Below are 72,089 nucleotides of genomic sequence, written 5' to 3'. Positions count from 1 at the left end.
GCAGCCATACATGAGACAAAGTGGAAGCTTTGAGATCTGTATAAGAGATTGTGAAACCCCAGTGCAGCCCATGATCAAAGAGGACCATTTTGAGTAGGCAGATCCATGCCCAGGTGGCAGACTCACTAACCTGGTTCCTAAGTATAGATTCAGAAACAGCCCCATCTCTCTGTGGACTTGGCTAAACTATATTTGGCCTTAGTCTCACCACCAACACCATCCATCCACCAAAGGACATGGCAGGGGTCACACTTGCCTGTGCCTGCCAACCTCAGTCTGGCTATGGCCCCTGAAGTGCCCTGTGACCCAGCTCTAGCCCTAGTAATGCCAAGGGACTGGGTCGTAGACACATGTTCATGTCCCTGAAGCAGGCCCTATGAGCTTGGTCCAACTGTAGATCCTGAAATGGCTGTTTAACTCAGCCATGGACCAGGAACACTCCTGCTTCCAAGCATCAAAAAGTAAAAATACCTAGGGATAAATTTAATTAAGGAGGTGAAAGATCTATACACTGAAAACTTTAGGACATTGATGAAAGAAGTTGAAGAAAGACACAAACAGATGGAAAGATATCCTGTTCATGGATTAGAAGAATTAATATTATTAAAATGCCCATCCTATATCTATATAGGTCGTCTATAGACTCAATGCAATTAAGTATGAAAAGTGAGAAATGTGTTAAGTAACTTGAGGTGGTAATCATTTCACAATGTATACATATATTAAATCATCATGTTGTATATCTTAAAAAACTTGCTGTGTGACTTAAAATATACAAATTTTATTTGTCAATCATACTTCAATAAAGCAGGAAAAAATGAAGGAGAAATATATACTTTCTTATAAAAACAAAACTTAGAAAATTTACTGCCAAGTAAACTTGCACTATGAATAATGTTTAATTTTTCAGTCAGAAGGAATGTGATACCAGATGGACACGTGCATCCACCAAAGAAATGAAAAGCATTGGGAATGGAATAAAAGAAACATTTATGGTAGCAATATTTTGTGTTTATGGCATAAGTAAAAGTAAAATTTATAACATAAAAATACCCCAAAGGATGAGAGTGAGGAATTGGGGATATACTGGTGTAAGTCTCTTTCACAACACATGAAGTAGTATGATATTATTTGAATTTAGACTCCGACTAAATATTTTAAACCCTAGAAAAACAATTTTAAATATTTTAACAGATAAAAATAATAGGGAAGTGATGGAGTTACAGTAGATTCATAAAAAATAACACAAAGAAGGCAGGAAAAAAAAAAGGGAAAAAAGAACTGAATAGATAGAATAAAGATGTGATTAGCAAAATGGTCATTGTAATCCAATCACATTGGAAATTAGATTAAATATAAATGATCTAAAGAAACTAATTAAGAGACTGAGAGTATAAATTAGAAAAAAAGGGATGATGCAACAAAATACTGTCTATAAAAAGTCCTCTTTAAATAAAAATAATAGATTAAAAGTAAAATACTAGAAAAACATGCACGATTCAAACATTGAACAAAAAGAAGTTGGAATAGCCACTTTAATATTAGACAAAGTAGACTTCAGAATGAATAACATTACCAGAAAGAAGGACACTATATGATTCAAAAGGGGTCATTTCTCTAGGAAAAAAAGGTAGGAGGTACCTAACAACACAGCTTCAGGATACATAAGCAAAATCTGATCAAAGTGAGGTTAACTCACGCAGTGAATTTTACTTATTGGTGTCTTATTAGCAGAACAGAGCTGACCTAGGAGAGAAAGCCTGCTCCCAAAGAAAGGGAATAACCCTTTTCAAGCCACTCACTGAGTCAACAGGAAGGATGAGAGATCTGATTTCATAACTCTGAAACTGATAGATAAGAGAGTTCAAATCTCAAAAAAAAATGAATAAAATTGAATATAAAGGAACACAAAGATAACCAAAAAACTTGTATTACAGCTAAACAGGTGTTGCTGTAGTGATTGCACCATCATAAGAGTAATTTGTCTATTGAACAAAATAGACATTGGCTCTAAGAATAGCATGAGAGTTTCTGATCACCAGTGGGAAACTGAGTTCCAAAGGCCAATCAGTGGGCTCCTGAGGGAAGAGAACATTGGGGATATAACTGATAATCTTCTGTCATGAATTCTCACTTTTGGTCCCAGGAGACTATATCCCTTAGGAGGAATCAGATACAGATTTCAGAGAAACATAAATAAGTCTCTGTTGTGTAGCATATATGCCAATTTTTCTCCAAATGAATGTCCTGTGCCCAGCAATGTAAACACCTTCTCTGGGCTGCTGACTGCCAAGGATGCCACATCCTCCATCGTGCCTGCCTCTTGCTGCAGTGCAAACAGAAGATTTCAGGTCAGACCTGCCAGTTCTATGAGGAGGTGGGTTTGGAAGAGATACAAGTTTAGGAGAGTTCTTAGGTGTGTCTTCTAGCTCTGCCTTCTTTTATGTGTTTGTGGAAACAATAGCACCTCAAGTTACATGAAGAATGTAAGGACATTCATCTTTGCAACTAAGAGGGCTGGGAATCAAGGAAGTGAGAGAGATGAGGATGAGGAAGTATGGAAAGTCCATCCATAGTAACCAGGAGGTATATCCAGTCAGAACCAGCTCTTTGGGGGAAACAGCATGTTAGGGAAGGGACATCTGGAAATGACTGGCAAAGTGGCGATGAGGAGCAGGGCAGAAAAAACTTCAGCTCTCTCTTATTTTAGCCATGTTCGGCTCTGCCACAGCGCAGATGATCAGCCATTTCGAGGAGGGAAAACATGACTGAACACGCCCACTTGGTGGGTTCATTCCCACATGGCTTACAAAGTCATTGCAATCCTCATAGACATTAATCACCAAATATTGCCTCCTTTTACACCTCTTTCCTCATGGATTCTTTGACTTCTGGGTTACAATGAATTCCTGCTACAGAGGAATTACTCAATGCTTGATATTGCCAAACATGATCCAGTCACAGACCAAAGAGGAGCCTTACAGTGAAGTGTGATGTGGAAAATTCTGAACTTCCCTGATCCCTTGTGTCACCAATTGAAATCATTAAGATCACCCTTAAAGCTATGACATTATGCAATCTGGAAAGTCATGCATTTTATAACTAATACATTAATAAATATTCTTAGCTAGAATAATTAAAATAATCTGTATTCTGCACTTATATTTTTCTTGAATAAATGTCATCACTCAATCGTGTCACTTGGGTCATTTAGGTCCAAATGATGACTGTCCTTCACTAGTGAAGGGGATCCTAAAATAAATTAATAAATTAAGACAAAACTACTAACAATGGAATTGTAGACAATTTCATAGGCTTTGTTTTGCTTTCACACATGGAAATCACACATCTACGACTAAAGCAGAGAAGGAAATTTTCACAAAAATTCTCCTTCAACTTCCCAAAACAATGCAACCTTCCACATCTAAAGTAGGATGTGGGCAACAGAGGGAGTGAGGAAGTAGGAGGGGAATCCTTGTCTAGAGGGACAGTTTATGGCTCCCACCACTGTTCCTGGTTCCCAGAGGTCTCTGCTTGGGATTATCTGACATTTGTGAGCCTCTGCCTCTATCCATAACCCAAAATAGAGGCTTTACTAAGTATCATGACACTTTAGGCAAAACCCTCAAAAATCCTCAAATAATATACCAGATACATGCTCAGTTTTTCTACCTGTAAGTAGGGATTTAACCTAGACCAAAATTTTATAGAAGTATTTTAATTCATCAGGTAAAAGAACCAATATGAAAGCCATTATGTAGATGTCTGGGAGTTCAAATTTTTATTTACTTAACCATGATGAACACTGAATAATAGATGGTACGTTTGATGTTTTTGTCTCCATTATTGGATGATCTTAGGATGCCAAAACTTATAATTCCAACACTGATCCAGAATAACACTGAAATATATAAATATTTCTGCACCTTGTTACCTTTCTCCCTCTTCTGATGCCTAACTTTTTTATCTCTGATTCCAAAGATTTAAGTAATTGAAATTCTGTGTCAAATTTTAAGGGTCTATATATCTTAATCTATAGATAAAAGTACATGATTTTCTTACTTACCTACTTTTGTTAGTACTGTCATTAACATTCTTCAAGCTGCTTATCACATAAGATCTTTTCTTTTACCATGAGAAAATTCTGAAAGAGAAATGGGAGAATACAGAGATTCAAAATCTGATCATACCAGCACTCTGAAAGGTTGATGGTCTTTAGTAGTATAGTTATATTATTTATTTAATGGAATTACAAAATATGAAGGAGTCTGGGATCTCTACAAAGGAAATATTCCTGAGGATTAAGGTCATCTTTGTCATTGACACTTCTTCCTCTCTACCCCTTTAGGAAGCCATGAATATGTCAGGAGTCAGCACAGTGACCGAATTCATACTACTGAGTTTTCCGTGCTCCAGAGAGATTCAGGTCCTCCTTTTCATGTTGTTCTTTGTGTCCTACATCCTGACACTGATGGGGAACGGGGCCATTGTCTGTGCAGTGAAGCTTGATCACAGGCTTCACACCCCCATGTACATTCTGCTGGCCAACTTCTCATTCCTGGAGATCTGTTACATCAACACCACTGTTCCCAATATGTTAAAGAACTTCCTATCTGAGACCAAAACCATCTCTTTCACTGCTTGCTTCTTCCAGTTCTATTTCTTCTTCTCCATGGGCATTACTGAGACTTTCTTACTGCCCCTCATGGCTTTTGATCGGTACTTGGCCATCTGTCGGCCTCTCCATTATCCTAACATCATGAGTAGCCACTTCTGCATGAACCTGGTGGCCCTCTGCTGGGTCACAGCCTTCCTCTGCTATCCAGTCCCTATCTATTTTATCACACAACTCCCCTTTTGTGGTCCCAATACCATTGACCACTTTGTCTGTGACCCTGGTCCTCTTCTGGCTCTGTCCTGCATCCCTGCCCCTGGAATTGAGCTTTCCTGTTCTATATTGAGCTCTCTTATTATCTTCATCAGCTTCTTCTTCATCCTTGCGTCCTACACCCTGGTTCTCAGAGCAGTGTTGCGTGTCCCTTCAGCAGCTGGCCGACGTAAGGCCTTCTCCACCTGTGGTTCCCACCTGGCTGTGGTGTCTCTCTTCTATGGATCCATCATGGTCATGTACATCAGCCCAACCTCTGGAAATGCAGCTGGGATACAGAAGATTGTAACCTTGTTCTACTCATCAGTGACTCCACTTATAAACCCACTGATCTATAGTCTCCGGAACAATGATGTGAAGGCTGCCTTGAGAAAAATTCATATGTGCACAAAAATTAGTCAAAGCAAATGAGTACTCATTCTAGTGTACCTAGACCAGCCCCAATCCACAGACTCATCTTATAGAGCCACTATTTTAGATAAATATGTGACATATATTTGGGAAAAGTGAAGGAGGCTACAGTGATTACTAAAGGTGACTCAAACACTAATGACAGTAGGAGAAGTTTCTTTTCCTGAGTCAATTTTGAAATCCTCCATTTATAAAGTAATGACCAGATTACATTCTTCTTATCTTTTATCTATGCAAGATAATTAAGATACCTGGAAACAGGATCACATTTTTAAAATGGTTAGCACTTAGGGGCATCACAATTTGGGTTAGTTTCATGTGAAGGGAGGTTGAGTTGAATGCACAGCCCAAAAGAGGAAAAGCCAGTGATTCTAAGAGATTGAGATGAAGACAGATGCAGATGAATTTGATGACTGCTCCCTGGTTATTTGACCTAACAGTTCAGTCAAAAAATAAATTAGTCAGTTGGCTTCTGGGGTTGGTACACTTAATTCACCCATTCATTTGCCTCTCTGATATCCCTCCCTTTGTGAAACTCACATTATCATGAGAGAGACAGTTAATAAGCAGATAACTCAAAGATCTATAATACCAGAGGTACTATAAGAGGAAAAACAGAGAATCAATACAAAAATTGTAGTGGTAGGATAGGGCATAATTTAGATCAGAGTATCAGAGAGTATTTTTGTGAGGAGGTGGTATTTTAATGTAAGGGAATAAGCCATGCATAAATCTAGGGGAATTAAATTCCACATAAGTGCAGGTGTAATTAAGGGTTTTTCAAAGATAATAAAGGTTAATTTTGGCCATCCTGAAGAAAATGGTATATGAAACTGGAGAGATAGGAATCTGATTACTAGAAACTTCAAGGTCACAATAGAATATTTTATCTGAACTTTGGGGAAGCCTGCTCAATACTATATACTAAGGGTAAGGCTTAATAAAAATTGTAATTTAATAAAAATCTCACCTTGGGTGGCTCAGTTGGTAAGCATCCGACTTTGGCGTGGGTCATGATCCTACCATGCATGAGTTCGAGCCCTGTGTTGGGCTCTGTGCTGACAACTTAGAGCCTGGAGCCTGCTTCAGATTCTGTGTCTCCCTCTCTCTCTGTTCCTGCCCCACTCACACTCTGTCTCTCTCTGTCTCTCAAAGATGAATAAATATTAAATAAAAAAAGAAAGAGAAATATTAATTTAAAAAGAAAAGGAGTGAAATGAAGATTTGTGACTCATAAAATCTTATATTGGTAAAAAGTCAAGTTCCCAGTTATAAATTTTCTTTAAAGCAAATTCCCCATTTAAATTGTATTAGATAATGTAGTTAAATGAGCAAGTTGGTACATAAAAATCTAAGTAATATGTAATATATCTGCACACATGAAACTATATTCCAGTTAACACCCATCCTGAGAAAAGTTCTTAGCAAACTGGGGATAGAAACTTCTTTGATCTGTAGTAGACATTTTCAAAACCCTGAGTCTGACATCATACTTGTGAAAATGAATGCTTTTCCTCTAAAATCAGGAACAAGACAAGAATGTTTGCTCTCACCACTTCTTTTTTTTTTAACGTTTACTTATTTTTGACAGAGAGAGAGAGAGAGAGAGAGAGAGAGAGAGAGAGAGCGCGAGCCAGAGCATGAGCAGGGGAGAGGCAGAGAGAGAGGGAGACACAGAATCCAAAGCAGGCTCCAGGCTCTGATCTGTCAGTACAGAACCCCACACGGGGCTCGAACTCACAGACCACAAGATCATGACCTGAGCTGAAGTTGGACGCTCGACCAACTGAGCCACCCAGGTGCCCCAGCTCTCATCACTTCTATTCAGCATTATACTGAAAGTGCAATCAGACAAAGGAAAAACAAAAGTCATCTAGATAGAAGATTGTCTTTCATTAGATATGAAATGATTATGTAGAAAATTCAATGAAATCTACAAAAAAGGCTACTAGAAGTATTAAATAAAAATAAGATTTTTTAGATGTCAAGATATAAGATCCATATACAAAAATCTCTTTATTTCTATATGCAATTGCTAGGAACAATTAGATGTTGGTATTAAAAAACACCGTTTATAAGTCACAAAAAGGGGCGCCTGGGTGGCGCAGTCGGTTAAGCGTCGACTTCAGCCAGGTCACGATCTCGCGGTCCGTGAGTTCGAGCCCCGCATCAGGCTCTGGGCTGATGGCTCGGAGCCTGGAGCCTGTTTCCGATTCTGTGTCTCCCTCTCTCTCTGCCCCTCCCCCGTTCATGCTCTGTCTCTCTCTGTCCCAAAAATAAATTAAAAACGTTGAAAAAAAAAATATAAGTCACAAAAATATTTAATAGAAGTAAATCTGATAGAAGATGTGAAAGACCTATGCAATGAAAACTAAAAAGCGTTGCTGAGAGAAATCAAAGATGTAAATAAATTTAAATATATAACCTGTTTATGGGCTAGAAAACTCAATATATATATATATGTATATATGTATATGTATATATATATATTTAAATTTGAGCATAGTTGACCCATAATGTTACATTAGTTTTAAGTGTACAACATAGTGATTCAGCAGCTCTATATGTTATGCTGTGCTCACAAGTGTATACCATACCACACTGTCACCATACAACACTATAACACTTATAACAACACTGACTATACTTCCTATAGTGTACCTTTTATTCATGTGACTTATTCATTCCACAACTGGAAGCCTGAATCTTCTACTCCTCTTCACTTCTCATTTTGCCCATCCCTCTCAATCCCCTCCCCCCTGGCAAAGCTGGGTTTGTTCTCTGTATTTATAGGTCTGATTTTGCTTTTGTTTGTTTATTGATTTGGTTTTTATTTTTTATTAATTAAAAAAAATATTTATTTTTGAGAGAGAGAGACAGAGGGAAAACAGGGGAGAGGCAGAGACAGAGGCAGACACAGAACCTAAAGCAGGCTCCAGGCTCTGAGATGTCAGCACAGAGCTTGATGCAGGGCTCAAACCCACGGACCATGAGACCATGACTTAAGTGGAGGTCAGACGCTTAACTAAGCCATGCAGGCACCCGTATTCATTTGTTTTTTAAATTCACATATAAGTGAAATCATATGGTATTTGTCTTTCTCTGTCTTACTTCACTTAGCATAATACCTTATAGGTCCATCCATGTTCTCCCAAATGACAAGATCTCATTCTTTCTTTTATGGCTGCATAATATTTTATTGTATGTATATACCAATTCTTCTTTGTTCATTCGTCTATCAGTGGACATTTGGGTTACTTCCATATCTTGGCTGTCTTAAATAATGATGCAAGAAAACAGAGATGTGCGCATGTATGTTTATGAAGTTGTGTTCATTTTCTTTGGGTTAGTGCCCAGCAGTGGAATTTTTTTTTTTTTTTTTTGGCCTGACTGTGGAATTATTGAATCATATGGTATTTCTGTTATTAATTTTTTGAGAAAACTCCATACTCTTCTCCACACTGGCTGCACCACTTTTCATTGCCACCCCTTTGGCTGTGCAAAAGTCTTATTTTTTTCATTATGATTTTATATTTTTTATATTTTTACTATATTTTATTTTTTATATTTTATCATGATTTCAAATGAGAATTTTTATTATGTAAGCAGTCTCTTTTTTGATGTTTATTTTTGAAAGACAGAGAGAGATAGACTGCCTGTGTGCGTGCTTGTGCATGAGTAGGGGAGGGGCAGAGAGGGAGACAGAGGATCCAAAGCAGGCTCCGCAGAGAGCCCAATGGGGAGCTCGAACTCATGAACCTCAAGATTATGACCCAAGCCAAAGTTGGACCCATAACTGACTGAGCCACCTGGTGACCAAAAGTTTTTTATTTTGACATAGTCCCAATAGTTTAATTTTGCTTTTGTTTCCCTTGCCAGAGGAAACATTTAGAAAAATGTTGCTAAGGCTGATGTCAAAGAAATTACTGGCTATGTTTTCTTCTAGGCATTTTATGGTTTCACCTGTCACATTTAGGTCTTTAATCCATTTTAAGTTTATTTTTATATGTAGTGTAAGAAAATGGTCCAGTTCATTCTTCTGCATGTAGCTGTTTAGATTTGCAAACACCCTTTGTTGAAGAAACTGTCTTTTTCCCATTGTGTATTCTTGCTTCGTTTGTTGTGGATTAATTGACCATAAAAGCATGGTTTTATCTCTGGACTGTCTATTCTGTTCTATTGATCTATGTGACTATTTTCTGCCAGTACCATTACTATTTTAATTACTATAGCTTTATAGAATACATTGAAGTCAGGAATTGTGATACCTCCAGCTTTGTTCTTTTCAAATTTCCTTTGGCTATTTGGGGTCTTTTGTGTTTCCTTACACATTCTAGGATTATTTGTTCTAGTTCTATGAAAAATGTTTTTTTTTCTTAATTTTTATTTTAGAGAGAAAGCATGCAAATGTGGGAGAGGGGCAGAGGGAGAGAAAGAGAGAATCCCAAGCAGACTCCACACTCAGTGTGAAGCCTGACACCTGGCTCAATGAGGGGCTCAGTCCCATTACCTGAAAGCCAAAAGCGGGAGTCAGTCAAGAAACAGCCAGGCAGGTGCCCATGTGTTTCTGGTATTTTGATAAGGATTGCATTGAATCTGTAGATTGTTTTGGGTAGTGTGGACATTTTAACAATATTGGTTCTTCTGATACATAAGCATGTATTGCCTTTCATTTGTGTGTGTGATCATTTATTTCTGTTATCATTGTTTTATAGTTTAGGAGTGCAGGTCTTTCACCTCTTTAGTTAAGTTTATTCCAGGTATTTTATTCTTTGTGGTACTTAAAAAATGTTTATTTATTTTGAGAGAGAGAGAGGGAGTGTGTGTGTGAGAGAGAGAGAGAGAGAAAGGGAGTATGAGCATGAGTGGGCAGAGAGAGAGAGGGAGAGAGAGAATCCCAAGCAGGCTCCATGCTGTCACGAACAATGAGATCATGACCTGAGTTGAAATCAAGAGTCAGATGCTTTGGGGCGCCTGGGTGGCTTAGTTCATTTAGCGTCTGACTTTGGCTGAGGTCGTGATCTCGTGGTTCGTGAGTTTGAGTCCTGCATCGGGCTCTGTCTCTCTTTCTCAAAAATACACACTGTCTCTCTTTCTCAAAAATAAAATGAACATTAAAAAAAAATAGAGATGCTTAACTGACTGAATCACCTAGATGCCCCTTTTGGTACATTAAAAAAATATTTTTAAATGTTTGTTTATTTTTGAGAGTGAGACAGAGCACAAGTGGGGAAGGGGCAGAGAGAGAGGGAGACACTGAATCCGAAGCAGGCTTCAGGCTCTGAGTTGTCCACACAGAGCCCGACCTCGGGCTCAAACTCACAAACTGTGAGATCATGACCTGAACCAAAGTCTGATGCTTAACTGACTGGGCCACCCAGGCATTTTGATACACTTTTATTTTATTTTTTATTTATTTTTATTTGTTTTTTTAATGTTTATTTATTTTTGAGAGAGACAGAGACAGAACATGAGTGGGGGGAGGGCAGAGAGAGAGGGAGACGCAGAATCTGAAGCAGGCTCCAGGCTCTGAGCTGTTAGCACAGAGGCCGATGTGGGGCTCAAAATTACTAACTGTGTGACCATGACCTGCGCCGAAGTTGGACGTCCAACCAACTGAGCCACCCAGGCACCCCTGGTACACTTTTAAATAGAATTGTTTTAATTGCTCTTTCTGCTACCTCATTATTAGTGTATAGAAATGCAACAGATATGTATGTTAATTTTGTGTCCTGTGACTTTACTGAGCCCATTCATCATGATCCAATGTTTTTTTCTTTCTGTTTTTTTTTAAGTTTATTTGTTTTGAAAGAGAGAAAGAAAGGGGGGGGGCAAGGAGGGAGGGAGAGAGAATTCCAAGTAGGCTCTGCCTGTCAGCTTGGAGCCCAATGTGAAGTTTGAACTCATTAACAACTCTGTTTTTATGATGTATCACGTTCTTTGATTTGTAAGTATTGAACCATCCTTACATTCTCAGAATAAAATCTACTTGATTGTGGTGATTTTTTAAAACATGTTATTGGATTCAGTTTGCTAATATTTTATTGAGAATAATTGCATCTATGTTTATCAGAGATATTTGCCTGTAGTTTTCTTTTTTTGTGTGTCTATCTGGTTTTGGTATCAGAGTTATGGTGGCTTTGTAGAATATATTTGGAAGTTTTTCTTTCTCTTCTAGTTTTTGCAATAGTCTGAGAATAATAGGTATTAACTATTTTTTTTAAGTTTATTTATTTTGAGATAGAGTGAGCATGAATGGGGGAGGGGCATAGAGAGGGAAAGAGAGAATCTCAGGCAAGCTCCACACTGTAGGCACAGAGCCCGATGTGGGCCTTGAACCCTCAAACTGTGAAATTATGACCTGAGCCAAAATCAAGAGTCAGATGATTAATCGCCTGAGCTACCCAGGTGCTCCTAGGTATTAACTCCTTAAATATTTGGTAGAGTTTACTTGTGAAGCCATCTGGTCCTGGACTTTTGCTTTTTGGGAGTTTTTTTTTTGTTTTAAGTTTATTTATTTATTTTGAGAGAGAGAGTATGAGTGGGGTAGGGACAGAGAGAGAGGGAGAGAGAGAATCCCAAACAGGCTCCCACTGTCAGTGCAGAGCCTGACCTGGGGCTTGATCTCATGAACTGTGAGATCATGACCTGAGCTGAGATCAAGTTGGATTTAATTGACTGAGCCATCCAGGCACCCTGTTAGTTTTTTGATTACTGATTTAATTTCATTGGTAGTAATAGGTCTGTTCTAATTTTCTATTTCTTCATGACTCAGTTTGGGAAAGTTATATGTTTCTAGGAGTTTATCCATCTCTTCTAGGTTGTCCAATTTTTGGCATATAATTTTTCATAATAATATTTACATAATCTTTTGTATTTCTGTGGTATCAGTTGTTATTTCCCATCCTTCATTTCTGATTTTGTTTGAGTCCTCTCTCTTCTTTTTTTGATGGATCTGGATAAAGATTTATAAATATTATTGACCTTTTCCAAGAACCTACTTCTGGTTTTATCGATCTGTTCTATTGTTTTTTTTAGTCTCTGCATCACTAATTCTGTTCTAATCTTATTATTTCCTTCCTTCTATTGGCTTTGAGCTTTGTTCTTCTTTTTCTAACTCCTTTAGATGTAAGGTTAGGTTATTTATTTGACATCTTTCTTGCTATATAGCCTGTACTGCTTACTCTCTCTTCTTAGAACAACCTTTGCTGCATCCAAAGATTTTGAACTGATGTTTTCATTTTCATTTGTCTCCATGTATTTTTTTTATTTCCTTTTTGATTTATTGGTTTACTCATTCACTGTTTAGAATCATGTTGTTTAGCCTCCATGTATTTGTGTTATTTCTATAATTGTTTTTGTGATTGACTTCTAGTTTCATACCATTGTGGTTGGAAAGATGCATGGTGTGATTTCAGTCTTTTTGAATTTATTGAGACTTGTTTGTGGCCTAACATATTATCTATTCTGGAGAATGTTCCATGTGCACTGGAGAAGAATGTGCTTTCCACTGCTTTAGGATGAAATGTTCTGAATATATCTGTTAAATCCATCCAGTCCAGTCTGTCATCAAAGCCCTTGTTGATTTTCTGTTTAGATGATCTGTCCATTGCTATAAGTGGGGTGTTGAAGTCCCTTACTATTATGGTATTATTATAAATGAGTTTCTTTATGTTTGTGATTAATTGATTTATATATTTGGGTGCTTTCACATTTGGAGCATAAATGTTTACAATTGTTAGATTTTTTTTTTTTGGTGGATAGACCCCTTAATTATGATATAATGCCCTTTTTCATCTCTTGTTACAGTCTTTATTTTAACATCTAGATTGTCTGATATAAGTATGGCTACTCTGGCTTTCTTCTTATGACCATTAGCATGATAGATGGTTCTCCATCCCCTTACTTTCAATCTGAAGGTGTTTTAGGTCTAAAATAGGTCTCTTGTAAACAGCATATAGATGGATCTTGTTTTCTTATCCATTCTGTTACCCTGTGTCTTTTGATTGGAGCATTGAGTCCACTGACGTTTAGAGTGAGTATTGAAAGATATGGATTATTGCCATTATGTTACCTGTAGAGCTGGAGTTTCTGTTGGTGTTCTCTGGCCCTTTCTAGTGTTTGTTGCTTTTGGGTTTTTTTGTTTTTGTTTTGTTTTTGTTTTGTTTTGTTTTGGCCTTTCTCCTCAGAGAGTCCTCCTTAAAATTTCTTGCAGGGCTGGTTTAGTGGTCATGAACTCGTTTTTGTTTGTCTGGGAAACTTTTTATCTCTCCTTCAATTTTGAATGACAGCCTTGCTGCATAAAGAATTCTTGGCTGCATATTTTTCTGATTCAGCATGTTGAATATATCCTGCCACTCATTTCTGGCCTGCCAAGTTTCTGTGGATAGGTCTGTTGTGAACCTGATATGTTTTCCCACGTAAGTTAAGGACTTTTTTTTCCCTTGCTGCTTTCATGATTCTTTCCTTGCCTGAATATTTTCTGAATTTGACTATGATATGCCTTGTTGATGGTCAGTTTTTGTTGACCTTCTATACCTTTTTCTCTCTCTCTTCATCTTGTGAGACCCCTATGATTCTGATGTTATTCCTTTTTAATGAGTCACTGAGTTCTCTAATTTATATCATGCTCTTTTGCCTTAGTCTCTCTTTTTTTTCTGCTTCATTGTTCTCCATAAGTTTGTCCTCTGTATCTCTGATTTGCTGCTCTGCCTCATCCATCCTTGCCAGCAAGGCACCCATTTGAGATTAGAGCTCAGTTACAACATTTTTAAATTTTATCCTGACTAGCTTTTACTCCTTTTATCTCCACAGAAAGGGATTCTAATCTGTTTTCAACCCCAGCTGGTATTCTTATTATTGTGATTCTAAATTCTTGTTCATACATCTTGCTTGTATCTGTGTTGATAAATTCCCTGGCTGTCATTTCTTTCTGTTCTTTCTTTTGGGCTGAATTCCTTCATTTCATCATTTTGATGGAAGAAAAGGAATTAATAAAGTAAAAACAAAACAATTAAAAACAACACAAAAAATAAAATAAAGGATGCTAGATACTAGGTGTGTTTTGGTCTGGTTGTTGAAAGAAACTTGATAGATTAAAGAAAAAAGGGAAAGATAAGAAAAGGAAAAAACAGCAAAAAAAATTTTGAAAATTTGAAAAAAATGAATACAGTAAAATAGAATAGAATGAAATGATGGAAGTAAAATGGAATATAAAATGTTACAAAGAAGTAAAAAAGTAGAAAGAATTAAAGAAAAATCTTTTTAATAAAAATGGAAAATAAAAATAAATTTATTCTTTCTGTATTCAACAATAAGAAAAGAAAAGAAAAAGAAAAAAAAATAGAATAGATGGACCAGCAAACAGAATCAAGTATGATTGAAATTACATCTGGTTTCCTCTAGAAGTCAAACTATGAAGCACTCTATAGTCCGTAAACTAAGCAGCTGGAGAGACTTGCGGTGTTCCTCAAGTACAAGGTTGGCCCAGTTGGGCAGGGTAACAACTCTGTTCTCCACTAGGTGGCACTGCTTACGTTACTGGGGTGTATTGTTGTGGCATGTGTAGGTGTGTATGCACATGCATAGGAGGGATGAAAACAGCATCATCCAACTACGCAGTTTCTAATATCAGAACTCTGTGTTCTCCCTGACCAGCAATCAAGCATCCCTCCTTTGTCTCCAGCTTCTGTCCACTGCTCACTTTTAAACTGTCCGTTACCAAGCTGTCAGGCTGCCAGGTGGCACCTCTCCCCTGAGTTTTATCTCACATGCGGCTGTGTCTCCCAACCTCTCGCTGCTGAGGGACTGAGGATTTGACCCATTCTGACTCTCTGTGGGCAGGTCTCCCGCAATGGCCAGGTGCTCGCCCACCCCCAGTAATGTTCGTGAGACTGTGCTGCTGCTGATGCCCAGAGACTGTGGCCAGGAGCCAGCCTGCCACAGAAAAAGTTCGTGGAATCATGTAGTAGCAGCATTTCAGGGATTATGGCAAATCACAACACACATCTGGTGCCAGGCTTTACCCTCAACGTCCTTGCTCCAACAGCAGTGAATGTAGCCATTCTCCGGGATCTGCTGGGGCCTTTGTCTTTGGAGAGGCTGCACTGCCTCTACCAAATGTTCTCCCAGCAGGGGAAACACCTTTTCCTGTGTGGCCCTCAGACCCCTTGGATCTTGCTCTCTGCTCCTGGGTAACCGCGCTTCCCACCTGAGCTCCGCCAGGTATTGAGCTGTGGAGTTTCAGACTCTGAGCTCCCCTCCCCATTTATACAGTCTTAATGGAATTTAAACCCTCTCCTTTCTCCTTCTCCCTTTTTTGTTCAGTCCCTGTGGCTGTTTCCAGTGTTCCTTTTTCTCTCCAGCTGCTTTTGGGGGGGCTGGTGCTTTTTCCATACTCTCCCCTGCTCCATCTCCAATCTGTCTCTGCCAGCAAAACCATCTTCCTGCCCTCCATGGCTTCTATCTCCCCCAGTTCACCTTGTGTTGTGTACCTGCTGAGTTCTATGGTTCAGGTTGTGCAGATTGTTGTGCTAATCTTCAACTCGGTTTTCTAGGCATGCAATGTAGTTTAGTGTTGATCTGGCTGCATTTCAGGGATGAGAGACACAAAAAAACTTCCATGCTGTTCCGCCATCTTGGCCCCTCCCTTTCTTTTTAAATTAGATATTTATTGGTATAAATTTCCCTTTGAGATTTGCTGTCACTGAATTGTTTTCTTATTAACATAGACTTAAAATTATTATTTTATACATTTGTTCTTTCAATCACACAGAAAAAAAAGAAGAGTTACAAACCAAAAATACAGGATTACTGGCTTTTATATTTATGTATGTAGTTGTCTTTGTCAGTGTTTTTTGTGTCTTTTTTTTTGTAAAGTTTTATTTAAATTCCACTTAAGTTTTTTTTTTTGGTTATTTAAATCCAAGTTAGTTAACATGTAGTGTAATAATGTTTCAGGAGTGAAATTTGATTCATCACTTACATATAACACCCAGTGCTCATTCCAACAAGTGCCTTCCTTAATGCCCATCGCCCATTTAGCCCATCCCCCCATTCAACACCCTCTCAGCAACCCTCAATTCTCTGTGTTTAAGAGTCTCTCGTAGTTTGCCTCCCTCTCAGTTTTTATCTTATTTTTGCTTCCCTTCCCCTATATTCATCTGTTTTATTTCTTAAATTCCACATATGAATGAAATCATATGATTTTAAATTCTACTTAGTTAACATATAGTGTAATATTAGTTTCAGGAGTAGAATTTAATGATTCATCACTTATGTATAACACCCAGTGCTCATCATAAGTGGTTTTTATATCCATACGGCTTTAAGTTACAGTCTATTGTCCTCTCATTTCAACCTGAAGGACTCCTTCAGCATTTTTTTGTGGGACAGTTTTGCCAGAAATCTTGGTTATGTTTTTTTATTTTAACACTCTAAATATGTCATCCTACTGCCTTCCAGCCTTCCTGGTTTCTGATGAGAAATTGGCTATAAATCTTATTTAGTATCATTTGTTCATAACAAGTCATGTCTCTTTTTTTTTTTTTAATTTTTATTATTTTATTATTTTTTTAAATTTATATCCAAGTTAGCATAGAGTGCAACAGTGATTTCAGGTGTAGATTCCTTAATGCCCCTACCCATTTAGCCCATCCCCCCTTCCACAACCCCTCCAGTAACCCTGTTCTCCATATTTAAGAGTCTCTTATGTTTTGTCCCCCTCCTTGTTTTTATATTATTTTTGCTTCCCTTCCCTTGTGTTCATCTATTCTGTGTCTTAAAGTCCTCATATGTGTGAAGTCATATGATATTTGTCTTTCTCTGGCTTATTTTGCTTAGCATAATACCCTCTAGTTCCATCCACGTAGTTGGAAATGACAAGATTTCATTCTTTTTGATTGCCGAGTAATACTCCATTATATATATCATATATATATATAATGTAATACTCCATTTTATATATATAAATACATATACACTCCATTGTGTGTGTGTGTGTGTGTGTGTATATATATATATATATATATACACACTCCATTGTGTATATGTGTGTATACACACATATGAAAATGTGGTGTATATATAGATATACATTTTCTTTACCCATTCATCCATCGATGGACATTTGGGCTCTTTCCATACTTTGGCTATTGTTGATAGTGCTGCTATAAACATTGGGGTGCATGTGCCCCTTCAAAACAACATACCTGTGTCCCTTGGATAAATACCTAATAGTGCAATTGCTGAATCATAGGGTAGTTCTCTTTTTAACTTTTTGAGGAACCTCTATACTGTTTTCCAGAGTGGCTGCACCAGCTTGCATTCCTACCAGCAGCGCAAAAGAGATCCTCTTTCTCCACATCCTCTCCAACATCTGTTGTTGCCTGAGCTGTTCATGTTAGCCATTCTGACTGATGTGAGATGGTATCTCAATGTGGTTTTGATTTGTACTTTCCTGATGAGTGATGTTGAGCATTTTTTCATGTGTTGGTTGGCCATCTGGATGTCTTCTTTGGAGAAGTGTCTATTCATGTCTTTTGACTATTTCTTCACTGGATTATTTGTGTTTTGGGTGTTGAGTTTGATAAGTTCTTGATAGATTTTGAATATTAACCCTTTATCTGATATGTCGTCTGCAAATATCTTCTCCCATTCTGTCGGTTGCCTTTTAGTTTTGCTGATTGTTTCCTTCACTGTGTGGAAGCTTTTTATTTTGATGAGGTCCCAGTAGTTCATTTTTGCTTTTGATTCCTTTGCCTCTGGAGACGTGTTGAGTAAGAAGTTGCTGCGGCCAAGATCAAAGAGGTTTTTGCCTGCTTTCTCCTTGAGGATTTTGATGGCTTTCTGTGTTACATTGAGGTCTTTCATCCATTTTGAGTTTATTTTTGTGTATGGTATAAGAAAATGGTCCAGGTTCATTTTTTTTTTTTTGCATTTTTCGCTGTCCAGTTTTCCCAGCACCACTTGCTGAAGAAACTGTCTTTATTCCATTGGATATTGTTTCCTGCTTTGTCAAACATTAGTTGGCCATACGTTTGTGGGTCCATTTCTGGGTTCTTTCTTCTGTTCCATTGATCTGAGTATTTGTTCTTGTGCCAGTACCATACTGTCTTGATGGTTATAGCTTTGTAATACAGCTTGAAGTCCAGGACTGTGATGCCTCCAGCTTCGGTTTTCTTTTTCAAGATTGCTTTGGCTATTCGGGGTCTTTTCTGGTTCCATACAAATTTTAGGATTGTTTGTTCTAGCACTGTGAAGAATGCTGGTATTATTTTGATAGGGATTGCAGTGAATATGTAGATTGCTTTGGGTAAAAGTCACTTCTCTTTTGCTTTCAAGATTCTTTTGCTTACTTTATATTTGACAGTTTGATTATTATGTGTTTCGGTGTGAATCTCTTTGAGTTCTTTGAACTTCTTGGATATGAAATTCTATCTCTAAGTATTGGGCAGTTTTGGACCATTATTTCTTAAAATATTCTTTATATTCCTTTCTTTCTCTCTTCTTCTGGTCTCTTTACTATGTGTATATTGGTATATTTGATTGTGTCCCATACGTCTCTTAGGCTCTGTTTGGTTTACCTATTTCTTTTTCTTTCTTTCCTCAGACTGAATAATCTCAATTGACCTATTTTCAAGTTTAGTGATTTTTATTTCTACTTTTAATCTATTGTTGAACTTCTCTAGGGAATTTTTAATGTTTGCTAATGTACTTTTTAGCTCTAGAATTTTTATTTAATTCTTTTGTATAATTCCTTTCCTGTTATTGATATTTTCTGTTTGGGGAGATTTCCAGGAATAAGTAACTAACACTCCAAAATTCTCCTCCTAGAATTTTCAGAGTGTTTATTGTCTTTCTCAATTGATATCCTTTGCCCTAGGCAGCAATGGCTTGTTCATTTGCCTTTTATTGTTTTTGAGGAATGCTTTCCACATAGATGTTTCTGTGTCTTGAGAGAGTTCCAAGGTAGGTGAAATAAAGACAAGCCCTCTCTTACAGTCTTTCAGGGAGCCCTTAGATATGTCAAAACAGACAAACAACTTCTGAGAACAAGTTCAATTCTGCTTCTCCTGGAACCAGGAACCAGTAACTTCCACCAGGAATATAGACTGCTAACTTTAAGACTGCTACTTCTCTGAGGAGAAGGAGATGTGGCAAAGATAAGTTAAAATTTCACAAAGCTCTCCTACCATGTGTTATTTGCCTTTTTCTTGAAGAAGCATTAACTTAGTTGCTATACATTTTTGACTTTTTTCCAGAATTCCAATTAAGTAGATTCTAACAGTGTTCATCAGTTTTTCAGCATTTCTGTGGAGAAATATTATTTGGGTTCCCTACTCCATAGTTTTTATTTAGAGATAAGTAAGTAGTAAAGCCAAAGAAAAGGGAAAGATTAATACAAAATCCCTCCCCCCTCTTGCTGTGTAGGGAGACTAATGTAGTTGAGGATAGGCTCACAGAAGGCTTCTAAAGTGCTGACACTGTGCCATGATTTTTACTTGGGTGAAGAAGAACACAGGCATTTCTAAATTTTATATTCTTTAAAGTTGCATATACATTATATAGACTTTGTGTGTGTTTGGCTTATTATTTAGTTAGATGGTATTTGTGATAGATTTGTTTTCTTTAACAAGATCCTCCCTAGAACGGTAGGTTTTTTTTTTTTCTTTTAATTTTTTATTTTCCATAGATTGAACCTATGTGAGAGTAGAATACTTTAACACAATGTTTGTCTAGCAGTTGGGGAAAAATGAAAAAGTTATGATTTATTTCCACAAGAGGACAATATGAAAGTGAAAAAGAATGAAGCATATCTATTTGTATTGTACCTGTATAGAAAATTACAAAATTTTAGGAGAATAAATAACTGCTATGAAATAGTCTGTGTAATACAATCAGTTTAAAAAAAGAAAAACCATTATTTATATATATATGCATTATATATATATGTGCATTATATATATGTGCATTATATATATATGTGCATTATATATGTGCATTATATATATATATATATATATATATATATATATATATATATATATATATGCATTTGCATGCTTCTATATATATATAGAAATTTTGACCAGTATTAAACTTGTTATTTGTGGGAAGTGGGATTGTAAGGAGGAAGGTGACAGCTTTTACTCTTAACTTTACCTCTTACGTATTGTTCAAAAATTTTATGACAAGATGATTTTTTTTATTATAAAACATACCAAAATATAGTTTTAAAAGTGATAATTTCCTTAAATTAAAAAAATGTAAACAGTTAGTGGTTTTGTGACAAAAGTATATTTAATTCAGTGAGGACTGATTCAGGAACTAGCCCACTCATCCAGTTCTAAAAACTTTTCCTTTCTTTACATGCTTACTATTTTGGACCCTCCACCAGATATGCTTTGATTTGTTCCTTGGAGTAGCGCTGTAAAGGAAAACAGGTAGACAAACAGGAGACAAAAAACACACAAACACACAAATAACACAAACCAACAAGTAAACAAAAAACCCTGAAGACTAAAAACAAAAAACCCCAAAACACCGACTACAAGTAAAGAAGAGGGTGGAGGTAGTGCTGATGGAAGAGCACATACAAAGAGAGAAATGACAGGAAGTGGGGGGTGGGGTGGGGGTGGGGGGGGTGGATAAACATTGATTAGGCAAAGAGACTAAAAGGCTTAATCTAGAGAGAGAAAGGAAAATAAAGAAGGAGGCGGGGGGGGGGGGGGGGGTGGGGGGGTGGGGAAGAAACAAAGATAAAGTTACCCAGACAGAAACTATATGGCTTGATTATTCGAGAGAGAGAGAGAAAGGAGTGTGAAGAAGGAGGTGTAGAACATGTGTCAAGACATTGGATTAAATATGTTTGTTTAGACAGACCAATAACCAGAGTAACCAGCCGAGGGGAGGGAAGGGATAAGGAGGCAAAATGGGGCGGGGGGTGGGGGGGGAGTGGAGAATATATCTATATATCCAGAATTGACCTAGAGTTAACCTGGGCAATGCTGCAGCGCTTGTAGGTAGTAGCTGTCCGCAGGGTCTGTGCCCTTCTGGCGGATACACAATTACCCAGGGCAAAAGGGTATGGTTTGGCATAATCTGAACCCACGTCCATTCTGGGTCCTGGGAGTGATCCCTGAGGCCCCATCTTGGTGGCGGTGGTGGTGGTGGTGGTGGTGGTGGTGGGGCGGGGGAATGGTGATTCCCCAGTCTCTTCTCCACGGAGCCAGACCCGGTGGACTCAGTTTGAGTCGTCTTCACTGTGCAGCGGCAACAGATGGGGCGGTCTTCCTACGCCAACTCCTCTCACCCTGCGCTGGGCTAGGATTCAAAGTCCGCTCAGTGCGCTCCAGCCCTGGGGAAGCGCCTCTTAGTGCAGCGCTTTGTCTGTGCAGCCACACTACAGGAGGATCACCTTCTCCTACTGTGGACTGAGCCGGGTGGTGGGCACAGGCAGCCTTTGTCTTTTCCCACAGCACTCCAGGGAAACGGTGGCCTTATCCTCCTGCACACTGAGCCCTCAGCCCAGCCACTGTGCCCAGGGATGGCAGACGCAGGCAGGTTCTGTGCTGTTTATTGCACAGCCCTCCAAGAGGGAACCACTTTCTCCAGCTGCCGACTGAGCCCCTGACCTGCAACCACACCCCAGCCTGGTTCCCCTCCTCCCCAGGTGTATGAACAGGGAGCCAGCTCCAGTCCGAAGTAAGCCCCGCAGTTAGAGATCGGATCCCTCTCAGTCTCAGTCCGAAGTCTTTCTCCTGTCCAGATATGGTCCTACACTTCCCTAGCCGCTCTTTCTCTTTCCTTTGTCTCTCTGCAGAAGGGGGTCCCTCCCCTACGTGCCCACGTGGCCTTTTTTTTTTTTTTTTAATCTCCTCCAGTCCGCAGTTACCCACCTATCTTTTTTCCAGCTTTCCCATTTTCTTCCTAGCAGATTCAGTCTCTTTACCTCCCAGGCTCTGGTGTCCAAAGTCCTTTGGCTTTTACACTTCTTTGAGAGACGGGGGAGTATGAATTCCCCCTACTTCGCCACCATGTTGGCCCCTCCTCCTCCTTTCTTTACATGCTTACTATAATTCAGTCAGTTATCATGCTACATGCTGGGGAAGAAACGATAAGATACTGTCCTTGTCCTAAAAGGGCTTATACTCTAGAGGAAGAGACAGATACATAATAGACTCACCTCAAAGAGTTTGTAAGTACAATGATGAAAAATTACCTGGTGTGTTTTATATGCATTATGAAGAGACATATAGTGCAACCTGGGAATGTTGGGAAGGCTTTCTGGTGGAAGTGATGTCTCAATTGAATCTTAACAGAAGAATAGGTGTTTGATAGGTATAGCTACATATTCAACATCTAATAAGTTGCAGTAGTAGGATACGTGTGAGCTATTTTATACAAAATACTTTCTCTTCCTTCAGCTAATGAATTCAGCTGAATCACTAAAATATTAGTGCTGAATTAAGGCCAAACTGTAGTGGATTGTTCAAATCTGTCATTAGTAGCTTCCCAAGTAGATTTTCTGATTCTGTTCCCACCTTTTTTAAGTTCCTGTACTCATCTTGAAGTATAGTGCTGCCCAGATGCCCAAGAATACTTTCAAAAACATACCTTTTGGTCTTCAGGTGAAGGTTTTCTTCCTTCTTTAGGCTACAGCGTTTTAAAAACATTTGCATTTTAATTATTTAATTGATTGTTTTGGACTTAGTGGGATATAAACACAAAGAAATTTTATTTTTTCTCGCCATTTCTACTTCACACACTTTCTGATGTTCTGTTTGTTTCCATCTGTGGATAATATCACTGTGATAGCTTTTCTGGTTACTTTTAGTATTAATACAGGGTTCTCTTGTCCAGATATTAGAAATTGTAGTATACTTTGAAAGCAAAATTTTAATCTTTTATCCAAATTAAAACTTATTTCTCAAGACTGTGTCTGACTCAGACTTGATGTACTACTTTTCCTCTGCCCTTTTATTCCTTTTCTCCCACATGACTACACTGCCTCTGGTTACTCTAGGTTTCAGGTGGGAGAAAAATAAAGATGAAAAGCTTTTTCTTGAGTGGTATTGTTGCCCTATTGTTTGGCAGAAGTTTGTATGTTGATTTTTCTCTCATGGAGTGTTTCCTTTTTTGGTGGGGGCAGAGCTCCCTAAACTGTAGTTATCTGATGTATGTAGTGCTTCATTGATTGGCTACTTATGACTTCTTTCATCCCTGGATTCTGGTGACCCACTCCATATAGACTCACATTTGGGGTGGTCTTATTCTCCAAGTTGTGCTTTGGGGTGAAAACCCTTTCAAGATTGGTCCAAGTTGAAATGGCAAAAGGCATTTTATGTGTTATATGCCTGGGTGGCTCAGTTGGTTGAGCATTTGACTCTTGATTTCAGCTCAGGTCATGATCTCATGATCATGGAATCAAGCCCCATGTTCAGCTTTGCACTGAGCATGGAGCCTGCTTGGGTTTCTCTTTCTCTCCTTCTCTCTCTGTCCCTCCTCTCCTTGCAAGTTCTCTCTCTCAAAATAAATAAATAAACACTAAAAGAAATTTTAAAATGAAGCATTATACAGCCTTGTAAGCAAATAACCAATTTGATTCATATCTCTTAACCAAGTTGTATGGACAGAGATTGTATACTGGAAAAATCAAAACCTTCCTGGAGGTAAATATTGAGATTTTTAAGAGTTATTTTTTCTCTGTGTTAGATGGCAATCTCTTTCCATGGAAACAGTTTCATGAAACTAAAAGCACATCCAAATATGACTAAATACATGAATTTTATTTTGTACCACAGAACCATTATGGTTATGAATAAAGTCAAATCAGTTTGGATTGGAAGAAAAGAGTTACTGTTCCACTTTCAGAAAAAGAATCATTGTTTCTCACAAAACCTTTTCATGAGGGTTGGATGATTCTTATTCCACAAATGACCTGACGGAGGGCAAATTTCATTTCCCTGTTGCGTAAGCTATAGATGAGGGGGTTTAAGACTGGTGTCACTACAGAGTATATCAGTGTGATAATCTTATACATAGCAACTGAGTTGCCAGATGTAGGACTCACATACATCACCATTATGGTTCCATAGAATAGAGACACCACAACTAAGTGGGATCCACAGGTAGAGAAGGCCTTTTGCCGCCCAGCTGAAGAAGGAACCTGAAGCACAGCTCTGAGCACTAAGGCATAGGACCCAATAATGTACAAAATGGTGAGAATGATGATAAGAGAGCTCACAAAGTGGAATACATACTCTATGATTGGTGTGGGGGCACAGGACAATGCCATCAGTGGGTCCACATCACACAAGAAGTGATCAATAATGTTGGGACCACAAAAGGGTAGTTGAGAAATGAAGAAAATAGTAATTGCATGTCCAAGGAAACCAATGAGCCAACAAAGACACACCAGAATGACACAGAGCTTCCCGGTCATAATGGAGGGATAGTGCAGTGGACGGCAGATGGCCAGGTACCGATCATAGGCCATGACACAGAGGAAGAAGCACTCAGTTGTGCCCAGGGAAAAGAAGAAGTAGAATTGAGTGAAGCAGCCAGAGAATGATATGGTCTTAGTTTTGGAAAGAAAATTGACCAGCATGTTGGGGACTGTGCAGGTCACATACCAGATCTCTAGAAAGGAGAAGTTGGCCAGGAGCACATACATAGGTGTATGGAGTCGATGGTCCCACCTCACTGCACAAATGATGGCCATATTCCCAGTCAGAGTCAAGATGTAGACCAACAAAACCATTGAGAAAATGATGATCTGTATTTTCCAGGGACCAGGAAAACCCAACAAGACAAACTGTGTCACAGTAGATATCCCTGACTTATTCATGGCCCCCAGACTGTGGAGAGAAGACAGATAATGACAAGTCACTTTTCTGCTGAGTCATTTGAAACTTTTCTTAGGATAGGCAGTTTGATGCAGGAAAATGTACTGAATATTCTAAAACAAGTTTTGAATAAGTCCTGCTCTATTCTGAGTGAGCTCTTTGGCCCTGATTTTTTGTAAATGTACAATTCTAAGCTACTTGAACTTTCTTTATCAGTGGGCAAAATCAGTTAAATTTAATCTTTTTTAGATATAAAGAAATCTTGTGGTAGAGGCAAAAATGGTTTGTCTTATGTTTAATTTTTTTTTTCAGTGAAAACTGTTCATATATAGCAGTTAGTGCTATTCATTTCAAAATGTTCAGATATTCAGATAACAAATTCTTACAGCTACTTCCTATTTAAAGATGTTTACATTGCATTAAAGCTCATTTACAATTTGGTATTTATTCCTTTGTTTTTGTCAATAAAAAGTCACTATAATTCACTCCATAATGATTAATTTCATGTGATAAGTTATGCTTCATATGCATTTAAATGAATATAACAGATACAATGTATTGGAGAAGAAAATTAAAATCACCAGGAGATTTTCTTGTAAAGCTCTACTTACTGCTGCTACAATTCTTCCTAAAGTTTATTATTTGGAAGATTTTTAAATAGAGTTAGTCTATTTAAAAAATACTCTCAATTTTCAAAATAATAGAAAAGAATCAAAGATGTATCAAAAATAATTATTTCCCATATTCCAAAATTTGACCTTATTCTCTTTACAACACCATCACCAAAGATACCTTTTTAAGAATCAAATAATTCAGAGAAAAGAACACAATGATAGCTTTAACATATTAAAATCTCCAGAATTTTTTAACAAGATACTTCTTTGATAAGAGGAAAATTCTGCTTAAAAATAATTTTGATAGAAGTGGTGTATATAAAATATTTATAGTACTCACTGAGCATAATCAAATGGGAAAAATCCTTCTATTCAGTGAGATTATGTTAAGTGATATAAATATATTTATAATGAAACAGCTGTTGCAAGTTCACTAAATGAATAATGCATAAAGTGAACTATGAACCTATTCATCTAGAAGCAAACACAACCTTCCTATTGGACTGGTTAAGTCAAAGCAGGTTGTAGTCTTGTGGACAAGAAACCAAGAAGAGAAGGAAATCGAAAGATGGAGATAAATTCTTTTTAATTTTTTAAATTAAGATGATTATGAGGAAATAAACTTACCTGCATTGATCATAATTTTTGTTAAGGGTTGACTCAAAATAAAAATGCATGTGTTTGAGCTAGAGGCTACTTTTTTTTACATTAAAAAAAGACTTCACAGAAAAACTATTAGCTCTAGGGAAAGCATGGTAAATGAATTTCACAAATGGTTTCCAACATAATTATAAGAAGCATTTCCTAATAAATTCACCATTAAACCCTATGTGAATCTTAGTTGTTATACACACTGATAAGATTTTACCCTTAAAAATTTTTTTTAATGCCACCTCTCCTGATGGTGGACATAAGTAATGAAATGAACAAAGAGGAGAGAACTGAGAGAGGAGACCAAAACAAAACAAAACAAAACAAATCCCTGTTTTCTCTTGGTTTCAGTCCCAGTGGATGGAGCTAGTTCCACACTGTTTTGTTCAAAATACCTGTGAAAGTCATACCATTCCTGGTGCTCCAGACACTTCCTGAGATGGGGAAGATCTGTGGATTACTTTGACACAATTTAGTGTAGTTATTTGGGGGAGTATAAGTTCCAGGGTGATCTACATACTCTGAGAGTTTTGTTTTTGTTTTTGAGCTGTGAGTAACCAATAATCCTTGATACTCAATCTCTTGAGCATATTGAATGAACAAATATATAGGTGAATAGGCCCACCTGTGGTGTATAATAGCAGCAATGCCCATCAGAGTTGATGATTCCTATATATTGTGAAGCTTTCCTAGGTCACCTTGGGGAGAGTTCATAGGGAGGTCACAAAGATTCTCTCCTTCACTGCTTTTAATGTGGAAGCCCTCTGTGAGAGCTTCATGCATGACTTATTTCACTTCCTTTGCACTGTGAGATTCTAGTGGTCTGTTTCCTACAGAGTGTGCTGAAACTATGTGCTGGTCTTAGTTTATGTGCCATTTTGGCCATTGTTGAGAATTCTCAGGTATCTCTTCATGTAATCTTGTAACTTTCTCTAGGGACCTTCTTCCTTCTTGCCTGGGGGTTTCATTAATATTTCTGGTAGGTTGGTCCATAGTTATTATTAGATAATGTGCTACATTGACTCTCTGGGGACCCCATTGTCTCCTTAAGTTTGTATTTCTCAAACAGGGTATGTGATTGTATGCCATGGGATACACAGAGCTCCTAATTAAATATCTTCCTGAAGGGAAGGTTTTACTCAGAGAAGATAATTCTTTATTACACAAAATACGTATGTACTGTGGAACAGAAAGTATAATTTGTGATCATTTTTTAGATAAAACTTTGAGTTTCAAAGAAATATTGTCCCCAAATGCCCCATGTTTTCTGACCACTGTTGCCAAACATTCTTTGTTTGGATTGAGGAGTGAAGGGTTTCAGAAACACTGTGTGAGAGTATTTAATCAACTAGTACCAGCAGGCCTATCTTCCTGGCACACCTAATTTTATTTCCCGAATGGCCATAACTAAAAGGGGGTACTTTCATTTTAAGTACATTGGCCTTTCAGCTAATGGCTTTCCTGTTTCAGCATGGGGTTTGGGCACAAAGATGGAATTTGTTCTTGGTATAATTTTCTCTTAATGCTTTCCTGACTCAGATGTTGCACTATAGCCTTCTGAGAGGCGTAAAAATATGCTTAGGACATTGTTATTCCATATTACAAGTGGAGTTGTCACAACTGATTTGGGGAGTAAGCACTAAGAGTAAAGATGCCCACTTGGGAGAACATGTAGAATGATCATTGTGAAGTGCAGGGCTTAGACAGTGGATCAATAGGAAAGAAGAATGGATTGAGGAGTCTCGTGAATGAGAGCTTTGGCAGGAAGGAGAGTTTGTACTTTATCTCTAAGTGAAAGAAGTATGAAACATATTCTGTTTTTGGTGTGAAAGACAGCTTTAAACAATGGAAAATGTCTGTTACTGGGTGGGCTTTTTGTTGTTGTTGTTGTTGTTGTTGTTGTTGTTGTTAGTGGTGGCCCCTTGGTCCATTGTCTTTAAGAGTATTTTCTGAATTTAGAAGATTGCACCCTCTATTGAAAGGCTCCAGGTACACATATATGTGATTCTTTCCACCAGCTAAGATTAAACCAATGAGGATACATCACAGGGAAAGAAGATATATAATAACAATATAATTATCAAGTGAGATAATTTAAAATGTTTTATTGAACATTTTTCATTGATGAGCTGAACTTGAACTGCTAAGTAACCGTGAAAAATAAGTATCTCCCTCTACTTAAGTGTGAGCTGGAACACGACTTACTGAAGCCATTCTCTATTGTTTTTATAAATAATTAAGGTTAGAAGTGATAAATTCTGCTTCTCTCTCAAACATGTCTCAGTTTGGGTTACTTCTTAGTCCTAGGAGTTTCTTTAGGGCATCTTTCATGTCTTTATTTCGAAGACTGTAGATAAGGGGGTTTAAGAGTGGAGTCACTGCTGAGTATACCAAAGTGACGATCTTCTGCATTCCTGCTGGATTTCCTGATGTTGGGCTCACATACATCACCATAAGGGTTCCATAGAATAGAGATACCACCATTAGGTGTGACCCACATGTGGAGAAAGCTTTAGTTTGACCAGCACCAGAAGGAATACAAAGCACAGCTCTGAGTACCAGAGTGTAAGATCCCAAGATGGAAAGGAAGGGCCCAAAGATAATCACTGAGTTGAAGGTATAGCAGATAAGCTCAGTGGAAGGAGCAGGGATGCAGGCCAGTGCGAACAATGGGCCTGGGTCACACACGAAGTGGTCAATGATGTTAGGTCCACAGAAGGGAAGTTGGGAGATGAGGACAATGGGGATTGGATAGCAGAGAAATCCACTCACCCAGCAAACGCAGACCAGGATCACACAGAGCTTCCCAGTCATGATGGAAGGGTAATGTAGTGGGCAACAGATGGCGAGGTACCGATCATAAGCCATAACTGATAAGAAGAAACACTCTGTTGTACCCAGTGAGAAAAAGAAGTAAAATTGGAGGAAGCATCCAGTGAAGGAGATGGTCTTGGTCTCAGAGAGGATGGTGACCAGCATGTTTGGGACAGTGGAGGAGATGTACCAGATCTCTAGGAAGGCAAAGTTTCCCAAGAGGATGTACATGGGTGTGTGAAGCCGCTTGTCCCATTTCACTACATAGACAATAACCCCATTCCCCAGCAGAGTGAGGAGATAGACCACAAGGATTAATGAGAAGAAAAAGTTCTGCATCTCCCTTTGACCAGGAAAACCCAGGAGGACAAACTCAGTCACAAAATGCATTGTTGCGTTCCCAGATTCCAAAGCTGTTAGAGAAACAGAAGTAACCAAGGAGTGAATAACAATGAACATTAGTGGGTTTTGCTAACAATTCACTTGTAAATGTACAAAGTATTTTTACATAAATTATCTCATTTGACCTTCCAAATGACCCTTTGAGCTGTAGGGAGGTGTGCTTCATCCTTCTCTTTTATAGATAAGGAAACTGAAGTTCAGAGAAATTTAAGGGGTTTACTTAAATGTGCAAAGCCAGTAACTCCTAGATACTCTGGCCATTTGAAGATTGGTTTGGAACGAACCTCACTTCTTTTCAAATATTCCTATAACTCTGAGTCTCAGTAATATTATATCTTTCACATTAAAATCATTACCTCTTAGATATTCTACATGTAAGTATAGATTTTGGATACATTCCTTTACTTTGAAACAAAATTGAATATAAATCTGAAGCAATAAATTTTCTTCTTAGAGTTTCATACACAGAAGTCCAATAAAAAGCATATAAGTGGAACTGTGTGGTGAGAGTGTTGAGACCCTTTGCTTTTGCTGCTCTGAGGGAGGTGATCTAGAAACCTCAGGATTCTGTAAAATGGTGTGAAAATCATCTGAGTAGCCCTCTCTAGGCCACATTCTGCTAGGGGGCATCTGGATTTGTAGAACAATTTAGCTCATTTCCTGTTGAGGATCTCTGGCTCTCTCAAAGTACTTTGTCTTGAACAAAATATGTCTCCTTTATTACTTCTGTGCATTGATCCTGGGACTCTGCCAAAGCTATACAAAGTAAGTCTCATTCCTCTTCCATTATGGTGATGGTTGGAGGCTCATATAACAAATGGAAGCTGTTATGTCCCCTATACATTACTTTCTTTTGGATGCCAACATTTATCCTGGCTTGTTTTCCCCTAAGCTGCACTATTCTACATCATGGCTAGGCTCTTGAGATAACTTACAGCTGGGTATGCCAAATTTTTCTAGTATATAACACCATGTTTCTTCATTTTTTGCTATGAATTAAACCCTAAGCACCATAACTTTCCATTCATCATCTTGCTTTTACCTAAATTAAATAATGAATAGAAATAGAAAGGTTACCTTAGGATATGTCAAGACCAGAAAAATCTTCCTCATATTAGATGAATTAGGAGTTGAGATATGACTATAAACTTGGATATTGGTAGCAACCTTTCTAGAACTATTTGTCCAGGCTTATGTCTATGTCCTAAAGTTTTCTTGTTAAAGTTCAATATATTTGGCTGGGTAAACCACCACCAGTATTTTAAATTTAGTAATATATTGACAACCAACATAGGATAATTGATCAATTTATTTATTTGTTTATTTAAGTTTATTTATTTTGAGGGAGAGAGAGAGAGAGAGGGAGGGGGGGGGGAGAGAGAGAGAGGGAGAGAATCCCAAGCACTATCAGTGCAGAGCCTGATGCAGGGTTCAGACTCAAAAACCATGAGATCATGACCTGAGCTGAAATCAAGAATTGGACGCTTACCTGACAGAGCCACCCAGGCACCCCAACCACATTATTTATTAATGTCACTATTAAGATACTCACAAAATTGCATCCTTATGCCATTTATATAATCTTCAGAGAGCATGAAGCTGGCTTCTCAGTATTTGATCAAACCTGGAGCAAACTCAGAAGGTAAATGTTTTACTGTCAAGGTAACTTTGGATATTTGTATTGATTAACAATGTTTTAGAATGATGGAAAGGACTGCATAATAAATATTATTTTTATGGAAATTAAAATTTTGCCAAGCAAGCTAGTTCAGTGGACTATAATTGTGACCATATGTATAAACATTTCCAGGAGATTTATAATTTCACATATATTTTCCATAACTATACCTATGTTTGCCAGACCGCATGCTGTCATTTTTGATCAGAAAATAGTTACTGGGCTTATAAAAAAAAAAGTTGAATGTCAAATTTAAATTGTAGCATATTACCCATTTACTTATTCATTTGGGCATTTAACAAACATTTATTCACTATTGATTATATTCCTAGCAGCGTACTAAGTTCTGGGGTACAATAGTAAACATGACGAATAAAATTCCTCCCCTTTTGGAACTTATGACTTATAAAAGCAATCAAGACTGCCACCTACCTCTGTAGTGTCTTGAACTGTGTGTTTCATAGCACATATCTAATTATATGCCGTGGGCCTGAAAAAAATATTTATTCCAGTTCATAATAACTTAGATAAATCTATGTAGTGAGGGTAGTAGCATGATTGCTGACTCTATTTGACATAAATGAGATACTTTTTGCTTCACGAGAAAATAGAGATATAAGACATGAATTGACTTACTCTATTCATAGGCCAGGTAGTTCTTGGCACCAAGAAAAGAAATATAATTCCAGTTCATGATTTTGAGTTGGAACCCAAACTCATAAGTCTTTTTTTTTTTTTTTTTTTTTAAATTTTTTTTTCAACTTTTTAAATTTTTTATTTTTGGGACAGAGAGAGACAGAGCATGAACGGGGGAGGGTCAGAGAGAGGGAGACACAGAATCGGAAACAGGCTCCAGGCTCCGAGCCATCAGCCCAGAGCCTGACGCGGGGCTCAAACTCACGGACCGCGAGATCGTGACCTGGCTGAAGTCAGACGCTTAACCGACTGCGCCACCCAGGCGCCCCCCAAACTCATAAGTCTTAACTCCTTCCTGGTCATCTGATTTCAGGATGTCCAGGACCTTTTAAAATTTGTGCTACATTGAAACTTTAGTTATCTGTGGAATACAGGATCAGAAAAAGAGGGATAAATGAATTTCACAAATAATTTGAAACTCACTGCATCCATCCATTTCTGCTTCCTTTACCTTCACAACGCATCTGTTAGTAGCTCATAGGGTGAATTTAAATCCACTTCCTTCAGCTTTCTGTTCACCTCAAGTGATGCAACAAATGAACAGAGAGAAGAGGAACAACAAAGAACATGGACAATCCATTCTATATGAAGTGATAAGGAAACCAGCTCCTCCTCCATAACACCAGCTACTTGCTTGAAATTTAAGTCGCTTGCCCAGAGAAGAGCATTTTAAAAATTATAAGTGCAGGGGTTCTTTTTCCTTTAAATATTTATATTTTTAAGATTAATCCATAAATTTGGTAATTTGATAAATTTGGTAAATCTAAAGGACAAGAGAGTCTGCCTATTACTTTCTCAGTTTCCACTTTCCACTTGTCCCTTGCCAACAACTCTGAAAAATAACATCCTATTTTAGTTGCCCTTGCCAAAGGATATTTGTCAACCAAGATTTACTGACCAATATTAGAAACAAAGTGGTAGAAGACTCAGGCTACATTGTAACTGAAGAAGATTTAATTCCTCCCCCCCCCCCCCCCCCAATATCCAAGACATCTGAGCCCCATTTTTCCTAAGTGAGTTGCATAGTGGAACTCTGTGATACCAGTGAATCCTTCACGTGAATCTATTACCCCATGTGTTGGGAGAAGAGAACTGCAGGGCCTAACACGTTCTTACAAAGAACAAAGGAACAAAGAATGAATGGATTTGTAGACGAATCAGCACGTTCTTAGTATCTGACAACCGTGGGTATCTAGGAGCAGTGAAGCATTGATGTAGGCAGACTTTCCTTACATACCTGATGGCGTTTCTGACTCCAAGAGGAAGACGCAAGGGGAAACTCCAGCCACAAGAGTGTCCTCATTTAACAATCTAAAACATTCATGGGTGGAGAGCAGCATTTGTGGCCCCAGAGACTTCCTTCCTTTAGTATTCTGAACCAAATGAACTGTATTTTTCATGCCAGTAATTACTAAGAATTTACATGTCCCTCCTGAACAGAAGTCATAGTTCCCCAGAACGTTCATTGGGAGGCATCTAGTTCTCTGTTTATGTATCTCTGGTCCTATATTTGTTTATATTTCCCCCAGTGGTTTGAAATAGACACAGAGGTCAGAATAAATATCCAAGAGAGGGAGGGAAAATTGTCCTCTTGGTGGAGATTCCTTCCTCTAAGGAACTGATCTACCTGGGGGATGAAGTGGAGGAGAGCAGCGAGTGGCACAGGTTAATAGGGGAGAAAAGAGTGTGTGTGTTGGTGGGGAGAGAGATTTTTCCCAAATATACTTGCTTTATTCTTGGTGCCAAACTTCTAAGCACTTAAATTAAAAAAAAATTATTTATTTATACTGATATTTGTATAGATATAAGATATTTGTAGATCTATATTTGTATAGATATAGATATAACAAATACAGATATAAGTATTTGTCTAGACTCAATTTGGGGGTGGATCAGTGTAGGCAGCAAGTGCAAGTATGCCATGCATTGGAGAGGTGAATATGGAATCACCCAGCTTCCTAATTTCTGGCACAGGAACTCTGCGCTCTCACCGACCTGCAATCAAGCACCCCTCCTTTGTCTTAGGCTTCTGCCCCCTTCCTGCTTCTACACTGTCCCTGTCCAAGACATCAGCCTGACAGGCAGCATCTCCCTCCTAAATTTTAACTCAGATGGGGCTGTGTTTCCAAACCCCTCACTTCTAAGAACCCTGTGGCTTGGACCTGCTCCAACCCTCTGGGGGAGGGTCTTGCTGAGCAAGGGCTGGGTACTGACTTGCCCCAGAGAACGTCCATTAGATTGCACTGTGGCAGAGGTTCAGAGATTGTGACCAGGTGCTGGCTTGCGCCAGAAGAGGTTCAGAGATTATGGCGAATCACAACACACAGCTGGCGCCAGGTTTCACCGCACTCTGGCATCTTTGTTCCAATACTAGCAAATGTGGCTGTTCTCTGGAGTCCCCTGGGGGGTGGAGCCACTGTTTGTTCTCCAAACAGGGAACCACTTCTCCCCATGTGGCCCACGGACCCCTTGGACCTATCTGCCTGCTTCTGGGAATTCTCCCTTCATCCCCACCAGAGCAATGCCAGGTATTGAGCTCTAGAATTTCTGACTCTGTGATCCCCTGTTTATAGAGTCCTAATGGTATTGAAACCCTCTCTTTTCTACCTGTCAGTGGTTTGGGGAACAGATTTTTTTGTTCAGTCCCTTGTGTTTCCACTCTTTCTCTTTCTCTCCAGCTACTTTCAGGGGGAGTGCTTTTCCTCTACTCACTTGATGTGTCACACCCCCCCCCCCCTTCCTCTATCCTGTCTCTGCAAAAACAGCTGCCTACCCTGTGGGGCTTCTCTCTCCCCCAGTTCACCTCTTCACACCGCCCACCTGCCAGCTCCCTTATTTTCCAAGGAGTCCCCCAACATGCTCCTAAATCAGTATGGACATATTTGTCTCCCATTTTCCCCCTCTCCCTGACCCTCATTGTGTAAACTGCCATTTTCTATGTTGTCTTTCTGTGCAGGCTGCTGTCTCATTAAGCGTGGCACATCACCTAGTGCTGAGTCAGCTGAGTTTTAAAGCTCCAGGCTTCAAGTTCCACTGGTTTTACAAACTCACAGAATTCAGCCCTTCTGGTTTTCAAAGCTAAACACTACTGGGATTAATCTTCTCTGTGTGAGCTCCCTGAGATGAGGGCCCATTTCTCTGCCCTCTCCATTTGTGCAGCTACCTCCCTCCTACAGGGATCCTTCCTCTGCCTTTCTAACATTCATAATCTTTCAGGTGCAGCTCCTCTATATTTAGTTGTGGAGTTTGTTCTGCCGGTCTTTGGATTGCTCTCTGGTTTATTGACTTGGATATTTATGATATTTACTTGTAAGTGTGGGATGAGATGAGGTCAGGGCCTTCTTATTCTGCCATCTCCCCAAGCTCTCCCCTACATTATCTCTTAAGATTGTCACAAAAACATCATTCCAGAGTTAGAATGTCCTTTTTTAGAATCTAGGAGAACTTTCCATTCATTTTGAGCAAATGAGCTCCCTGGCTTTTCCCCATCCCCAACTATGTATCCTTAAGGACAGATTACAGATACAAATTCCTTTGAAAAGAAACAAACTTTTTTTTTTAATGTAACTGGAAATAAGAGCTTTAAAATGGCCATGCCTCTCTCTAGTCTATTGTCAACAACATTTTCATAATATAAATGGGGTAATGTTGCTCCTCTGTTCAAAAATCTCCAAAGGCTTCCCATCTCACATGGAATTAAAAGTTCTTACTATGGTGTACAAGGTCCTGCACAATTTGGCCCTCTGATCATTCTCTTTGACTTTATCTCCAAAAATTTCCCCCTTAATTTCTCTACTTCAGCCAAACCAACCTCCTTGCTGTTACTTGAACATAATTCTGCCTTGGGATCTTATAGAGAACTTGTTTCCCTCTGCCTGGAATGCTCTGGCCTCAGCTGTCTGTGTGGCTCATTTCTTCATCTACTCAAGATTTTGCTTAAATACTGCCTTCTTCATGTGGCCTTCTCTGATGATCATCCTAGTTAAAATTTCAGCTCCTTCTTCCACACTTCCTGTCCTCATTCCACTTTCTCCAAAGTGCTTATCATGCTTTGACATCCTATATATTTTACTTATTTTTTAAATTGTCTGTCCCCACTAGAAAGTAAACTATGTGGATACGGGTTTTGAACATTTTGGTCATGGTGTATCTCTGGTACTTAAAAGAGTGCCAAGAACACAATAAGTACTAACAAACTCTTTCTTGAAAGAATTATTACAATTTTATCTGATGTTAGGACACGTATTTCTTATATAAGCATGAAACTTTCAGTCTATCCCTAACCTGGAAGATTCTCAACCATGCAGACCCAAGGGATAAGGAAGGCATTGTTATTAAATCCCTTAAGTATGTATCCATTAGTCATTTAAATTAGATTCTTTATTCACTTTAAAAAATATTGGTCTGTCTTAATGTTTTGAATACAGCAATGATGTGCACCTGGGATAATTGCCCTTGTTCTACCTTCCACCACCATCTCCAAATAACCAAAGCTACACAGTATACAATAGCACAGTATGATGCCCTCATACCACTACCTACTGGAGTTATCCATGTTGGAAATATTGTTACATTTGCAATGTAAATGAATCAGTTATGGTTTAACTCTACCAGGTTGGTTGAAGAATAAAGCATTCTCACTGAGAAACATGTTTTTTGAAGTGTGCATTGGAGAACTGGCAACAGTAAATCAAGTTCTTAATTAATTTTTTATGTCTGGACATTGGTTTGCTTGGTCTCATGTAGACTAGTTTACGTTCATTCTATCCTCAGGATTTTCTTCAGTGCAGCCTTCATGTCCTTGTTTCGTAAACTGTAAATCAGAGGGTTTAAGAAGGGAGTCACCACGGAGTAGAACAAAGTCAAAATCTTCTGAATTTCAACTGGGTTATCAGCTGTGGGACTCACATACATTGCCAAAAGGGCTCCAAAGAATAAGCATACCACTGTCAGATGTGATCCGCAGGTGGAAAAGGCCTTCCGCAGGCCAGCAGCTGAAGGCACTTTTAACACAGCTATCAGTAAAAGAGTATAGGAGCCAAGAATATACAGAAGTGTGAGGATGATGATGAGAGAGTTCAGGACATAGAAGATGATCTCCATGACTGGAGCTGTAGCACAGGACAGAGCCATCAGTGGGTCCATGTCACACATAAAGTGGTCAATGGTGTTGGGTCCACAGAAAGGCAATTGAGAGAGCTGTATAGTGGAGACAGAGTAACTAAGGAACCCCAATACCCAGCAAAGAGACATCAAGATATAGCAGAGTTGTTGGGTCATGGTGGTTGAGTAGTGCAGTGGGTGGCAGATAGCGAGGTACCGATCATATGCCATGATGCAGAGGAAATATGCCTCAGTTGTACCAAGGGAAGTAAAAAAATATAACTGGAGGAAACAGCCAACGAAAGAGATGGTTTTTGTTTCTGAGAGGAAATTGACTAGCATACTGGGCACAGTGGAGGTAATGTACAAGATTTCAAGGAAAGCAAAATTGCCTAGGAGAATATACATTGGGGTATGGAGCCGTTGGTCCAACCTCACAGCACAGACAATAATCCCATTTCCCATTATGGTAAATATATAGATCCCCAGGAACAGTGAGAAAAGGAAACTTTGCAACTCCTGACAACCAGGGAAGCCTAGGAGGACAAACTCAGTCACAGTGCTTGTCTCTGAACTGTTCATAAATTCCAGGGCTGCAGAGGAGACAGAAAACACGATTATACAAGATATTTTGTTTCCTGGAAAACCGGTAGGAAACCTATGCAAGGTGTGTGTGTTGGCTATTTGGCAATTAGTTTGGAATAACTCATCCACTAACTCGTCAGCTCTTATTTAAAAGTAACCAATCAATAATTCTGACTATCCCAAATTTCAATAAACTTAGGTTCATAACAATGGAATGATTTACATTATTTAAATTTTCATTATCAGTGGGGTTAGGTTTGAAAGGAAAATACTATCTTACCTTTGAGATTTTGGAAACTCGGAGTATTACCCACTGTTAAATGCAGTTAAGTGTTTGTATTTTTTCCCCACCCATAGTTAAAAAAACTGATAGAACAGCTTTTAGTCTGTGCTAATTTTTTAGCCAAGTCAGAACTCATATAACTTTTTTTTTCTTTTTTGACATCTCTCACTAAGTAGAAAGTACTTGGTATCTCAGATATCCTAGGGCTGTGAATGTCCATTATGCTTTCTGAGCTTTTCACATCAGAATAATTTTCTCTTATAACATATTAATGAATTATAAATTTTAGCATAAAAACCAGGAGGAGGGGTCATAGTAATATTTTTTTGAAGACTTCAGCTCAGGTCATGGTCTCCCTGTCCATGGGTTCGAGCCCTGCGACGAGCTATATGTTGCCATCTCAGAGCCTGGAGCCTGCTTCAGATTCTCTCTCGCTCTCTCTGCCCTGCCCCTCCCTCAACCCCACACTTTGTCTCTCTCTCTCTCTTGAAAAATAATTTTAAGAAAGCATAAAAAAAACCCTCCCCTAATTAGTCAATTGAATCTTCACTATTTTAAACAAGTGAAGTGTTTTGAATAATTTACCATAAATCTCTCATTAAAGTAACGTATTTGTTAAAGTAAAGTAAGTATTTATTTCAAAATATATGGTTCAGCTACTTGGAAGGATTCATTCTTATGCTGTCTACATATCACAGATGATGAGTTTCAACATTACTGATTGCAGTCTCCCCTGCTCACATGCAGGAAACTCAGAATCTTCACAAACTGGGAAAGGTTAATTATCAAAAGTCAAATAGACAAACAAACATAACGTAGCTCTAAATGTTGCAAAAGATTAATTCTTCTTGCTGAACACAAATGATATTTTTTGCCATTTTGGTTATACACAAACCTTATGTGAAAATATTAAATAAGATTTCTCCAAATGCAAGAATATTTTCAAACATTAAGTTATTCAATACATTTCAAACAATGTAAAATGCTTATGTATTGTCATTTCAGTTTACTAATGCTACAGATGCTATAAATACATTTATATACATTTACCTTACCCAAATAAAATTTACTTTCAAAATGAAAAACTCTTATTTTTTAATAACTAAGAGCATGAAAAATATAGAAACAAACCAAAAAACCCCCAAAACAATCCCACTTCTTAGAATAAGCAAATTTTAACTCTTTGAAGAATTGCATACTTCTTTTCTTTAAAAATTAAAATGGGATTTTTCAAAATAGGATGTTTATAGCATGTTTTTAAGACTTAATATACTTTAGTATTTTTTCCATTTTAAAAATAAAGCTCTACTCCATATGATCCAGTAATTCCACTTCTGGGTATTTACCTTAAGACAATGGAAACATTAATTTGAAAAGGTATATGCATGCCTATATTTATTGCATCATTATTTATAACAGCCAATATATGAAGGCAACCTAAGTGTCCATCAGTAGATGAATGGATAAAAAAGATGTGGTTTATATACACAGTGGAATATTACTCAGCCATAAAAAAATTAAAATCTTGCCATTTGAGACAACATGGATGAACCTAGAGGGTATTATGCTAAGTGAAGTAAGTCATACAGAGTAAGACAAACACCATATGATTTCACTTGTATGTGGAATCTAAAACCAAAATGAACAACAAAAATATAGAAACAGACTCATAAATATAGACAACAAACTGATGGTTGCCAGTGTGGAGGGGCTTGGGGGAGTAGGGGAAATAAGAGAATTAAGAGGCACAAATTTCCAGTTATAAAATGACTTTTCACAGGGTGAAAAGTACAGCATAGGGAATGTAGTCAATAATATTGTAATAACATTGTATGGTGCCAGACAGTAACTATTTTTATGGTGATGAGCATTAAAAAAATTTTTTTTAATGTTTATTTATTTTTGAGAGAGAGAGAGAGAGACAGAGTGTGAGTGGGGGAGGGGCAGAGAGCGAGAGGGAGACACAGAATCTGAGGAGGCTCTAGGATCTGAGCTGTCAGCACAGAGCCTGATGGAGGGCTTGAACCCATGAACTGTGAGATCATGACCTGAGCCAAAGTCAGACACTTAACCAACTGAGACACCCAGGGGCCCCATATGGTGATAAGCATTTTGTAATGTAGGTAATTGTCAAATCACTATGTTGTACACCTGAAACTAATATATACTCCAACTACAATTGAAATTTAAAAATATATATTATAGCTCTATATCATAGTTCAATGGCTGCATTGTCTTCCATAGATTTAATCAACTGCCTTGTGATAGATTTAGATGATCAATGTTTTATATTATAATAAGCACTTTATTAATATTCTTAAACACGTGTCTTAAGATACTTGATCCATAAAGTGAGCTTATAATGATTAAAAAATTAATAGACTAATCAATTTATTACATCCTAGTTTTTGATGATGAAGGTTTCTAGATATCTTTTTGATATTTACTAAAGTCATCAAGTCAGAACTTATTTATTTATTTACTTATTTATTATTTAAGTTTATTTATTTTGAGGGAAAGCATGAGCAGGGGAGGAGCAGAGAGGGAGAAGGAGAAAATCCAAGCAGGCTCCGCACTGTTAGTGCACAGCCCAACGCAAGGTTCAAACTCATGAACCATGAGATCATGACCTGAGCCAAGATTAAGAGTCACACGCTCAACCTACTGAGCCACACAGGCACCCCAAAACTATTTAAAAACAAAAATAATTTTTTCTTTGAGTGCAACAATGTTACATTAATTTCAGGTGTATAGTATAGTGATTCACCAACTTTATATGTTAAGCTATGCTCACCACAAGTGTAGCTATCATGTGTCACTGTACAATGCTGTTGCAATACCATTGACTATATTGCCTGTGCTGTAACTTTTATTCCCATGACTTATTCCTTAACTGGAATACTGTATCTTCCATTCCCCTTCGCTTATTTGCCCTATCTCTCCACCTCCCTCCCCTCTAATAGCCATGAATTTGTTCTCTGCATTTATAGGTCTGATTCTGCTTTTTGTTTATTCATTCTGTTTTTTAGATTCTGCATAGAAGTGAGATCATATGATATTTGAGTTTCTCTGTCTTTACCTATAAGATAAATTCCTGCTTAATATTTCTATAGCATGTTATGGATGTCTCTACTAGAGCATGTGCATAATGGCTAAATCATGTATTTATGTTTCCCTCTAGCTTGACAACTTTTATAATTAAGTAATGATGTTAATTTATCTTTATATTCTCAGTTGATTGAGTTTCTGGTGCATAGTAGGCATTTATTGAGTGAATTAGTGGTTGGGTAAATTTTGGTCTTGCCAATCCTATCACAAAAAGGCTCATCTACTGAATTTATGGGCTATCACTGAGTGTGCAATCTGAACATCATTGGACAGAGTCTTATGTGACTTGTAGCAAGGTCATGTTTAAACCAGTGGCCCATTAATCCCTTCTGGCCTCATATCTCTGTCATGTTTGAGTGTTCATTCTAAATATAAGCCTCCTTAGTTATTTACCCTTTTTTATATCTTCAAATCTATAATCACCATTCTGCTTAATACCTCTTATTTCATCTATTTCTTTCTAAGAGTTTCCTGTCCCTTTTGTACATTTCTTGGTGAATGGCTCCACTCTTGGCATTTGCTAAAGCGAAAAACTTGAGAATCATTCCAGGCACTTTCTAATTCTGTCACTTCTCATAGGCTGTCAATCACCATATCCTGTTGATTTTCCCTACCAAATGTTTTTCAAATCTGTCTTGGGCGCATAGATCAATGTAAGTGCTTTCTTTGTTTGGATGGTCCAGTAGTGGAGTGGAGCTGCTGTACATATAACCCAGAAAGAAAAAATGGGCCTCTCTGATGGACTAGGAATGTATTTTTAGGAGGAAAGTGGCTGCTTTGGTGAGGACGAGGTCACCCACTCTGACAATAGCTATGTGGTGACATACCATAGCTGGAACAGGCTCACAACTGATTGGCTCAGTCCAGTAATACATAACTCAGTGGTCCTCTTATATAACTGTAGTTAGAGGAAAATAAATGATAACATCTAGATTGATTTGGGATCAAAAACCATATGACGTACTGTATGCTCTTAAGTGAGGCAGCACCTATTTTTCAGAGCTTTTGTGAAAATACTGTTGAACATGTATGCCTAGTACAGTTCCTGGAATATACTAGTATAATAATATTACCAACAACTATGATTACCAAGTAACTAGGATAATTTTTTTAACATAACCATTTAAAAACCCAAATGAAAACCAATATTAAATAAACCTAAAAAACTGGTTAAAAAGTCAGTAGGTTCCAGTGCATCACATAGCAGAGCTATGGGTAGCTCTCTTTGGTTGCTCAGGTTTTTTATTTTATTAACTTTCTTCTACATTCTGGTACTTAAAGACATAGAGCTTCTGATATAAAAGAAGAAGACATTAAAAGATAGTAGTGTTAACAATTCAAGATGTAGAAAAATGGTTAAAGGAAGGGCATTATATTACCTGTGATGTGCATAAGACTAACTGGGAATAAGTTATATTTAATTGAGGGCATTGTAGAAAATGAGTTATTGAGTACAACGTTGAACAGTTTCTAAAACAAAATTATGTAATTTGTCAAATTTCTGAATAATGAGGCATTCTTTTATGAATCATTAGGCAAGAAAATTTCAGGGATTGTTAAGCTGAGGGAGATCTGAGTAGCTTGGCACTGGAGTCAACAGCTCATGTAACATAACTTATTATTATGTTATGGGAGATATTGTGGATGAAATCACATATCCAGAGGCATGAAACCCACCCAAGTTTGCCAAAATGTATTAATTTTAAAATGGGATTTTACTGGAGCTAGAATTCCATTTATGGATGTCTTAGAAAAAGTGCAATGATGCCTAGACAGAAAAGTTACTTACCCTTCATGATAGGTCTAAGTGTGGAGAAAGCTGGGAGTGAACTCTGAGTTGATATCTTCTTATTGATTCCTCTCTTTCCTTTATGTGGAACCAAAATGGGGGAGCCTGACCTTGAGAATCCTGGGATAGACAAAATTAACTTCTGACACTCCCTTTCTTCCCTTCCTGAAGTGCTCCAAAGAAACAGTTATAGCATTAGGGTACTTCTGTTGGGCAATAGGATAGCCAGTGGAAAGAAATACAGCCCTACAATCTATCCTTGAGGTGCGGACCTCCATTGACATATCAATATTTTCATCAAGAGCTGTATGAGAGACCTCAATCACCCCCAAGCACCTGGATCTTTCATTTGTCTCACTCAGCAGAGGAAATTCAATAGGTGAATTTTATATATTGGTTACTTTTGTTTTAGAATAGCTGAACAAAGTAAGATATAAACTTCATGAGGAGATTTTGAGAAGGGGTACAGATAAATAAATGCATAGGATGTATTATTGAGACTCTCAAGGGTACAATTAAAGTTTCATCATAGAGATTATTATGAAGTTTTCAGTCTCCCCTTGGGATGGTTTATGACTCCCACAAGACCCCTTGGTGTAGCATCCTTTCCTTATCCATAGTTTTCATAGTTTGGGTTAAATTGGCTCCTAGAGTGAAGGTAGGAATAATGTCTAAAAGGCAATGGTGAGGTGTCTATATGTGGATTTCTAGAGAATTTCTTTTTGTTTTCAGAAGTCTTTTTCACTGTGAAATATAGAAAATGTTCACAACATACATTATTTATATTCTGGGAGAGTATTTTCTTTACATACTTGACATCTGCAAATTTTTGCTTCCAGTCCTTAGTTACTGATAGACTATTTTATTTTATTTATTTTATTTTAATTTTCACTTTAGAGAAAATGTGAGCAGGGGAGAGGGGCAGAGGGAGAGAGAGAGAGAGAGAGAGAGAGGGAGAGAGGGAGAGAATCCTAAGCAGTCTCCATGCTCAATATGGAGCTTGATTCTGGGGCTCAATCCCATGACTCTGGGATCATGACCTGAGCCCAAATCAAGTCAAACACTCAACCGACCAAGCCATCCAGGTGTCCCAAGACTGTTTTCTGTCTTATCTGTTCTTTGTTTCTTCTTTCTTGCCTTCTTTCATATTATTCGTGTATTTTTATGTCATTTTCCTCTATTACCTCTTTTTGATGGTTTTATAATATTTTTTATTGTGGTAAAATATATATAACATAAAAATAACCATTAACCATTTTAAAGTGTATGGTCTTGAGGCATTACACACATTCCCATTGTAATGCAACCACCACAAACATCCATCTCCAGAACTTTTTCATTATCCCAAACTGAAGCTCTATGCCCACTAAACAATAACTTCCCATTCCACTCTTCCACAGCTGCTGGCAATATGTTGGGGAAATTGGAGAAAATCGTATGTGAAGTCCAAATCCAAGCAACAGCTGAACCATGGCCATAAACTTCCAGGGATGGCTGATTTTTGATTTTCCTTTTGAATGGTGTCAGGTTTAGTTCTGGTCCGTAATTACTTGAGGATGAAGACCACTACAGGTTCCAGCTTCATGTGAGCCCTCGGTTCCCATCTCCATCTCTGCAGCCAGGCACTGCCATGAAACATCATGATTTTATCTATGGGCAAGTGCATTCTGAACGTGACCAGTGCTTACCATTCAGACTTCCAAAAAATTTTTTGACTTAGGAGTTTCCTATTGACTCTTCATATTGTCAGTATTTTCAAGTTTTATTTTTTTTTAATGCAGTATTTTTGAGGGGCACCTGGCTGGCTCAGTCAGTAGAGCATGTGATTCTTGATCTCATGGTCATGAGTTCAAGCCCACGTTGGGCATAGAGATTACTTAAAAAAAAATCAGTGTTTTTCTTTATTCTTATCAGGATGATAGATTGAAGTAACCATCTTTCTATAATGAAAATTTGTGTTTACTAAAATTTTTAAAATAATATTTCAATTTGGGCTTTAATTTACATTGCATTTTATAGCCATTTTGTTTTGGGGAGCTCATTAATCTCTCGGAGTAGTTAGTTATATAGTGGCTTATAGAAGATTTTCTAAGTACTTATATTCTTGCTCTAAAAAAATTAAAAATTATTTATTTATTTTAAAATTTGAGTATAGTTGACACTCAATGTTATATTGGTTTCAGGTACAACATAGTGGTTCAACAACTTTATTTAAAAAAATTTAATTCTAGTATAGTCAACATACAGTGTTATATTGATGTTAGGTGTATAATGTGGTGATTTAACAATTCTATACATTACTCGGTGCTTGTCGATAATATGTTATGCTATGCTCACCACAAGTGTAGCTACCACTTGTCACCATTCAATGCTATTACAATACCTTGACTATATTCCCTTTTCTGTGCCTTTTATTCTCATGACTTATTCATTCCGTAACTGGAAGCCTATATCTCCCATTCCCCTTCACAGATTTTGCCCACCCCTCTACCCCTCTCCCTTCTGTCAACCATCAGTTTGTTCTCTGTATTTATAGGTCTGATTCTGCTTTTTCTTCATTTATTCATTTGTTTTGTTTTTTAGATCCCACACAGAAGTGAAATCATATCATACTTGCCTTTCTTTGTCTGACTTATTTCACATAGTATAATAATGGACCTTTAGGTCCATCCATTGTCACAAATGGCAATATCTCGTTTTTTTATGGGTGAGTAATATTCCATTGTATGTATATACCATGTCTTCTTGATCTATTCATTTACTGATGGATGCTTAGGTTGCTTCCATATCTTGGCTATTGTAAATAATGCTTCAATTAACATTAAGCATGCATGTTTCTTTTGAATTAATATTTTTGTTTTTTGGAGGAAATACCCAGTACTGGAATTATTAGATTATATAGTATTTCTATTATTAATTTTTTGAGGAAACTCCATACTGTTTTCCACAGTCTGTTTTTGTGCCAGTACCATACCGTTTCAATTACTATAGCTTTGTGGTATATTTCAAAATCTAGAATTGTGATACCTCCAGCTTTGTTATTCTTTATTAGGATTGCTTTGGCTATTTGGAGTCTTTTGTGGTTCCATACAAACTTTAAAATCATTTGTTCTAGTTCTATGAAAAATGCTGTTGGTATTTCAATAGGGATTGAATCCATAGATTGCTTTGGGTTGTATGGAAATTTTAGCAGTATTACTTCTTCAAAAACATGGAATATCTTTCAAAAGCATGGAATATCTTTCAATTTGTTTGTCATCTTCAATATCTTTCATGAATGTTTTATAATGTTCAGAGTACAGGTCTTTCACCTCCTTAGTGATGTTTATTCCTAGGTATCTTATTCTTTTTGGTGCAGCTGTAATAATTGGGATTGTTTCCTTAATTTTTCTGTCTACACTTATTAATGTATAGAAACACAATTGATTTCTCATAATTAATTTTGTGTCCTGAAAATTTACTGATTTAATTTATTCTAATAGTTTTTTTGTAGATTCTTTAGGGCTTTCTAAAAATAGTATCATGTCATCTGCAAATAGTGACAGTTTATCTTCTTCTTTACCAGCAAATATGCTTTTTATTAAAGCGCTTTTATTTTGTAGGCTGAGGTGTACTTACAAAAAGACAATGCCCTATGATTAGCTATGCTTAAAACTTCTTTCACATGACACAGATCCATGCTTACACACCTGCTACTTATCACGATCTTTCATAGCATTTGGTTCTTCCCCTCTCATTGCATGTGTATCATTTAATAAAAAAGAAAACCCTTGCAATATTTTTATGCCTCTGTATCACGAGACTGTGAGCCCTTTGAGGGAAGAAAATGTCTCTTATATACTTCTGGATCAAATTTATTTCCAGGCTCAGTGTCTTGGATTGTAGGTGCTCAACAACAAAAACAAGAATATATAGTTGAACAATGAAAAAGACGATGTCTAAATATAAATGTTATAAGATAGTTACAGTTTGTCACAGTATATTTGTAGAAACCCTAACAGGAAAAAGACATGTCTCTTATTTTCTCTGAAGTACCAAAAATTCTGAGTAAAAAAATGTTAAGATGTTCTTTGGACACTACTTCAAATTTTCTATAAGTGAATAGGCTCCTAAGGAATCCTAGAATTGTTGGGGGGGGGTGTGTGGGAATGATTTTTTAGATCTAATTATCAGAAAGCTGCTCTAGGGGTACCTGGGCAGCTCAGTGGGTTAAGCCTCCGACTCTTGATTTCAGCTCGGGTCAAGGTTTGTGAGTTTAGCCATGTGGAGTCTGATTGATATTCTCTTTCTCTCTCTCCCTGTCTCTACCCTCCACCCCGCCTCAAGTAAATAAATATAATAAACTTAAAAAGGAAATTAATCCAGGAAGTTATTCTTTGTCTAAAAACAATTGTATCATTATTTATTTTTAAATAAATAATACAGCCATACAACAAAGAATGTAAAGAGTTCAAAAGGGGGTATGAAGAAAACCGCTCCTTTGTCTCTTGTTCCTCAGACACCAAAGTCTTGTCATTTAAAGCAACCACTGTTATCAGTCTCTAGATCTCCTTCAGGAGATAGTCTATACATTTACATGAAAGGTAGTTACTCTCAGCTACTCACCTCGCTTTCTTCACTCAACAATATATCTTGGATGTCAACTATACTTCAATAATAATAATAAATAAGCCCCAAAACACAACATATCTTGGAGATACTATATAACATTACATATAAGATTTAAGGTAGTATGACTGAACTATAGTTTATTTAACTAGTCTTCTATTAATGGGAATTGACATTTTTCTCAACATTTTGCAATATAATGTACTGTTATAGCAATAATGCAATGAATATTCTTATACTTTCATCATTTCCCACATATGTGAGAATATGTGTAGACTGAGTAACTTAGAAGTTGGGTTTATGGGTTACAGGGTGTCTATATTCTAAATTTTGATCAAAGTTGTCTAATTGTCCTGTATAGAGTTTGTAAAATTTATACTTTACCAGCAAGTGTCAGAGAAGATACCATTCTCAACCATACAATGGTTATCAAACTGCTTGGTCTTTGTCACTCTGATGGGTTAAAAATGAAATATGGTTTCACTCTTATGTGGATCCTGAGAAACTTAACAGAAACCCATGGGGGAGGGGAAGGAAAAAAAAAAAAAGAGGTTAGAGTGGGAGAGAGCCAAAGCATTAGAGACTGTTAAAAACTGAGAACAAACTGAGGGTTGATGGGGGGTGGGAGGGAGGGCAGGGTGGGTGATGGGTATTGAGGAGGGCACCTTTTGGGATGAGCACTGGGTGTTGTATGGAAACCAATTTGACAGTAAATTTCATATATTAAAAAATAAAAAAAATTAAAAAAAAAATGAAATAGGCTTATTCTGCCTTTATCTTTTTTATGAATGAATTTGTGCTCTTACCATATGTTTAAGGATATTTTCTGTATGTTGTTTATATCCTTTTGCTTATTTTCCTACTGGGATATTGTTCTGTTCTCTTACTGTTAATGTACCTTTATGTACATCAAGGAAACAGTGTTTGACAAATAATTGAGACATCCTAAATTATTGATGGGCAAATAATTGAAAAGTCTTCAAGATAGAAATATAGGATGAGTTGGTAACAAAACAACTTGGGTTAATGAAAAGGGTGGTAGATAGGAAATTTTTGTTTTTTACCATTAAAGTTATTATCCTTAGCACATCACTCCTGATTCCTAACCATCATTTTCTTCTTATGCGGATCAGGTTGTTGAATTGGTGAAGACATTTCAATATTAAGATTACCTTTCATTTAGGACCTAGGAGGGAGTTCAAGGGGAACTAGTGCAAGTGACTAATACAATTCCTGAGTAAATACTTTTACTGATGTACAATGCCTGAGCACCTCCTATACAGAAAAAAAAGCTTAAATCTGTTCTCTGTTGTTCTGCTTTTACCTCTTATTTTACTGTAAGCAGAGATCTCCCTGCTTCACCTGCTTCTCTTTGGGAATCTGCAGCTGCTTGCAATGAAAAGAAAAGCAGGTCTGTATCCCAGACTTGTGTTTATCCAGTCCCTATATCCACTCATCTCTGATTTGCCTCTGAGTTTTTGCATGATTTTGTTACAAGATCATTTTTGGAAAGTGAAGGAAGTGAGACAGTGTAGAATTTAGGTGTAATAGAAGCAATAGAAAAGCATTTCCGGTTATGGTCATGACTAGCATCTTGTATTAAACTAACCTTGCCACCAAAAGTAACCATACAATCTGGGCAGAATACCTAACACAATCATTTGAAGGTCCTGAAGAGCAGTCAACACAGGCAAGAATTCAGGGGCTACAGTTCCAAGAAGGGAAAGACAAGGAAATGAGTTCCACATTCACCTTGGGTGCTTTCTCTTGAGTATGTTCGACAATTCACTGGATGGGGGTACTATGGGGAAATGGAGAGATGTGGGAAAGAATGAGGGGAAGGAAGAATAAAGTCTCAGCAGAAAGCAGTAGTTTCACTGAACTGAGAAGATAAAGGATTTGGTGTTTGTTGCTGCTAAAGAAACTGGAGTTTGAGAAACAAATCCTGGAGAGAGGAGGACCACAGAGAAGTGAGACTCAACATATGATGCAGTATCCCTTCAAGACATTTTTTCCTTTAATTTCTAAGCCATTAACATGCAAATCGGTTTTCAAGAAATCTAGCAGAAAGCAAAACTGGGAGTCTAAAGAGCTGAGCAGAAGTTTCAGGAGCATGGGGTTCAAGGAGTACAGAAATAGGAAACCAGGGCCCACTAAAGTGGAGGGGTCCAGGCTTGCAGATGAGACTCAGTTCATGGAGTAAGAGTCAATTCCGGGAATAAAGGCAAAACTGGCCTAGGCTATTTTTGCACTTAAATATAGTCTTTAAATGAGATCAAAGTGATCTGCCTCTACTTTCTCTACTGCTACAAGAAAACTTAACTTTTGTGGATTTACTGTACCCATTGTCTTCACAGTTTTTGAAGTATAATGTTCAGCATTCAATTAAAAAAACCTGCATGCTAAGAAACAGGATAAATTAAGAACCAAGTGAAGCAGTAAGCAACAGACACATGCTTACAAGTGCTTGAGGATTTTGGTTAATACTAGGATGAACAATTACTGGAATAAACTAGTTTTTTTTTTGATGTTAAACATCACTAATCATCGGGGAAATGTAAATCAAAACCATAATGATATATATCACCTCACACCTTCAGAATGGCTAAAATAAAAAACACAAGAAACAAGTATTGGCTGAGGAAATGGAGAAAAAAGAACCCTTGTGCACTGTTGGTGGGAATGTAAATTTGTGCAGCGACTGTGGAAAACAATATGGAGGTTCCTCAAAAAATTAAAAATAGAAGTACCATATGATCCAGTAATTCCACTACTGGATATTTAACCAGGGAAAACAAAAACACTAACTTGATATACACATCCCTGTTTATTGCACCATTATTTACAACAACTAAGACATGGGAGTAACCTAAGTGTAAATCAATAGATGAATGGATAAGGAAAATATTCACAATGGAATATTACACAACCACAAAAAAGGATGAGATCTTGTCATTTGATTCAACAAGGATGGACCTGGAGGTTTTTTTGCTAACTGAAATAAGTCAGAGAAAGACAAATACCATATAATTCCACTCAAAAATGGTATTTTAAAAATGAACAAGCAAACATAAAGCAGAATTAGACTTATAAATACAGAGAACAAACTGATGGTTGCAGGGGTGGAGGGGGATGGGGGTTGGGAAAGATGGGTGAAGAAGAGAGAAAGATACAGACTTCCAGTAACAGAATGAGTAAATCACAGGAATAAAAAGCAGAGCATAAGGAATACAATCAATGATATAGTAACAGTCATTTAATGAGACAGATGGTAGCTATACTTGTGAACATAGCATAGTGTATAAGCTTGTCAATCTGCTAAGTTATATGCCTGAAATTAATGTAATATTGTGTCAAATATACTCAATTTTTTTTAAAACTAGTTTTTTTTTTACCTGAAAATAAGTTAAATACAATTTTTGTAAATGTTTGTAAGTAAGTTAAATATAATATTGGGCTGTAATTTCCCAAGAGCCTTTTTGATGAACACTTTTTATATTTCCAGAAATTTCTGCAGGGCATTTTTCATATCTTTGTTCCTAAGACTGTATATCACCGGATTAAGGAGTGGGGTCACAACAGAATAAAACAGAGTCACAATCTTCTGTGTTCCAGCTTCATGCTCAGATGTTGGGCTCCCATACATGACCAGTACTGAGCCATAGAACAGTGAAACCACGGCCAGATGAGACCCACAGGTGGAGAAAGCCTTTCTTTTCCCAGCGGCTGAAGGGACTTTCAACACTGCTCTTAGGACCAGAGCATAGGATCCCATGATGAAGAGAAAGGGAATAACGAGGGGCAGAGGACTTAAAGTGGAGAAGATAGTCTCTACCACAGGAACTTTTTTGCAGGTGAGTGTTAGAAGAGGACCTGGATCACAGAGGAAGTGGTCAATAATCCTGGATCCACAGAAGGACATTTGTGAGATGATGATGATGGGAATCAAGAACCAGAGGAAACCAAATACCCAGCAGCTTACCACAAGATTGGTGCAGAGACGTCCAGTCATAATGGTTGGATAGTGTAGAGGTTGGCAGATGGCAAGGTACCGATCAAATGCCATAATAGCCAAGAAAAAGCATTCTGTAGAACCCAAGGAGAAGAAAAAGTAGAACTGGAGAAAGCACCCAGAGAAGGAGATGACCTTGGTGTCAGAGAGGAAGTTGGCTAACATGTTGGGGACAGTGGAGGTGACATACCAGATCTCTAGGAAGGAGAAGTTGGCGAGCAAGATGTACATGGGGGTGTGGAGTCTCTGATCCCAGCGCACAGCACAGATGATGGACCCGTTGCCCATGAGGGTCAGGAGGTAGACAACAGAGAAGAGCACAAAGAGGAGGATCCGCCCCTCCCTGGAGCAAGGGAAGCCCAGGAGGATGAAGCCAGTGATGGTGCTGGAGGTGTTGGGGGTGTTGGAGATATTCATGTATCTGGGAGCTGTAAAAAAAAAACCCATCAAATTATTGAATGACTGTAAAGACACATGAGGCCCCAGATTATATTTAAACAATTTTGGGAAAGAAAATAAAGACACGTATGTTAATAGTTACCTTTTCTCTTTGAAATTGAAATAATTGACCTGGGTTGCTTTTTATTCTCATTCACATTTTCACTGTGGAATCAAGAAAACTTTGGTTAGAATTGATAAGGTCTTGAAGGAGAGTGTTATAGAGGTGTTTTAAGGTTATATTAGACCTTATGCTTAATAGAGTTTCTGTCTACCTACTTACCTACCTACATATCCTTTCAAAAATGGAATTTTTTCATTTTTAAAAGAGGTGACATCATTGCAGTTGTGGCAGAAACTGAGTCAAACTCGTTAGTTATGTTACACAAACTCAGAACTTTTTGAATGACTTCTTTTACATGACTTGAAACTGGCCTTATTTAAAACTAAATGATTAACTTATTAATTTAATAATATACGCCAATTTCATGTGTAAAACAGTCAAGCCAACTGGAGGGAATTAATCTTAGTTTCTGTTGTGTTAAAACAACAATTGTAGTCATCCAGTTGACCAAGGTGAAAGAATTGTTAATGGTCCATGTTGAAACAAGTCTGTGCTTACCTGAAAAAGAGATACGAATTTGCCTACTCTACAGTTATAGATAGAATTCTATTCCAGCAGTGCAAGTTATGGATGTTATTGATAACATGGAATTCTAAATAGCAGTGGATTTGTAGGGGATGCAGAGCTAAAATTTTACTCCATCTCCTAGAAACTACTGGGGAGCATCTCAAGACAGAGTGGCTTTTAAGGGATGAATATACACATAATGCCTTTCTTTTATTCTAAATGAGTAAGAGTACTTTTGTTGAACAATCATGCCTCAGGACTTGGAATCACTTCGAATCCTCTGTAAATAAGTATATAAATGAGCAACATAAAGAAAGTTGTGTCCCTCACTGCTTCTTTTTTAGTGTTAAATCCATAGTTTGCTTTTTGAAATTTGCCAAGAGACCCAGGGAGCCTAATAATTTCTTACTAGGAGTAGTCAAGTTCTGGAAATCTGTAGGGTCAAGAGCAAAAGGTGGCACAGCCAGCTGACACCCCATCTCAAGAATTAGGTGTGGACACTTAGAGTGTTGTGTTGGAAGAAGAATGCAATTGTGTTGGGTGGTGATGAGACTGGGGAGTTATAACACAACAAATATTCTTTTAAAACACTTCTGCATCATTTTAAACTCAGGACCCCTTGATTCCAATGCCATGGCGGATTCTTGGAGCCGATAAGATCTCTACAGATCTGCTTCTATTTAATGTATATAAACTAGTATAGGGCTTAATGGACCCTGCTTTTGGTGGGGTGAAAGTAGGCTAGATTCTGGTATCCACACTATGAACTTTAACTTTCTGGAAGTCTTTTCCTTTTCTGCTTTTTTTTTTTAAAAACCCACTAACATGTTTTCTTCTTTTAATTTTTTTAATGTTTATTTATTTTTGAGATAGACAGAGACATAACATGAGTGGGTTAGGGGCAGAGAGAGAGGGAGACACAGAATCCGAAGCAGGCTCCAGGCTCCGAGCTGTCAGCACAGAGCCTGTCTCAGGGCTCGAACTCAGGAGCTGTGAGATCATGACTTGAGCTGAAGTCAGACGCTCAATCAACTGAGCCACCCAGGTGCCCCTCTGCTTTTTTTTTTTTAATATGAAATTTATTGTCAAATTGGTTTCCATACAACACCCAGTGCTCATCCCAACAGGTGCCCTCCTCAATACCCATCACCCACCCACCCTTCCCTCCCACCCCCCATAAACCCTCAGTTTGTTCTCACTTTTTAGGAGTCTCTTATGTTTTGGCTCCCTCCCTCCCTAACCATTTTTTTTTCCTTCCCCTCCCCCATGGTCTTCTGTTAAGTTTCTCAGGATCCACATAGGAGTGAAAACATATGGAATCTGTTCTTCTCTGTATGACTTATTTCACTTAGCATCACACTCTCCAGTTCCATCCACGTTGCTACAAATGGCCATATTTCATTCTTTCTCATTGCAACGTAGTATTCCATTGTGTATAGAAACCACAATTGCTTTATCCATTCATCAGTTGATGGACATTTAGGCTCTTTCCATAATTTGGCAATTGTTGAGAGTGCTGCTATAAACACTGGGGTACAAGTGCCCCTATGCCTCAGTACTCCTGTATCCCTTGGGTAAATTCCTAGCAGTGCTACTGCTGGGTCATAGGGTATATCTATTTTTAATTTTTGGCGGAACCTCCACACTGTTTTCTAGAGTGACTGCACCAGTTTGCATTCCCACCAACAGTGCAAGAGGGTTCCCGTTTCTCCACATCCTCGCCAGCATCTATAGTCTCCTGATTTGTTCATTTTAGCCATTCTGACTGGCATGAGGTGATATCTGAGTGTGGTTTTGATTTGTATTTCCCTGATGAGGAGTGATGTTGAGCATCTTTTCATGTGCCTGTTGGCCATCTGGATGTCTTTTTTAGAGAAGTATCATTCATGTTTTCTGCCCATTTCTTCACTTGATTGTTTTTCAGGTGTGGAGTTTGGTGAGTTCTTTATACATTTTGGATACTAGCCCTTTGTCTGATGTGCCATTTGCAAATATCTTTTCCCATTCCATCGGTTGCCTTTTAGTTTTATTGATTGTTTCCTTTGCTGTGCAGCAGCTTTTTATCTTCACGAGGTCCCAATAGTTCATTTTTGCTTCTAATTCCCTTGCCTTTGGGGATGTGTCAAGTAAGAACTTGCTACAGCTGAGGTCAGAGAGGTTTTTTTCCTGCTTTCTCCTCTAGGGTTTTGATGGTTTCCTGTCTCACATTCAGGTCCTTTATCCATTTTGAGTTTATTTTTGTGAATGGTATAAGAAAGTGGTTTAGTTTCATCTTTCTGCATGTTGCTGTCCAGTTCTTCCAGCACCATTTGTTAAAGAGACTGTCTTTTTTCCATTGGATGTTCTTTCCTGCTTTGTCAAAGATGAGTTGGCCATACGTTTGTGGGTCTAGTTCTGGTGTTTCTATTCTATTCCATTGGTCTATGTGTCTGTTTTCGTGCCAATACCATGCTGTCTTGATGATTACAGGTTTGTAGTAGAGGTTAAAGTCTGGGATTGTGATGCCTCCTGCTTTGGTCTTCTTCACAATTACTTTGGCTATTCGGGGCCTTTTGTGGTTCCATACAAATTTTAGGATTGCTTGTTCTAGCTTTGAGAAGAATGCTGGTGCAATTTTGATTGGGATTGCATTGAATGTGTAGATAGCTTTGGGTAGTATTGACATTTTAACAATCTTTATTCTTCCAGTCCATGAGCATGGAATGTTTTTCCATTTCTTTATATCTTCTTCAATTTCCTTCATAAGCTTTCTATAGTTTTCAGCATTGCCTTTTAAACTTAGTTATTAAAAAGCAGATGTTTCAGCATCTGCTTTTAAACTTAGTTGTTTAGGGGCCCAATAAATTTCTGAGACCACATATTTATCTTTTATAAAAGGGAGTTGGAAACAGACAACTGAAGTGTTTAATGGGGTGCCTGGGTGGCTCAGTTGGTTGAGCGGCCGACTTGGCTCAGGTCATGATCTTGCAGTTTGTGAGTTCGAGCCCCGCATCAGGCTCTGTGCCAACAGCTTGGAGCCTGGAGCCTGCTTCGGAATCTGTGTCTCCTTCCCTCTCTGCCCGTCCCCCGCTTGTGCTCTGTCTCTGTCTCTCAAGGATAAATAAATAAATAAATGTAAAAAAATTTTTTTAAAAAGAAGTGCTTAACATTTTTATTTTTTTAATTTTTTTTACTTTATTTTATTTTTTTTAATATATGAAATTTATTGTCAAATTGGTTTCCATACAACACCCAGTGCTCATCCCAAAAGGTGCCCTCCTCAATACCCATCACCCACCCTCCTCTCCCTCCCACCCCACATCAACCCTCAGTTTGTTCTCAGTTTTTAACAGTCTCCTATGCTTTGGCTCTCTCCCACTCTGACCTCTTTTTTTGTTTTTCTTCCCCTCCCCTATGGGTTTCTGTTAAGTTTCTCAGGATCCACATAAGAGTGAAACCATATGGTATCTGTCTTTCTCTGTATGGCTTATTGCACTTAGCATCACACTCTCCAGTTCCATCCACGTTGCTACAAAAAGCCATATTTCATTCTTTCTCATTGCCACGTAGTATTCCATTGTGTATATAAACCACAATTTCTTTATCCATTCATCAGTTGATGGACATTTAGGCTCTTTCCATAATTTGACAATAGCCAAATTAACATTTTAAAAAAGTCGTTCTGTACCAGCTCCACTCGTGGTTAAGGACATTAAGCATTTAGCCTTTTTTGCAGTATACCTGGAAGTGTGTTTTCAAAGTTATATGGAGTCACATGAGCCCGCTGATTGATCAAAAATAAAAACAAAGACACACAGGAAGCATTCTGCTATGTGTAAAGGTCCTTGGTGGATTCTGAAAAATATTAAGTCCAAAAGTCTAGTACCAATGCAGAGCAAGGTAACTTAATTATGATCAACTAAAAACAAATGTTACTAATAATTAGTATTTTTGACCAGGGCTGATTTGCTAGCATTTATGAAATTTCATTTTAGGAGTAAGCTTCTGCTCAACAATCTAATAATTGGCCCCTTGGATTAAATGTTTAAGAACTCTTTTTTTTTTTCCTGATAGAACTTACTTCAGTGTAGTATTTCCCCCCTTTCTTTTACCCTCATGTCTAATTATCAGCAATTTCTGTTCATTTTTCTCCAAAATAAGTCTCAGCCCCACCCACTTCTCTGTATTTCAAGCTGTCTTTTCTCCGCTGGACCACTGTGATGCTGTCCTAACTGCTTCTGGCTTCCACCATTGCCCTCTACAGCCTCCTATCCATGCCACAGCCAGAATGACTATTGGAAAAAGGGAAATCATATCAGTCCTTTTTCTTGCACACAGACTTCAATTAACTTCCCAAAGCACTTAGAATAAAATGAAAATCTCCAAACTAGGGTCTTTGATTTGCCCCTCTTAATATCCCCAACCTCATCTTGTGATACTGTTAACCAAACACACACATATATACACATTTTCTCTGTCTCTTATACTCACATGCCCACACACATATATATACACTCTGTTGTGAAAAGGAGGCACACACATACTTCACTAACATAAAGACTTCAAATATAAAATAGGGTTCCACAAGCAGATGGGTTACAGGGTGTACATTATCCCCTGTGCTGATCTCCCTGGGAGATACACATCTTTGGATTATACCCACCCTAGTCATCATTTCAGTAGAGAGGGACCCATTTCTATAATGCTTTAAACTGAGGGTCAGCAAGCTTTTTCTTAAAAATTTTGGCTTGAAGGCAATATAGTCTCTATCACAACTACTCCCCTTTGCTGTTTTGTGAAAGCAGCCACAGACAATACCTAAATGAACACATGTGCCTGTGTTTCAATAAAATGTTATTTATGTCCACTGAAATTTGAGTTTCATATAACTTGCATGTGTTGCAGTATTATTCATATATTGATTTTCAAATTTAAGCTAAAAATGTAAAAATTCTTAGTTCAGTGGCCATACAAACACAGGCAGCTGGCTAGATTTGGCCCATTGGTCACAGTTTGCTGACTCTTGCTCTATGTATATTTATAGGGACAGGAAGGCAAGAACCATCCATTTGACTGTGGAACAGTGGTAACTTGGTCCAACAATAATGACTTTATAAGAAAAAGAGAGGACCTATAGTGGTCAGCAGTTGGAATCAACCTCTTCTACTGAGCTAACAGACCCGTTTGGCCAGATTTCAGCTAAATTATTAAATGAGTTTACAACGCCATCAGGATTCGCCTTTTTCTCTCTGTCTCTACACACATACATACATGTGTACACACACAATTTGCATGTGCACATGATAGTTCAGAAATAGAATATTGGCCTTCTTCTAGTTAATAGAAGCAACCAAATACTTTCCTGACTCATGGTTTTCGTCCTTCAAGTTCACTCTTTATCCTAAGTGCCCAGCACAGTCGGAAGAAAATAGTATTTTGTAAAAATCTGTCAAAAAAAGATTACCTATACTGTACAGAGAATATAGATAGATGATAGATAAATATTTACCAGCCACTTCATTTAAACTTCAAAAAAGTTGTGAGATGAAATTTTAGGAAATGAAATGTACAAGAAAGGCTCCAACTGACCTGAGACTACTAGAGCATTAGCTCAGACTTGAGAGGAATTCCTTCCAAAGGAAGCAATGTGAGATGGAATATTCTGGGTAGTAGAACATGTTCCACTCCAAACCCAGAGGTTTCGGTCTGACTGCTAAAGATAGTTATGGTCCCACAGCTCTGGATGTTGAAGTAGGAGAGATTGGGATGAAAATTCTAAATTTGGCATCACAACAAAGTTGCTTAGTGGCTATACTGGAGGTTTGTTTGTTTTTGTAAGCTTTATTTTCTTTATATGAAAGGGGAGCAAAAGCATATGATTTTTAATCACTTTTTAGTATAAAATTCTTACTCCTATTCCAAGTACAGGACAAGTACACATGCTATAAAGACTTTAATAGATCTAGAGGTGATATTTTAGTTACATTTATGTCTCAGATAAAACATCAGTTGGATAGATTTTTGCTCATACATGAAGCCAAAAGATCCAGGCCAACTACCTTTCAGGGCATTCTCTGACTTTGAGAGTCTGACAAAGCTGCCCTGGAAGACAAGAAGGGGTGAAAAATGATTCTCTATGTGCCATCATCATTTCATGCTTGACTTAACTAAATTGACAGTGGGTGAAAAAAAGATATTTATTTTTTTTAAGTTTATTTATTTATTTTGAGTGAGAGACAGAAAGTACATGCATGTGCTTGAGAGCAGGGGAGGGGCAGAGAGATAGGGAGAGAGAGAATTCTAAGCAGGCTCCACACTGCTTGCACAGAGCCCTGACATGGTGCTTGATCACACAAGCTGGGAGATCATGACCTGAACCAAAATCAAGAATTGGATGCATAACCCATTGAGCCACCCAAGTGCCCCCCTCCAAAAGATAATTCTAACAAGACTGTATTGTTACCTGCCTTTTATTACTTGGCTCCTCTGTACAGAGAGCGGCAGTGGTGTTTACCTGGCATGAGGCTTTGGTCAGTGGCAGAAGGTTTCTCCAGACTGTTTTAGAAAGTGATGTGTCGGACATAGTGCACATATGAATACACTGCTGCTGAAGTTATGTTACATATTCAGGATGCTTGGACTGAATCAATTGATGAGTCAAACAAAATAAACTACACTCTCCCTTCTATTATATTTTGGAAAGATTGGATAGACCCAATCTAGGACAGCCAGGTCCTGAGATATAATGTGTAAGATGAGAGAAAGATGTTTCTCTGATATTTTACTTTTTTCCTAAAGCAGGTCTAAGAAGGCACAATGACATGAAAGGGTTATTGGTCTGCTCTCATAACAGCACATCCATCTACTTCATTTGGTTTGGACATATTGTCACACCTGTGTCATTTCTGTAAAAACCCTTGAAAATAAGGACAATGTTCTCATTTATGAGTGTAATAGGCAGCTAAGCATAGTAGAAAAACAAACAACTTGAAGTAATGAGCCTAGGGTTTGAATTACAAATCATACTTTACCAACTGTGGAAACTTTCTCAGATCAATTATATAAACTATTTCCTGGTTTGTTCATCTGTAAAATGAGCTGAGTAACACTTTCACCAAATGGTTGAATGAGAGAACCTGTGGAAGAATCTTATCTACCTCCTGACACACAAAAATGCTTAGGAATTGTTAGCTCTAGAATATGTACCTGAAGCAAAGTAAAGGGGCGACTTATTTAGGGGGTAGTACCTTTTCTAGCTTTTCTAGCTCTTTTATGTTTATTTTCTCCTCCAAGCACGATTTCATTCCTCTCAAGGCGACAAAAGGGCAATCCAAACCTGAAGTTTTCTCTTACGGTGTCTGATCTTCCTGGAGAGGAGAGGTGGTCTCTTCCACAAAACCATCAAGGAGTGAAAGTGTAGAAATAGGATGATCTCTTGGTGTTTGCCAGAGGTTGGAGGGATTATAAGCAGAGCCTCCAGGGAGTGAGCCCTACCCCATGAGAATCACCTTTCTACTTCTAGAAGAAGAATGGTATCAGGAGACTGTTCTGTGCTAGTTCTTTTCTTCCCATGGGGCCTGCTTTCTCTGGAGACCCTGATGCCTTCTGCCTTTGTATTCCAATTAGCAAAAATATGGAACGCTTCATGAACTTGCGTGTCATCCTTGCTCAGGGGCCATGCTAATCTTCTCTGTATCGTTCTGATTTTAGTATATGTGCTGCCGAAGCGAGCACTCTGCCTTTGTATTCCAGTAGAGTAGAAAATATTACCTTTTCCAGCCACAAACTTCTCAGGGATGACAAGAGGTCTAGTCAATCTCTAAACTACTTGGAGCACCTGCCAGCTGCCCAAGGGAAAGTCTATCAAAGTAACATGGGGTATGGTGGCCGTATGAAGGAAGCCACTCACTGGGCCTCTGCTGAGTGTTGTCAATCATGGGTTTTAGGGAAAGAGCCTCTTCTGATTTTCCAGAAATGAGAGATGGGGGAAAGTGTGATGAGATCTCAGGCACAGAGGGCTGCGCAGTTACAGCAGGAATCAATCTTCTTGGCTCCTACCTAGTTTCTTCATAGATCTTTCCCTTTCTTGTTTATGGTTGGGCTCTGTGAGCCTCAAGCAGCTGAGTCTCAGGGCACAGTTCCCAGGTCCAAGAGAGGCCAGAGCAGGGCAGTTCATAGTTCCACTCCAGCAGGTGCACCTAGGGGTTGGGCTTTATGCCTTCCTCATCTCTGATGGGGTGCAGCTCTTTTAGCACAACTCATTCTCCCTGTTTCCAACTATGGAAGGAGTTTCATCTTAAAGACTTTTTAGGGACACCTGGGTGGTTCAGTCAGTTAAGCCTCTGACTTCATCTCAGGTCATGATCTTGTGGTCCATGGGTTCAAGCCCTGTGTTGGGCTCTGTGCTGACAGCTCAGAGCCTGGAACCTGCTTTGGATCTGTGTCTCCCTCTCTCTCTGCCCCTCCCCTGCTTGCACTCTCTTTCTCTCTCTCAAAATAGATAAACATTAAAAAATTAAAAAAAAAAGACTTAGTTCATTTCATTTCCATGTTTGAACAGCTTTGATGTTTCTCTCAGTCCACAACACAGGATTCAAAATTGGCAAATCAGGACACCTGCTGTTCAGTTTGAGCCCATCATTATTATTACTATTATTGTTGTTATATTCCTTTTCCTCACCATTTCCTATAGATGTCCTTGTGTCATGGTCACATCAATCTACTTAGGCACTCAATGGAATATCATATATTTTCATGGAGTGAATAATTTTATCCTCTGAAAAGTAGACAGAAGCATTGCATTAACGACTAGCAGTAGGGGAGTTAAGCCCTGTGGGGTGAGGGACACAGAGAGATTAATTTACTCATGCAGATGAAGAGAACTAATTTATTGAAATGTCCTCTTTATATTCCTTTTCTTTTTTTGTTAGCCTCTCCTCTAATTGTTCCCCTCAGCCCAGATATTTTCTCACAGAATTATTGGAGGTGGTATTAGTATAATGTAATGGAGATCATTGGTTTCTTGTCCATATTGTCTCTATATTTCCTCCTTTTTTTCACTTCAGCATAACTGCCAACATCCACATTTATTTCCCAATTTTTTTTTCTTGACTGGGAAACCAGCTTTGCCTGCCCATTCTTTATTCTTCCAGGCAGGAAGTTCTATAGTTAATGACCTCTGCACTCACCAGAAGCCCTCAACTATAGACAGATGACAGTTGGGGCGTCAATATTCCAGCTTCCTCAATCATATAGTGGGATAACTCTGGGATGTCTACTTGGCTACTTTGGGGTTCTCCAGAGGGATTATCTCATTACCCACAGTGGTAGCTGGCTTGACAATGTACCTTTTGTTGGAATACTTCCCTTCCTTTTTTCACTTTTCCCTGTCAATGTTCCCTTCATTACCCAAATGAGCTACCTGCCCTGGAATCCTTGTCTCAGGATTTATTTCTGGAGACACCAACAAAGACATAGGGGCAGGTACATTATAGCCCTACTACCATTTGTAGCAATTTTTAGATGAACAAATTTGTTTCAGGTTTCAAACAACCCAGTCAAACATTTTTTCCAAATAAACTTTTTACAAGTTAAATGCTGTGAGATGGGTGCTATTTTTTAATGTTTTCTTTAAAACTATTATGTACTTTGTTTGGAAAGGTGAATTATGAAATTCTACTCTTCAAATTCACCTATAAATATGTAATCTACACTTATTCTCCATATGACTCACTCTACAACTTTTTTGGAGAAAGAGCAAACCACTTTTGCCTTACCTAATTCTGTCATCTCCTTTTCACTGGTCATAGTAGCTGGACAAGATTAGATTATGGGCATGTTTTCTGTTTTTCTTTTTTTTTCTTTCCTTTTTAAAATTTTATTTATTTTTTTGGGAGAGTGCAAACAGTGGAAGGGCAGAGAGGGAGGACAGAGAATCTGAAGCAGGCTCTGTGCTCTCAGACTGACAGCAGTGAGCCCAATGTGGGGCTCCATCTCATGAACTGCGAGATCATGACTTGAGCCAAGTCAGACGCTCAACTGATTAAGCCACCCAGATGTCCTGTTTTTTGTTTCTCTTTATGCTAATTATGAAACTGAACTAGCATAGCCACTCAGCATTCACCAATAAACTTTGGTAAAAATTAAAAAAAATTTTTTGAGTTGTAGAAGTTCTTTATATATTTTGGGTTTTAACCCCTTGTCAAATGTATGGTTTGCAAATACTTTGCCATTCTGCAGGTCGCTTTTCATTTTGTTTGTTTCTTTTGCTGTGCAGAATTTTTAGTTTGATGTAGTATCACTTAGTTTTTGCTTTTGTTGTGTGTACTTTTGGTGTCATATCCAAAAAATCATTGCTCAGACCAGAAACTTTTCCCCTGTAGTAGGAAGCTTTACCCTTATGGTTACTTCTAGGAGTTTTTCAGTTTTAGGTCTTATATCTAAGTCTTTAATCTATTTGAGCTGATTTTGTGTATGGTGTGAGATATAGTTCCAATTTCATTCTTTTGTACATGGATATCCAGTTTTCTCACACCATTTATTGACACTATCCTTTCCCCATTTGGTATTCTTAGTCCTATTCCAAAGATTAGTTGAGCTTATATGCATAGGCTTATTAGATGTGTCTTCTTTAAACTTTTTAAACTTACTATCATATTTTGAAGCTTGCTACCAAGTTGGATCATACTAATTGTTTATTTTATCATCTGCTGGCTAAGCTGAAGAGTAGCATGCTTTACTTTCTTTCCCAAAGTAGTTCCTTACATAGTCAAAACAGAAGATGTGTTCACATCCTCCCTGGCACACAGTTTCCTTCAGAGTATTACTACAATATGAATATTCCAGGTTCTTATCCAGTTGATTGTGTTAGTTTCTTATTGATGCTATAACAAATGCCACAAATTTAGTGGCTAAAAACAATGCAACCATATTACCTTAGAGTTCATAGGTTTAGAGATTAGGGCATGAATATCTTTGGAATGTCATTATTCTGCCTACTACACTGGTCCAGGGAAGTGCAGATATAGACCCAGTTCTTGTAATCTGCGCAATCCATGGCAGGCTCAGGTAAGGCTGGTTTCAGGAGAGGACTCTGGCTTATCTTTCTTGGCATTATAATGCCTTCCCAGCCAAACTCCCCAGAAAGCCATATGATGGACACATGAAGATCCAGAGTGGGCTGGAGGGCTCCAGAAATTGTCCCAGTGTGTCTTGTTTAGTATTTTGCCATCTGCATTTTCTGAGGAGCTATCGGAGAAAAGAAAGTTACTATATTCTCTGTAGTACGAGAGAGATCAAGCTGAGTGAGACTCTCAGCCTTTTCTTTTCTCTATCAATTTTTAAATAGACATTTTCCTAATCTTCCTGCTTTCCTGCTCCCCATGAATTTATTGCCATGGATTAACTCTCTGGATTTAATTCTGAAAAAATTAATGAATGATATATATTCTGACATTATAAATACAATTTTTATCACAAAGAATTAAGTGAACAGTATAGTTATTGAGATTTCATAATGGGTGAATAAACATAAGATATATCAGTCCTTTAAACCTAGGAATCATTGAGCCAAGTTTACTATTTTATTAATAAAATAACATACTTAATTATAATTTGAAATTCCTCTTGATATACTCTGTACTTAATGTAGGTAGTTAGAAAAAGCAAAAATGAAAAGAAGAAAAAAATCAAGTATACTTTTACTAGAGACACAGGATATCATTGGTATATTTATTCCAACATTTAGTTTTCCCAAGGATTAGATTTTTTATTTCCTTCTTTTTTTTCCCCACAGAGGATTAACAGTGTGTTTTCAATATTATATCCATTTACTTAAAGTTCTAATTAGCCATTTACAAGTCCTAAACATTAAGTAAGCATTTTAAATGATTTTAAACTTTTAACACTGAGAATGTTTTCCGTATTTGATATTGTTTGTAACTAAGGTATGACAAAATGGCAGTATGTGAGGGTATGTGCTTTGGCTGAGATGACTTGGGTTTGAATTAACCTGTTGTTATTATAAGTTTGCTTTTGAGCAATTATATTCTTATCCATACCTTAGTCTCCTCTCTGTAAAATGAGTATAATAGTGCCTACTTCATTAGGACTAAAAAAGATAATGCTTATAAAGTGTTTAGCAGTGGTTCATATATAATCAGCTATCATAATGAAGCAGCAGAGATGGATAGAACTGAAGTGCAGGGGTTCAAATCCTGGCTCTAAACTCACTAACATTCCTGACCAAGTCACTGAAACAACTTGCCCTCCTTTCCTCGTGTGTAAAATGGAAGTAACAACAGTGACCACCTCATAATATTATTGTGAGGTTTAACTGAGCTAATACCTGGAACAATGCCAGACACACAGGAAGTACCCAGTAAATGTTAGCTGTTATTGTGTTTAAAGGCTTATTAAGAGTTGTTTCTTCCATTTCTTTGTGTCTTCTTCAATTTCCTTCATAAATTTTCTATAGTTTTCAGCATACAGATCTTTTACCTCTTTGGTTAGGTTTGTTCCTAGGTATTTTATGGTTCTTGGTGCAATTGTAAATGGTATCAGTTTCTTGATTTCTCTTTCTGGTGTTTCATTATTGGTGTATAGTAATGCAACTGATTTCTGTACATTGATTTTGTACCCTGCAACTGTGCTGAATTCATGTACCAGTTCTAGCAGCCTTTTGGTTGAGTCTTTTGGGTTTTCCGTGTAGAGTAGTGTGTCTACATATGAAAGTGAATGTTTGACTTCTTTGCCAATTTTGATGCCTTTTATTTCATTTTGTTGTCTTATTGCTGATGCTAGAACTTCCAATACTGTGTTAAACAACAGTTGTTTGAACAACAGTCCCTGTTGTGTTCCTGATCTCAGCAGGAAAGCTCTCAGTTTTTCCCCACTGAGGATGATATTAGCTGTGGGCTTTTCATATATGGCTTTTATGATGCTTAGGTGTGTTCTTTCTATTACAACTTTCTTTAGAGTTTTTATTAAGAAAGGATGCTGTATTTATCAACTGCTTTGTCTGCATCTATTGACAGAATCATATGGTTCTTATCCTTTCTTTTATTAATGTGACGTATCACATTGATTTCTTACACCATACACAAGAGTAAACTCAAAATGGATTAAAGACCTAAATGCGAGACAGGAAACCATCAAAATCCTAGAGGAGAGAACAGGCAACAACCTCTTTGACCTCAGCTGCAGCAGTTTCTTGCTCGACACATCTCCAAAGGCAAGGGAATTAAAAGCAAAAATGAACTATTGGGACCTCATCAAGATAAAAAGCTGTACTGCCAAGGAAATAATAAACAAAACTAAAAGGCAACCAAGGAATGGGAAAAGATATTTGCAAATGACATATCAGATAAAGGGTTAATATCCAAAATCTATAAAGAACTTACCAAACTCAACACCCCAAAAACAAGTAATCCAGTGAAGAAATGGGCAAAAGACATGAATAGACACTTTTCCAAAGAAGACATCCAGATGGCCAACAGACACATGAAAACATGCTCAACATCACTCACCATCAGGGAAATACAAATCAAAATACTACCTCACACCAGTTAGAGTGGCTAAAATGAACAACTCAGGAAAGTACAGTTGCTGGTGAGGATGTAGAGAAACGGCAACCCTCTTGCACTGCAAACTGGTGCAGCTGCTGTGGAAAACAGTGTGGAGGTTCCTCAAAAAATTAAAAATAGAACTTCCCTACGACCCCAGCAATAGCACTACTAGGAATTTATGCTCCTGTATCCTTTGTATAAGGGCACATGTACCCCAATGTTTATGGCAGCTCTTTCAACAATAGCCAGATTATGGAAAGAACCTAAATGTCCATCAACTGATGAATGGATAAAGAAGATGTGGTTTATATACACAATGGCATACTACTTGGCATTGAGAAAGAATGAAATCATGCCATTTGCCGCAATGTGGATGCATGGAACTGGAGTGTATTATGCTAAATGAAATAAGTCAGTCAGAGAAAGACGGATATCATATGTTTTCACTAATATGTGGAAATTGAGAAACTTAACAGAAGACTATGGGGGAAGGGAAAGGGAAAAATAGTTACAGAGAGGGATGAAGGGAAACCATAAGAGACTCTTAAATACAGAGAGCAAACTGAGGGTTGATGGGGGGTAGGGGAGAGGGGAAAATGAGTGTGGGCATTAAGGATAGCACTTGTTGGGATGAGCACTGTTATTGTATGTAAGTGATGAACCATGGGAATCTACCCCCCAAACCAAGGGCATACTGTACACACTGTATGTTAGCCAACTTGACAATACATTATATTAAAAAATCACAATAAAATAAATAAATAAAATAAAATAAAATAAAATAATAAAAAAAATAAATAAAAGCATGCATATGTTAAAAAAAGAGTTGTTTCTTTGGGAACAAGTTGTTTCTTTGGGATTGACACCTAGACTTAATGGATCAAAGAGTATGTTCATCAAAAAATATAATAGTCCTTCCTCGGGGAGGAAGAACAAAATATTTATTTTTCAAAGATAATAAATTTCATGTCATTATTTCTTTTAGGACATTCCTCCTTCCATCTGATGTTCTTTTTCATTATACCTTACACTATGAGGTGGCTCACATACTTCACCAACATGGTGCCAGGTGTATCCACCAAGGTCCTATTGGGGAACACAAGTTCATTCAGAGGGTTCAGCTGAAGAGACTCTAATTAAGAGACTTTTTATAGACACATAGAGTTAAGAGAATCAAGAATGGATAGTGAGGTACTCAGAGACTAGTAGCACTGAGAAACTATCATTACACAAGACCTGAAAAGATCAAGAGAGGAAATAGTGTTCAGGAGCCCCCATGAGAGCTGGAGCTGTCAAGCAGGTATCCTCTGAGAGAAGCTGCAGTCATAGAGAGATGCAGCCATTGCTAGCACCAAGTAGTGAAACACAGAAGAAATGTACTGTTCAGGGTGAGCCAGAATGTTTGTGGGTCCCAGGGCACAAGTACAAGTGGACACTCACATACTAATATTTAAAAGTTAAATATTTAAAAGTTAAATCTAAATATTTAAAAGTTAAAAATCAAACTAACAAACTGTTCTGTAAAACATATCATATGCTTCTACATTTTCAGGTGTACTTTGTATGGACTTAGACTATTGGGTTCAAATTTGAATTCTCAGATTCCTGGGAGTTTCATGCAGAATGGTGGTGTGGAGAGAGCAGACCTCTGACTCCTGACCCCGGCTTGTGGCTTACTCTTTTCTCTTCTTACCCTTGAATTTGTTCCACAATGTGAGGGGCCCTCATACTCACAGGAGGACATCTAGCTTGTATATCCAGGCTCTGTCCACATCCTTCACATTGGCTCCAGTTGTCACCTATATGATCTAGGAATGTACACAGAATCTGCCATTCAGAAGATAGACTAAGGGAAGAGGTTCACACAGGCCCTGGAAGTGGACTTGGGGCCATTAGAGCAAGGAATTCCAGAGTCCTACATACTCAGGGCTTGATCTAGAAAGGGAGAGGGTGTAGGCTGTCTGTGGGAACATCTTGTTGGTTCCACAGCCACCTCACCATTAGAGAATTGGAAGTGGCCAGAGTGGGGCACTCAAAAGCACAGGAATAATCGCCATTTGCCTGGGTATATAGGCTGTGTTGAAGCTAACTTATCTCTCTTCCTTGCCTCTGATCTCCTGATAGTGTTTCCCATTGGCTGAATTTAGCTGGAAGCCATTTACCAATAGAGCTTGTAGGATGTAGTGTCCATGGTGGACAATAGAGAAGAGCACAAAGAGGAGGATCCAAATCTCAGAGCAAGAGAAGTCAGTCAGAGTGTTGGCACTTTGGAGGTGTTATAAATGTTCATGTATCTATTAAATGTAAAAAGACCAGCAGTTAGTGAATGTCAATGGAATGACCTAGGGTATCACTTCTGTCATCCCATTTACATCAAGTTAGGGGGTGGGACAGGCTCTAACTCCTACCTCTTTTGAGTATTGTAGTGGGGAATAGCATTTCACTCCCTGATTCTTTATCTTCTCCCTTTAAAGTATTGATGAACAGGCTCTATGTATACTGACTGTTCAGTTGGAGCTGACATGTGACATGGGTACTTGCTCAGGTCCTTGCCATAGATCATGTCAGTGTCACTCACTGACTGTGGGTGTCCACTCAGGGGAAATAGAGTTAGATTTGCTGGCTGTACAAATACAATACAAAGGAGTTTTGGAAATAGTTGGTTTAGATGTTTCTGATACGATGGCTAAGTGATGTGAAATTGACTGACTACCATTTTTTTTTTTTGCAGGGTCTGCAATAGTTTCCTTATTAAATTTTTTATCTTAATTGTTTGATTGACTTGATAATTTAGTTCCTTGCAACTCGGAATAGGGCTAACCATCTCTCTGGCTAAACTGGATATGGTCTTTGTGTTCGGAATTATAGCGTTAGTTCAGAAAAGGCATATCACACCCTACTCACAGCCTCAATAGAAAATATCCTTCTGTATATCACTTATCTCTTACCAATGATTAACAGTTATATAAAATATAAGCTTATGTTTCTAAAACTCTCTTCTTAATCTTTTATTTTTAAAGTTTATTTATTTTGAGAGAGAGAGCAAGCAGGGTAGGGGCAGAGAGAGAGAGGAGAGAGGGGAGAGAGAGAATCCCAAACAGGCTCCGCACTGTCAGCACAGAGTCCAATGTGGGGCTCAAACTCACGAACTGCAAGATCATGACCTGAGCCTAAACCAAGAGTTGGACACTTAACTGATTGAGCTACCCAGAAGTCCCTCTCTTCTTAGTCTTATTGAATTATGAATTAAGGGTTAACCATAAAACCGTCTGGTGTAACTCCCCATCCCCTTCTCACCCTAATGCAAAACTATGCAATAATCATCATAAAAATAATTGATATTTGCCTGGGACTGAACAATAATTTGAACGATTTGACAGTATCTTGTTGAGAATTTTTGCATCCAGGTTCATCAAGGACATTAGCATTTAATTCTCCTTTTTAGTGGGGTCTTTGCTTTTGGAATCAAGGTTGCTGGTATTGTAGAATGAATCTGGAAGCTTTCCTTAGATTTCTCTTTTTTGGAACAGTTTGAAAAGAATAGGTATTATTTCTTCTTTAAATGTCTGATAGAGTCCCCCTGGGAAGCCATCTGGCCCAGGCTCTTGTTGTTGGGAGATTTTTGATTACTGATTCAATTTCTTTGCTGGTTATCGGTCTGTTCAGATTTTCTATTTCTTTCTGTTTCAGTTTTGGTAGTACACGAGTTTCTAGGAATTTTTCCATTTCTTCCAGATTTCCCAATGTGTTGGCATATAATTTTTCATAGTATTCTGTTATAATTGTTTATATTTCTGTGGTGTTGGTTGTGATCTCTCCTCTTTCATTTGTGATTTTGTCTATTTGGGCTCTTTCTCTCTCTCTCTTTTTTTAAGTGTTTATTTTTATTTTATTTTTGAGAGAGAGAGAGAGAGAATGAGTGAGAGAACACATGTGGGGGGTGAGGCAGAGAGAGAGAGGGGGAGACACAGAATTGGAAGCAGGCTCCAGACTCTGAGCTGTTGGCACAGAGCCTGATGTGGGGCTCAAACCCACAAACTGTGAGATCATGACCTGAGCTGAAGTTGGATGCTTAACCAAATGAGCTGCCCAGGCATCCCTCTTTTCTTTTTGATAAATCTGGCTAGAGGTTTATCAATTTTGTTTATTCTTTGAAAGAACCAACATTTAGTTTCATTGACATGTTTACTTTCTTGTTTGTTTCTTTCTTTCTATATCATTTATTTCTGCTCTAATCTTTATTATTTCCCTTCCTCTGCTGGCTTTAGGCTTCATTTACTGCTCCTTTAGGTGTAAGGATAGTTTGTGTATTTCAGACCTTTCTTGGTTCGTGAGATAGGCCTGAATTGCAATGTACTTTCCTCTTAGGACCACCTTTGCTGCAGAGGTGTTTGGACTGTCATGTTTTCATTTTCATTTGCTTTCATGAATTTTTAAATTTCTTCAATTTCCTGGTTAATCCATTCATTCTTTAGTAGGATGTTCTTTAACCTTCATGTATTTGAAGGCTTTCCAAATTTTTTTCTTGTGGTTGATTTCAAATATCATAGCGCTGTGATCTGAAAATATGCATTGTATAATCTTTTTTTTTGGTACCTGTTGAGGGCTGATTTGTGACCCAGTATGTGATCTCTTCTAGAGAATGTTCCATGTGCACTCGAGAAGAATGTGTATTCTGCTGCTTTTAGGGTAAAATGTTCTGAATATATCTGTTAAGTCCATCCAGTCCAGTGTGTCATTCAAAGTCATTGTTTCCTTGTTGATTTTCAGCTTAGTGAACTGTTCATTGCTGTTAGTAGGGTTTTAAATTTCCATAATATTATGGTATTATTATACATAAGTTTCTTTATGTTTGCTATTAATTGATTTATATATTTGGCTTTTTTCAAGTTGGGGGCATAAGTAATTACAATGGTTAAATTTTCTTGGTGGATAAAGCCCTTAATAAGCCCTTCTTCATCTCTTGTTACAGTCTTTGCTTTAAAATCTAGTTTGTCTGATATAAGCATGGCTACACTGGCTTTCTTTTGGCATCCATTAGCATGATAGATAGTTCTTCATGCCTTCACTTTCAATCTGCTGGTGTCTTTAGGTCAAAAATGAGTCTCTTGTGGGCAACATATAGATGAGTCTTGTTTTTTTAATCCATTCTGACAACCTATGTCTTTTGTTTGGAGCATTTAGTCCATTTACATTCAGAGTAATTATTGAAGGATATGAATTTGGTGCCATAGCACTACCTGTAAAGTTGGTGTTTTGGTGATATTCTCTCTTCCTTTCTAGTCTTTGCTGCTTTTGGTCCTTTTCCCCCCACTCAAAGAGTCCCCTTTAATATTTCTTGCAGGACTGGTTTAACTGTCACGAACTCCTTTCATTTTTGTTTGTCTGGGAAACTTTTTTATCTCTCCTTGTATTCTGAATGACAGCCTTGTTGGTTAAATATTTCTTGGCTGCATATTTTTTTTCCCATTCAGCACATTCAATATTTCCTGCTACTCCCTTCTGGACTGCCAAGGTTCTGCTGTGAACCTGACCTGTCTTCCCTTATAGGTTAAGGTTTTGGGTTTTTTTTCCCCTTGCTCTTTCAGGATTCTTTCCTGTTTGTGTATTTGTTGAATTTGACTGTGATATGTCTTGATGATGGCTGGCTTTTGTTGAATTTAATGAGAGTTCTCTGTGTTTATTGGATTTTGATGTCTGTTTCCTTCCCCAGGTTAGGGAAATTTTTAGCTATAATATGCCCAAATAAACCTGCTCCTTTTTCTCTGTCATATTCTGGGACTCCTGTAATATGAATGTTATTATGCTTTAAAGACTTGCTGAATTCCCCAAGTCTCCATTCAAGATTCACTATCTTTCTTTCCCTCTTCTTTTCAGCTTCATTATGTTCCATAATTTTATCATCTGTATCACTTATACATTCATTTGCTTCATCCATCCTTGTAATGGCATCTATTTGGGTTTGCATCTTAGTTATAGCATTTTTT

At 37.9% G+C, this 72,089-nt stretch overlaps 5 protein-coding genes and 1 non-coding gene across 6 annotated transcripts; 1 reads left to right on the top strand and 5 right to left on the bottom strand.

The window, feature by feature from the left end:
• The first annotated feature begins 4,342 nt into the window (after positions 1-4,342).
• LOC132669700 (olfactory receptor 11H6-like) lies at positions 4,343-5,299 on the top strand. Its single transcript, XM_078447687.2, has one exon. It carries the CDS (start codon positions 4,355-4,357, stop codon positions 5,297-5,299), a length of 945 nt encoding a protein of 314 aa, XP_078303813.2. The 5' UTR covers positions 4,343-4,354.
• An 18,904-nt stretch (positions 5,300-24,203) lies between these two features.
• Positions 24,204-25,160, bottom strand: LOC132668418 (olfactory receptor 11H7). The gene has a single exon (XM_060617393.1). It carries the CDS (start codon positions 25,146-25,148, stop codon positions 24,204-24,206), a length of 945 nt encoding a protein of 314 aa, XP_060473376.1. The 5' UTR covers positions 25,149-25,160.
• Positions 25,161-28,691: 3,531 nt separating this feature from the next.
• Positions 28,692-29,684, bottom strand: LOC132668417 (olfactory receptor 11H6). The gene has a single exon (XM_060617392.1). The coding sequence runs from the start codon at positions 29,682-29,684 to the stop codon at positions 28,692-28,694; it is 993 nt and encodes a 330-aa protein (XP_060473375.1).
• Positions 29,685-35,687: 6,003 nt separating this feature from the next.
• Positions 35,688-37,689, bottom strand: LOC132669699 (olfactory receptor 11H4-like). The gene is made up of 2 exons (XM_060619702.3): positions 36,774-37,689; positions 35,688-35,776 (listed from the first exon to the last, which is right to left on the bottom strand). Exons 1-2 carry the CDS (start codon positions 37,684-37,686, stop codon positions 35,688-35,690), a joined length of 1,002 nt encoding a protein of 333 aa, XP_060475685.3. The 5' UTR covers positions 37,687-37,689.
• A 13,281-nt stretch (positions 37,690-50,970) lies between these two features.
• Positions 50,971-51,921, bottom strand: LOC132669698 (olfactory receptor 11G2). The gene has a single exon (XM_060619701.3). It carries the CDS (start codon positions 51,904-51,906, stop codon positions 50,971-50,973), a length of 936 nt encoding a protein of 311 aa, XP_060475684.3. The 5' UTR covers positions 51,907-51,921.
• Positions 51,922-60,164: 8,243 nt separating this feature from the next.
• Positions 60,165-60,271, bottom strand: LOC132670477 (U6 spliceosomal RNA). The gene has a single exon (XR_009606714.3). It is a non-coding gene; the product is annotated as a U6 spliceosomal RNA (small nuclear RNA).
• Between the last annotated feature and the right edge of the window lie 11,818 nt (positions 60,272-72,089).

Source organism: Panthera onca, chromosome B3 (assembly GCF_046562875.1).
Source record: "Panthera onca isolate mPanOnc1 chromosome B3, mPanOnc1 haplotype 2, whole genome shotgun sequence".
Lineage (NCBI taxonomy): Eukaryota > Metazoa > Chordata > Mammalia > Carnivora > Felidae > Panthera > Panthera onca.
Note: the sequence above shows the minus strand (reverse complement) of the source record. Positions and strands in the feature narration are given on the sequence as shown.

Bases quoted from the DNA above. Each gene is read 5' to 3' on its own strand.
- LOC132669700 (XM_078447687.2), top strand. From the start codon at position 4,355: ATGAATATGTCAGGAGTCAGCACAGTGACCGAATTCATACTACTGAGT.
- LOC132668418 (XM_060617393.1), bottom strand. From the start codon at position 25,148: ATGAATAAGTCAGGGATATCTACTGTGACACAGTTTGTCTTGTTGGGT.
- LOC132668417 (XM_060617392.1), bottom strand. From the start codon at position 29,684: ATGTTCATTGTTATTCACTCCTTGGTTACTTCTGTTTCTCTAACAGCT.
- LOC132669699 (XM_060619702.3), bottom strand. From the start codon at position 37,686: ATGAACAGTTCAGAGACAAGCACTGTGACTGAGTTTGTCCTCCTAGGC. The intron at 35,777-36,773 runs TGAGGATAGAAT...TTAAGGGGGAAA, and splicing joins GGCTGCACTGAAGAAAATCC to TTTTTGGAGATAAAGTCAAA.
- LOC132669698 (XM_060619701.3), bottom strand. From the start codon at position 51,906: ATGAATATCTCCAACACCCCCAACACCTCCAGCACCATCACTGGCTTC.